The 72,089-nt window shown below is 43.6% G+C and overlaps 1 protein-coding gene across 1 annotated transcript; it reads right to left on the minus strand.

The window, feature by feature from the left end:
- Positions 1-968: 968 nt before the first annotated feature.
- Positions 969-52,114, minus strand: LOC142750778 (uncharacterized). The gene is made up of 8 exons (XM_075860069.1): positions 52,077-52,114; positions 40,752-40,831; positions 37,118-37,169; positions 36,128-36,181; positions 34,638-34,741; positions 18,440-18,559; positions 3,057-3,167; positions 969-1,115 (listed from the first exon to the last, which is right to left on the minus strand). The coding sequence occupies exons 2-8, from the start codon at positions 40,782-40,784 to the stop codon at positions 969-971; spliced, it is 621 nt and encodes a 206-aa protein (XP_075716184.1). The 5' UTR covers positions 40,785-40,831; positions 52,077-52,114.
- Between the last annotated feature and the right edge of the window lie 19,975 nt (positions 52,115-72,089).

The following is a 72,089-nucleotide window of genomic DNA, read 5'->3' on the forward strand; positions in this document are numbered from 1 at the left end:
CTGCTCTATTACCAATCAGTGCTTTCCTTTAGTTTTAGGAAAGCACTCAACAACTGCACTATACTACCAGCCACTTAGAAAAAAAATTTACATTTGAAAAAATGACGTCCCTTTCCCCAGATTAGAAGTTGCTTGGTGCCCTAGGTGTAATGTCAGGATAGGGAGACAGACAGGTGAGCCCTAATCTACCCGCCACTCAGTCCCTGCCTACTTGCACAGCCCATCCTAGGCGACGGCGTACAACTGGGCGACGGTCCCTACGCTCAATATGTGCACGACAGACAAACAAGGCAAGGGAACACAAAAGCAAGGAATGTGGGGCAGTTGCCCATGGCAACACCGTGAGAAACAGAGTAGTGGACGAGCCGAGTCAAACCAGGAGTGTACGTGGTAACAAATGCAGAGCAGGAGAATAGTCAGTCAAGCCAGGGTCAATATGAAGCAGAGGTCAATGGTAAAAGCAGGAACAGCAGAGCCAGGAAACAAGAGAATCACAGGCAAAGGACAAGCAGCAAATGAAGGTATAAGTAGACCAAGGGCGGGTGCTAGAACCGTCTGGCCAGGCTGCGATAGGCTCTCCCACTCCTCAGCCTACCAGCCTGAGTGGTAGCAGATTGAGTCACTCTAGCAGACCTAGGAACAGATGCAGGCTGATTAACCATGGGCGTCGACACAGAAACTGTGTCAGGCAAATCCTTCACACTAGGTGGTTGCCTACCTTGGCTATTCTTTGTCCCAGCCCTAGCTCCCCACGGAAACTTTGGCTCTTCTGATTGACTGCTGTGTATAAACACAAGTCAATCCCCAGCTTGATAATGTGCATTTGAAGAACACTTATCACTTGCATTTATTCTTTTTTTTTTTTTGCAGGCCAGCTTCACTTAAACTGTTCTCTAGCTGACCAATTGCCTGTAGGCTCCATTTGGCCATGGGACCTTGGACACTGCCCTAATGACTGAACGATCAGTCTACTCCTGCTCAAGAACATTTTGTAACTCATGAGCAATGTGAGTAATACTTGCCTGTTCAGTGCCTGGAACAATGAGAGTAGATCCTGGGATCTGCATATGTGGCATTTGTTTAATAGTCCTGTGTGCTGTGAATTCAATCTGTTTCTGTATTATAATAAGTACAAAGAAATTCTACAAAAATATATATACACTAGTATAGAAAACCCGTTACACGGGTTTTCTAGCAAAAGGAATGATAAGTATTTATAATTGTGCTCTTTGAGGACAACGTTGTTCATTTCAGGCTTAAGACAAGGGTTTTGCCTTAAAGGGGTTGTCCGAGATTTAATGACTTTGTGTTAATGCATGTAATTTCTAAATGTAAATACATTTGTAATATACTTACATTTTCCAAAGTGGCCCTGTTTCCAGATCCGTGGGGTACTTGACGGGTGACGTCACTCTCTTCACTGGCTCTGACCGCTTTGTTGATCTTGAATTCTTTTCCGGGTATACGACACGCCACTTGTGACGTGGTGTTTTTTCGGCTTGTTCTGTTGTAACGCGCATGCGCGACCCCTGCTGTTATCTCGAGACCAGCAGGGACAGCGAGAACAGCAGTGACAGCGCATGCGCATTACGGGCTGTGAAGCAGAACAAGCCGATATACACACATGTCACAAGTGACGTGTCGTATACCCAGCAAAGAATTGAAGATCAGAGCCAGAGCAGAGAGTGACGTCACCCGTCAAGTTCCCCACGGCAGGATCTGGAAACGGGGCCACTTTGGAAAATGTAAGTATATTACAAATCTATTTACATTTACAAATTACATGCATTAACACAGTCACTAAATCCCGGACAACCCCTTTAACGCCTTGTTTTGGGAATTGGTTTCTTGTTGTTCCTGGCGTTCCTCTGCACTCATAGTTGCTCTTTTTATTCTCTGAGCCAAATATATATATATGATGATTATCAGCATTGTCCCTTTTATAAGTGGGCGTGATCACACGTAGCAGCTAAGGGACAATCCTGATAATCAATATATATTATTGGATAACTATGCCTGCCATTCTCTTATGTAAAAGCATTGTGCCTTCCTTTTTCTTTTAGATACGGGAATTGCATGCACAGTAATTGCTTAATTACTCCTAAAAATAAGAAAACCGTGAATCAAATCAAAAATCGTCCCTAGGGTTCACAAAAATCTAGATTTTTTTTTTTTTGCTAAATCGCCCAGCCTTACACACAGTGATAACTCTGAGTACAGATAATGTAGTAGATGTCACCTGCAGTCCTATGTAACACCACAGATACCACACAGCTACTACACGCTATCTCGCTTATCTCTGTTACCTGCAGTCCTATGTAATACCACGTATACAGGGAGATGTGCTGCCGACATAATGGAAATGTGTGAGGCTGAATAGTCGTAACGATTGCTCGTCCCCATACATAACCGATTGGTGCTTCTTGTGAAAGAAGCAAACAAGCGCCGATAGATGAGCAGTCTGGTCGATCATCACTTGTTTTCACAGCCCTTATCGGACCGTGTAAAAGTACCCTTACTCCCTATTTGGATTGGATACTCCTCCTTTCAATGTTCTACGAACTATATCAGCATCCAGTGAAGATTAAAAAAATCACAGACCTTCTATATAAAAATCAAATGATTAAAAATGCTAATAGCAATTTATAATATATTAAAATTGTTATTCCAATTGTTGTTTTCTTTATTATGTAATAATTATTACAGGGCAGACACAGGCAGTAGAGAGTGCCTGTGCCAGAACAGTATGAGAACTCCTCATGGCACTCTATAAAATTTTTCACTAGTTCACCTATCTGCCAGTTGTGGGAACCATAATTGTAGTCCCTTCCATACAGTCAAGAAGGCAATAGGAAGCACTGATATTTTCTTCAGGGTGGGATGTCTACCCCTGAATTATTATCATTTGCAATCCATTTCCATTAAATGGTCATTTCCGATGAACGTAATAAAGAATTTCTATAATTACAATTATTATTCAGGATACCATAACTTATTAGACTTTATACTGTGGTGGGCGTGCAAGGAGGGGTCAGTTACTATATAATAACACTTGCCTGTTCAGCAACTGGGACTTTGGGAATTGTCACTGGATGTGGCCATGGTGGCATCTGCTTATTTCCTCTGTGCACTGTGGCTCTCTCTGTAGTACAATCTGTTTCCGTTTTCTAGCCAGAAAAAAAATATATACAGTAAGTCTGTTACACAATACCTTGCCATTGTAAAATAGTGCCACTATGTCACCAATCCCATATGAAAAAAACAGGATGCCATTAAATATTGCATTTATGATATCTAGAAAGAATTCTGCTGGGTGGCCCCCCCCATCTCTCTGTAATACCGTTTTTTCCTTTCTTGGACTTAATATAAGAGGCTTCAAACAGATAGCTGTGGTTTAATTTTTATTCTTTTTTTGTTTTAAGCTATTTTGTTTCTAAGCATGACTATTGTATCTGACTCAAGAAATGTTTTGCTTCGTCTTTATACCCTTTCCTGACAATGGTAACTTGCTTTACGTCTTTCTGGATTTGCATATCGCTTCATGTAATTTTTGTACTACTCTCCAAATGGCTCGAAAAAGAGAGCTTTCATGTGAAACTCGGCAGTCTATTCTTGTTCTTAGAAATGAAGGCTATTCCATGTGAGAAATTGCCAAGAAACTGAAGATTTCCTACAACGGTGTATACTACTACCTTCAGAGGACAGTACAAACAGGCTCTAACCAGAGTAAAAAGAGAAGTGGGAGGCCCCGCTGCGCAACTGAACAACAAGACAAGTACATTAGAGTCTCTAGTTTGAGAAATAGACGCCTCACAGGTCCTCAACTGGCAGCTTCATTAAATAGTACCCGCAAAACGCCAGTGTCAACGTCTATAGTGAAGAGGCAACTCCGGGATGCTGGCCTTCAGGGCAGAGTGGCAAAGAAAAAGCCATATCTGAGACTGGCTAATAAAAGGAAAAGATTAATATGGGCAAAAGCACACAGACATTGGACAGAGGAAGATTGGAAAAAAGTGTTATGGACAGACGAATCGAAGTTTGAGGTGTTTGGATCACATGGAAGAACATTTGTGAGATGCAGAACAACTGAAAAGATGCTGGAACAGTGCCTGACGCCATCTTTCAAGCATGGTGGAGGTAATGTGATGGTCTGGGGTTGCTTTGGTGCTGGTAAAGTGGGAGATTTGTACAAGGTAAAAGGGATTTTGAATAAGGAAGGCTATCACTCCATTTTGCAACGCCATGCCATACCCTGTGGACAGCGCTTGATTGGAGCCAATTTCATCCTACAACAGGACAATGACCCAAATCACACCTCCAAGAACTATTTAGGGAAGAAGCAGGCAGCTGGTATTCTGTCTGTAATGGAGTGGCCAGCGCAGTCACCAGATCTCAACCCCATAGAGCTGTTGTGGGAGCAGCTTAACCGTATGGTACGCAAGAAGTGCCCATCAAGCCAATCCAACTTGTGGGAGGGGCTTCTGGAAGCATGGGGTGAAATTTCTCCCGATTACCTCAGCAAATTAACAGCTAGAATGCCAAAGGTCTGCAATGCTGTAATTGCTGCAAATGGAGCATTCCAAGACCAAAGCAAAGTTTGAAGGAGAAAATTATTATTTTAAATAAAAATCATTATTTCTAACCTTGTCAATGTCTTGACTATATTTTCTAGTCATTTTGCAACTCATTTGATAAATATAAGTGTGAGTTTTCATGGAAAACACAAAATTGTCTGGGTGACCCCAAACTTTTGAATGGTAGTGTAGATAAGAGAATACTCTCTCATATATATATATATATATATATATATATATATATATCCTATATATATATATATATCCTATATATATATATATATACACACCGTATTTTTTGGACTATAGGACGCACTAGACCATAAGACGCCCCCATAAATTGTAGCATAAAAGATGAGGAAAAAAAAAGGTTTTGCCTCTAATAGTACATTTCCTGAGTAATATTGAGACAATCGGGTACCACATTGCCCCCAATACAATGCCAGCCACAATGTCTCAATACAATGCCAGCCACAGTGGCCCATAACCACGCCAGTCAGGGCCCCAATATAATGCCAGCCACAGTGCCCCATAACAATGTCCGACACTGAAATACAAGATATTGGCATGTAAAGTACTCTCACCCTCCCCTGAGCTCACCAGACATCAGAGATGTGGAGAGCCAGGGGTTAATGGTGTTGAATCTGCTCTTCTTGCGGCTCTGTACATAGGAGAGGGCGTGGCTAGAAGGTCCTTGCAGATCGGTACCTGCACAGATTTACTGTGCTGACTGTACTAATGTCTGGGTTATCTGCTCACTGAACAGTCAGAGTTGATAGAATTCTGTGTGTAAATTGTGACTGTTGAGTGAGCAGATAACTCAGAGATTCTTTACACACAGTACAGGACATGCTGCTTTAATTATACTGCATTGCAAGGACCTTTTGAAGCTCAGAGCTAAGTGGCTTTTTCATACACTGAAAGCTGTTTGCCTTTAGGAGATAAGACGCAGCAGAAGATTACAGCACAGATTCTGAGATAAAAACTGCTTCTTATAGTCCAAAAAATTCAGTATATATAATGCATTCGGAAAGTCTTCAGACCCTTTACATTTTTTCACATTTTGTTATGTTGGTGCATTGTGATAAAATAAAAATCAAATTTTTCCCAATTGAATTGATTGGGTTCAAGTCAGGGCTCTGGCTGGGCCACTCAAGGATATTCACAGAGTTGTCCCTAAAGGCCAATTATTGGGCAAACAAGCGTTCATAGAACACTCGTTCCCAATAATTGCCCTGTGTAAACAGGGCAACGATCAGCCGATGAAAGAGCAAATGCTCGTTTATCAGCTGATCGTATAGTTTTAAATACTAAAAATATTATCGTTGTCGGTAGCACATCTCCCTGTGTATACAGGGAGACGCGCTGCCAACAGGATAATAATGTATGGGGACGAGCAATCGGAGTAACGAGTGCTTGTCCCCATACTAGCTCCTTGTGAAAGGAGCAAACAAGCTGTCTCATTGATTGTCACTCGTTTACACGGCCCAGGCCAGTCCTTGTAAAAAATACCTTAACCCCTTCAGGACTAAGCCTGTTTTGGCCTTCAGGACGAAGCCGATTTTTCAAATCGGACATGTGTCACTTTATGTGGTAATAACTACGGAATGCTTTTGCCTAGCCAAGTGATTCTGAGATTGTTTTCTCGTGACATATTGTACTTTATGTTAGGGAAAAAATTTGTTCGATAAATTCAATATTTATTTGTAAAAAACACCAAGATTTAGAGAAAATTAGCAAAAATGTGAATTTTTCTAAATTTAAATGCATCTACTTGTAAAACAGATCGTAATACCACACAAATTACTTACTATTTTATATTTCCCATATGTCTACTTTGTTTGCATCGTTTTTTGAACATTCTTTTATTTTTCTAGGACGTTACAAGGCTTAGAACTTTAGTAGCAATTTCTCATATTTTCAAGAAAATGTCAAAAGCCTATTTTTTCAGGGACCAGTTCAGTTCTGAAGTGGCTTTGAGGGCCTTATATATTAGAAAGTCCCCATAAATCACCTCATTTTGAAAACTGAACCCCTCAAAGTATTCAAAACAGCATTCAGAAAGTGTTTTAACCCTTTAGGCGTTTCACAGGAATTAAAGCAAAGTGGAGGTGAAATTTACAAATGTCATTTTTTTTTCTGAAAATTAATTTGTAATACATTTTTACCAGCAAAACACAGCTCAATATTTATTGCCCAGATTCTGCAGTTTTTAGAAATATCCCACATGTGGTCCTAGTGCGGTAATGGACTGAACCACCGGCCTCAGAAGCAAAGGAGCAACTAGTGGATTTTGGGGCCTCCTTTTTTTAGAATCTATTTTAGGTACCATGTCAGGTTTGAATAGGTCTTGTGGTACCAAAACAGTAAAGACCCCCCAAAAGTGACCCCATTTTGGAAACTATACCCCTCAAGGAATTTATCTATGGGTATAGTTAGCATTTTGACAGGAAACAATTGTGACCCTAGGTAGTCAGCAGGTATAATATATATGGACAATAGGAGGAATGCCTGCAGGCAAACAAAACCCTTTTTCCCGACTACCCAATGATAGCAAAGAACAAATTCAAATTTTATTAAGCTACTTGTAGCAAGAACAGACCACATACATAACGATTTAAAACTGTCAATGCCTAAAACTGAAGTGAAGGTAATTCACTGGAGAAACCAGCAGAGTATAGAAATAAGTGCTGGCCGACATGCAGCGAGTCAATTACAGCCAGTAAACACCATGTGGCCTAGGGGGAAGTAAATTCAGCTAAGGCAGGAGATTAAAACAAACTGAGCCCCCCCCCCGACATGTTTCGCTACCTAGTAGCGTCCTCAGGGGTACACGGGGCTAATGGCGACGCGGCGAAAAAACAAATCCTCTTATGGGGATGTAGGATGACGTGGGTGGAGGGAGGGCAGGCCGCCAATGAAATAAGATAAGACGCAGCAGCTGTCAGAGAGAGCGATCCAACCAATGGGGATCGCTGTAGCAGGAGACCAATGAGAGGCAACGGGCCGCGCAGGCGCACTGTCAATACGGCCAAATTAGTTCAGAGGATACGCGCATGCGCAATAAGACACAGAAGGGACTTGGAAAAGTAATGAGGGAAAGGAGATGTGACAGGTCGGCGCAAGCGCCGTAGCTGTCAGTTAGGACTTAGTGCAGGCGCACCGCCGATACTGACAGATCAGTGCAGAGGCGACGCGCATGCGCAATGACGCATCATAGGGACTTAGAAAAATAATGAAAAAAACAAACAGAATTTGACAGGTCGGCGCAAGCGCCGTACCTGTCAGTTAGAACTTAGTGCAGGGAGCCATAATATCCCCCATCATAGAATAGCAGTGAGTGCACGATCAGGACTGCAGAGACAGTCCAGGTCGGCATAACTGCGCCAATAGTAAGGAAGAGACCAGTCAGACAGGATATTAGAAATAGATATCAAGGATGCCCCTCGGAACCACAGACAATGGTGATAACTACTCCCCACTAAGGTATCTCAGCATGTCTCTATAGAGATACAATTATTAATGACAGGCACACCCAAACCCCCATCAGAACAAGTAGGGTTATGAGGAATTAATGAATATTAAATACATAAATAAATTTTTGAATATAGAACAATACATATACAATACCGGTCGCACATTATAAAACATATATGGTCATAATTAGTAATTTAATAGTCAAATTAAGCCATGATAAATCAAAATACAGCCGCTCTATTAGGGGAGGCTGTAATAGACATAAATGAGGCGAGCTATATAGTCCAAGAAACCAACTGATCGTATAGAAATATAAACGATACAGGCAACATAGACATCCCTACAGAGCGCAGAGGGAAGTGACAGACGAATCAAAGGAAAGCACTATAGGTGAAACCTTCATTAAGGCCCTGAGAGGTCATAGTCCCAAGACGGTGGATCCAACGTGCTTCCTCCTGTAGGAGTTTGCGGTCTAGATTGCCGGCCCTGGGTCCCAATTTTAGTTGTTCAATGCCCCAAAATTGGAGTAACTTGGGGTTATCGGGGTGAAACCTGTGCATATGTCTAGAGAGAGTGGTATCCTCCTTAAGATTGATGGTACTAAGATGTCTAGATACTCTCCTCCTCAGTTCCTGCAGAGTCTTACCGACATATAATTTCGGACAGGGGCACTTGGCTAAATAAATAATCCCACTGCTAAAATTGGGACCCAGGGCCGGCAATCTAGACCGCAAACTCCTACAGGAGGAAGCACGTTGGATCCACCGTCTTGGGACTATGACCCCTCAGGGCCTTAATGAAGGTTTCACCTATAGTGCTTTCCTTTGATTCGTCTGTCACTTCCCTCTGCGCTCTGTAGGGATGTCTATGTTGCCTGTATCGTTTATATTTCTATACGATCAGTTGGTTTCTTGGACTATATAGCTCGCCTCATTTATGTCTATTACAGCCTCCCCTAATAGAGCGGCTGTATTTTGATTTATCATGGCTTAATTTGACTATTAAATTACTAATTATGACCATATATGTTTTATAATGTGCGACCGGTATTGTATATGTATTGTTCTATATTCAAAAATTTATTTATGTATTTAATATTCATTAATTCCTCATAACCCTACTTGTTCTGATGGGGGTTTGGGTGTGCCTGTCATTAATAATTGTATCTCTATAGAGACATGCTGAGATACCTTAGTGGGGGGTAGTTATCACCATTGTCTGTGGTTCCGAGGGGCATCCTTGATATCTATTTCTAATATCCTGTCTGACTGGTCTCTTCCTTACTATTGGCGCAGTTATGCCGACCTGGACTGTCTCTGCAGTCCTGATCGTGCACTCACTGCTATTCTATGATGGGGGATATTATGGCTCCCTGCACTAAGTTCTAACTGACAGGTACGGCGCTTGCGCCGACCTGTCAAATTCTGTTTGTTTTTTTCATTATTTTTCTAAGTCCCTATGATGCGTCATTGCGCATGCGCGTCGCCTCTGCACTGATCTGTCAGTATCGGCGGCGCGCCTGCACTAAGTTCTAACTGACAGCTACGGCGCTTGCGCCGACCTGTCACATCTCCTTTCCCTCATTATTTTTCCAAGTCCCTTCTGTGTCTTATTGTGCATGCGCGTATCCTCTGAACTAATTTGGCCGTATTGACAGTGCGCCTGCGCGGCCCGTTGCCTCTCATTGGTCTTCTGCTACAGCGATCCCCATTGGTTGGATCGCTCTCTCTGACAGCTGCTGCGTCTTATCTTATTTCATTGGCGGCCTGCCCTCACACCCTCCCTCCACCCACGTCATCCTACATCCCCATAAGAGGATTTGTTTTTTCGCCGCGTCGCCATTAGCCCCGTGTACCCCTGAGGACGCTACTAGGTAGCGAAACATGTCGGGGGGGGGGGGGGGGCTCAGTTTGTTTTAATCTCCTGCCTTAGCTGAATTTACTTCCCCCTAGGCCACATGGTGTTTACTGGCTGTAATTGACTCGCTGCATGTCGGCCAGCACTTATTTCTATACTCTGCTGGTTTCTCCAGTGAATTACCTTCACTTCAGTTTTAGGCAGTGACAGTTTTAAATCGTTATATATGTGGTCTGTTCTTGCTACAAGTAGCTTAATAAAATTTGAATTTGTTCTTTGCTATCATTGGGTAGTCGGGAAAAAGGGTTTTGTTTGCCTGCAGGCATTCCTCCTATTGTCCATAGTTAGCATTTTGAACCCACAGTTTTTTTGCTAAATTTATTTGAATTAGTATGTGAAGATGAAAATCTACTTTTTTTTGTGAAAAAACGTAAAAATTTTAAATATTTACAAGAAATAAAGTAGAAAAAACACCCCAACATATGTAAAGCAATTTCTTACGATTATAGCAATACCCCATATGTGGTAATAAACTGCTGTTTGGACCCACAGCAGGCCTCAGAAGAGAAGGAGCAGCATTTGGATCTCTGATTTTGCTGGAATAGTTTTCAGTGCCGTGTCACGTTTGCAATGCACTGGAGGGATGAAAACCGTGGAAACCCCCCAATAGTGACCCCATTTTGGAAACTACACCCCTCAATGAATTTTTCTAGGGGTAAAGTTAGCATTTTGACCCCACAGTTGTTTTGCTGAAGTCATTGGAATTAGTCTGTAAAGGTAAAAATCTACTTTTTTTCTGTAAGAACTTAGACATTTTTAATTTTTACAAGGAATAAAGGAGAAAAAGCACCCCAACATTTGTAAAACAATTTCTCCTGATTACGTAAATACCCCATATGTGGTAATAAACTGCTGTTTGGACCCACACCGGGGCTTAGAAGGGAAGGGGCACCATTTGGCTTTTGGAGCTCAAATTTAGCTGGAATAGTTTTTGGGTGTCATGTCGAATTTGCAAAGCCCTTGAGGTACTAAAACAGTGGAAACCTCCCAAAAGTAACCCCATTTGGGAAACTACACCACTTAAGGAATCTATCTAGGGGTATAGTGAGCATTTAGGCCCCACACGTCTTTTGCAGAATTTATTAGAATTAGGCTGTGAAAATTAATATCAACAATATTTCCACTAAAATGTTGATTTTTTTCAATTTCACAAAGGATAAAGGAGAAAATGCACCCCAACATTTGTGAAGCAATTTCTTCCGAGTACGGCAATACCCCACATTTGGTCATAAATGTTTTTTCATTAGAAAATAAATTAACCCTTTCCGGACTGATCCATGTTTTGCTTTTTCTTTTTCGTTTTTCCTCCCCGCTTTCCGAGAGCCTCAACGTCTTTATTTTTCCGTCAATAGAGCGGTGTGGGGGCTTATTTTTTGCGGGACGAGCTGTAGTTTTTATTGGTAACATTTTTTGGTACATAAGACTTTTTCAGCACTTTTTATTTAATTTTTTGGTAGAGCGAAGGTGACAAAAAAACTGAGATTTTGCCATTTAAAATTCTTTATTTTTCACGGCGTTCACCGTGCGAGTTCAATAATGGTATATTGTAATAGCTTGGACTTTTACGGACGCAGCGATACCAATTTTGTGTATTTATTTTATTTTTTTACATTACTTTAGAGAAAAAATATGAAGAGGGTTTCTTTTTGGACTTTAAATATTTATTAAATTTTTTCCACTAATAATAACTATTTACTTTTGTTTTTACATATTTTATTAGTCCCCCTGGGAGACTTGAACCAGCAATCGTTAGATCAATGGTAGAATACACTGCAATACTAATGTATTGCAGTATATTATTATTTTTACAGGCTCCTGTAACAGCGCGATCGCTGTTTCTGTCCGTTAGTCCCGGGTATCAGCTTTAATACACAGGTATTAATATATCAGCTGTAATATAACCCCCCACACCACGACATGCTATTAAGTCATGGTGCGCGAAGGGTTTAATGGGCAGCCGATGGTGGAAAGTGAAAATTACAATTTTCCACTGATGTGCCATTTTTGTGCACTATATGTTGTGCCCAGTTTGAGCCACAAATACCACAAATAAAATATTAACAGGGTTCTCCCGGGTATGGCGATGCCATATCGGTGGACGTTAACGGCTGTTTGGGCAGACTGTAGGGCTCAGAAGGGAGGGACGCTATTTGGCTTTTGGAGCGCAGATTTTGCTTGGTAGAAGCTGTGGCGTTTTGCTGGTATTTCAGTTTATAATGTGGGGGCATATGTAGGTTGGGCAGAGTACATCAGGGGCATAATAAGAGGGTATAATAATGGGGTAAATAAATAATAATCAGCAGATATGTGGCCAGTGTTGCACTTATATTATAAATGGTGCCCGATCTTATCCGCTTTTGGAACGCTCTGCACATTTTGCATCGCCATAATCTGGGAGCCAGAACTTTTTTTATTTTTTCACCACCGGAGCTGTGTGAGGGCTTATTTGTTGCGGGACAATCTGTAGATTTCATTGGTACCGTTTTGGGGTACATGCGATTTTTCTTGATCCCTTTTTATTCCATTTTTCGGCAAGCAAGGTGACCAAAAACCATCAATTCTGACAATGATTTTTATTTATTTTTTACAGCGTTCACCCTGGGCTATAAATGACCGTTATATTTTATTCTGCGGGTCGGTACGATTACGGCGATACCATATGTATATAGGGTTTTTTTTATGTTTTGCAGCGTTTGCGCAATAAAATAACTTATTTAGAAAATAATTAATTTTCTGTGTCACCATATTCTTAGAGCCGTAACTTTTTTATTTTTCAGTCAAAAAAGCTGTGTAAGAGTTTGTTTTTTTGCGGGACGGGTTATAGTTTGTATCGGTACAATTTTGGCGTACATGTGACTTTTTGATCACTTTTTATTGTATATTTTGTGAGGGGTGGTTACCAAAAAATAGTGATTCTCGCTTTGTTTTTCATTTTATTTTTTTTGCGGTGTTCACCGTGCGGGAAAAATAATATTATAGTTTTATAGTTGGGGTCGTTATGAACGCGGTGATACCAAATATGTGTACTTTTTTTTTACGTGTTCATTTTTTTTCCTATAATAATAGACTTATTATAGGAAAAAAAGCAGTTCTTGTTTATGTCACTTATAACTTTTATTTTTACACTTTTTTTAAAACATTTTTATTCTTTTTTTTTACTTTTTTCACTTGTCCCACTAGGGGACACTTAGACTTGCAGCTCTGATCGCTGCTGGAACACATTACACTACACACGTAGTGTAATGCACTCCAACTGTCATTGTGACGTAACAGTCACACTGACAGGAAGCCTACGACGACCACCCTCGGGGTGGTCCTCATAGGCTTCTGTACATGGCAATCCGGAAGCCATTGTACGATCGCCAGCCCCCGTGATTTCACATGGGGGCTGCCGATCGGCGCTAAACACCTTAATTGTGGCGTTCAAATCGAACGCCGCAATTAAGGGGTTAACTGACTAAATCAGCGGCGATAGGCCGCTCATCGGCAACGGGGAATGCAGGGCAGACGCCCTGCACAGTTAACCGCCGCTGCGGTGTAGCGCCGCGCGGCGGTTAACTGTCAAAGCACAGACGTAACTGCACATCAAGATGCGTGAACTTACTGCACACATTGACGTGCAGTTACATCAAGGTGCAGGAATGGGTTAAGCCACTCCTGTGTTGTGTTGGTGGTGTGCTTAGGGTCATTGTCTTGTTGGAAGGTGAACTTTCGGCCCAGTCTGTGGTCCAGAGCACTCTGAATCAGGTTTTCATTAAGAATATGTCTGTACTTTGCTCCATTCATCTTTCCCTCACCCCTGATTAGTCTCCCTGTTACAGCAACTGAAAACCACTGCCACAGCATGATGCTGCCACCATCATGCTTCACTGTAGGGATTGTATTGGGCAGGTAATGAGTGCTTGACACTTGTGTACATGGCGCTTAAAATTAAGGCCAAAAAGTTCAATCTTGGTTTCACCAGACCACAGAATCTTGTTTCTCACGGTCTGACAGTACTTTAGGTGCCCTTTTTGCAAACTCCAGGCGGCTTTCATGTGTCTTTTACTGAGGAAAGGCTTCTTTATGGCCACTCCCATCTGCACACAATCTTTGGAGCTCAGCCAGAGTGACCATTGGGTTCTTGGTCACCGCTCTTACCAAGGCCCTTCTCCCCTAATTACTTAGTTTGGTGGGGTGGCCAGCTCTAGGAAGAGTCCGGTTTGTTCCAAATTTCTTCCATTTAAGAATTATGTAGGCCGCTGTACTCTTGGGAACTTTTAGCGCAGCAGAAAAAATTTTTGTACCCTTCTCCAGATCGTGCCTCCACACAATCCTGTCGCTGAGTCCTACAGGCAGTTCTTTCCTCCTCATGGCTAGGTTTTTGCTCTGATATGCATTGTCAGCTGTGAGAACTTATATAAACAGGAGTGTGACTTTCTAAATCATGTCCAATCAAATGAATTTACCACCGGTGGCCTCCAATCAAGGTGTAGAAACATGTCAAAGATGATGTAGAGAAATAGGAGGCCCCCAGAGCTAAACTTCAAGTGTCATACCAAAGGGTCTGAATACTTATTTTAGTTTATTTAATTTGCAAAAAATTCTAAATTCAGTTTTCACTTTGTCATTATGTGGTATTAAGTACCACCCCTTTAATTCCTGTATCAGACTTGTTTTTTCAAGCACATCCCAAATATACTCGATTGAAATTAAGGTTTAGGGAATTTGGAGGCCAAGTCAACACCTTGAACTCTTTGTCATGTTCCTCAAACCATTCATTAACCCCTTAAGGACACGGCCAATTTTTTTATATTTCCCTCTTTGCATCCCGACGCTCATAACTTTTTTATTTTTTGTACAACGTAGTTGTATGAGACTTTGTTTTTTGCGGGACGAGTTGTACTTTATGTAGGTACCATTTTTTGGTACAAATACATTATCGTTTAATTTATATAATTTTTCATTTTGGCGAAAATGCAGAAAAAAAGCAGTTTTGTTGCAGTTTTAATATTTTTTTTTACACCATACACTGATGATCATAAATAATGTTATACATTTGTTGTACAGGTTGTTACGGTCATGGCGATACCAAATATGTCTATTTTATTTCATGTTTTGGGACTTCTATTTTAAAAAGTTTATTTATTATAAAAAAAAGTGTCTGTATTTTTTTTACTTTTTATTTATTTATTTATAATTATTTTTTTTTTTTTTTACATTCATTTAACTTTTTTTTTTAATCCCATAAAGGGATTTATCATTTTGATTTTGATTTTTAAACTGTAATGTACTGGCATAGATATATATGCCAGTATATTAGCCTGTGTACAGATTGTACACAGGGAGTTGTTAGGGCATACCTCAGTATGCCCTAACAACAGGAAATATGGTCAGACAGTCCTGGGGTCCTTCAATGGACCCTGGGCTGTCTGGCCATACAAGTTATGGGCTTTGATCGCGTCAGTTGTTTTCTGTGACGCAATCAGAGTGCAGTTCCCCCTCCTTGAATGCCGCAATCAGCTTTTATCACGGCATTCAAGGGGTTAACAGTGGAGGGAAGATGTTTCTCTGCTCTCCGCTGTTAGAGCGGGTCCGTGGCTGTGTATTGCGCCGTTGCCCCACTCTCGATCGCGCGCAGAGATGGCTGTCACACAGGACGAGAATGCTCGTTCTAATGCGCGAAGTACCCGCCGATGAGGGCGAGCATTGTCGTCCTGTGTCGGAAACCAGTTAACATAGTTGGCAGTGGCATTATCCTGCCGAAAGCGGCCACTGCCATTAGGAATACCGTTACCATGAAGGGGTGTACTTGGTCTGCAACAATGTTTAGGTAGGTGGTACGTGTCAAAGTAACATCCACATGAATGCCAGGACACAAGGTTTCCCAGCAGAACATTGCACAGAGCATCACACTGCGTCCACCGGCTTGTATTCTTCCCATAGTGCATCCTGGTGCCATCTCTTCCCCAGGTAAGCTGATAATCAATGTTATTCACTTCACCTGTCGGTCGGAGGTTTTAATGTTCTGACTGAACGGTGTATACATAATGTACAGACCTGTTATTAGTTATAATTTCCTCCTAGAATGATTACTAAATTAGGAGCTAATTAATTTTGCATTGATAGTGGAGCTGGGTTAAAATAATTTGCATCTTGTACAATTTCTGTCTGTTGGTACACCATTTCAATTTTGTTTCTGTCTTCTGCCAAAATACTTGTGGAATAAAGGCTTATTCTTCTGATTTTATGGGGCAAAAGGGTTTAACCCGTTAGTGACCACCCCATAGTGTCTTTACGGCGGCCACTAACAGGCTTTATTCTGATGCATACGCCTTTTTACGGCGCTGCATCTGAATAAATAAACAGATCAGGGAGCCGTTAAATCTCCCTGCTCTCAGCTGCCAGAGGTAGCTGAGGGCTGGGGGCATCCCTGCTCGAACGGGTGAGATCGATATCAGTATTGATCTCACCCGTTTAACCTCTCCAATGCGGCGCTCAATAGCGAGCGCCGCATTTGAGTTGTTTTGGAGAGCGGGAGGGAGCACCCTCTCTCTCCCACCAACACCTGGGGATAAGATCGCCGAGTGTCTGTGTCTCCGATGGCACCCGGGCCTAATGAAGGCCCTCAGGTCTGCCTGTAGTGTATGCCTACTAGGTCATGCCAGATGCATGGCCTAGTAGATACCTGTCCGTTTTGCACGGACAGACATAATACACTGCAATACAGAAGTATTGCAGTGTATTATAAATGCGATCAGGCAATCGCATAGTAAAATCCCCTAGTGGGACTAGTAAAAAAGTGAAAAAAAAGTTTAATAAAAAGTTAAAAAAAAAGCGAAAAACCCACTTTTTCCCCTTATAAACTGCTTTATTATTAAAAAACAAAATAAAGTAAAAAAAGTTATACATATTTGGTATTGCCGTGTCTGTAACGACCCAACTATAAAGTTATTACATCATTTAACCCGCACGGTGAACGTCGTAAAAAATCAAATAAAAAACAATGCAAAAATTGCTGTTTTCTTTAAATCCTGCCTTAAAAAAAATTGTGATAAATAGTGATAAAAAAGTGACATCTACTCCAAAATGGTACCAATAAAAACTACAAGTCGTCCCACAAAAAAAGCCCTCATACAGCTGCATCGGCGAAAAAATAAAATAAAAAAGTTATGGCTCTTCAACTATAGAGACACAAAAACAAATGTGTTTTTACTGTGTAAAAGTAGTAAAACCTACAAAATCTATATAAATTTGGTATCGTTGCAATCGCAACAACCCGCTGAATACAATTATTGTGTTATTTATATCACACGGTAAACGGCGTAAATTTAGGACCCAAAAAAGTGTGGCAAAATTGCAGGTTTTTTCTAGCCCCCCCCCCAAAAAAAAAGTTAATAAAAGTTAATCAATAAATTCTATGTACCCCAAAATGGTGCTATTAAAAATTACAACTTGTCTCGTGAAAAAAGAGACCTTATACAGCTATGTCGACGCAGAAATACAAAATTTTTGAGACGATGGAAAAACGTAAAAAATAGCTTGGTCATTAAGGTCTAAAATAGGCTGGTCAGTAAGGGGTTAAAGGAGTTGAGTCATCAGGACAACTCTTGTCGCTATTCCCTGTTAGAGTATATGGAGTTATAGAGGGGGGTTCCCTGCTCGTATCTTCCATGATGCCCCTCTATGAGCCAGAGCTGGGCACCGCTAACAATCAGCGAGTCTCGTTCTCCTGGACTCGGGCCATCCCGGTGTTACATATAAAGCCATTCAATACTTCATCTTAACCTGCAACAGGCGCTGTATAGGAGGTGTCTGGCTGACTGTGGCTTCCCCTGGCATAATCAGATGTTTGTCAGGGTCTCTTGAATAAGGTGATGAGACAACCCCTTGAATATTACTTTTTTCTATTGTCTAGCCCTGTTTCCTAAAGGCCTAATGCCTTCTCTCTTGTGGTGGTTTGTAGAGGTCTTAGTCAATGTTTGCGTTGAAGTTAGTATCATCCGCTAATTAGAAAGCACACTCAAAATTGTTGCTACATTTTACTAAAATAGTTTTATATTATAGAATTATTATTATTATTCTGAATACTATTATTAGTATTCATATAATTATTGACCCTAATATGCATATTATTATTATTACTACTACTACTACCATTATTATTACTATGATTATTATTAGGATTACTATTATTACTATTATTTTTATTAGAATTATTAAAATGACAATAAATAATATCTTCATTAAAAAATAGCTGCAAAAGAAAGGTCGAGAAATTATTATCCTGCACTATAAGGTTTAAGATCACCCTAGGGGAAGATTAACTTGGATATGCCGGCACAGTATACATCCTCTTACGGCAATAATTTGTTCAAATATGTTTTTTTATTTTCAAGAAATAATCTCACCATCGAAAGCAAATTGCATTCTGATCCCACAAGATAAGTAGACCTGACCGAAAACATTTATTCACAATTTCTTATACTTACTGAATTGGGAAATAATTGATTTTGCTGGGATTGTTGTTTCGGGATGAATCCATTCCTGCTTCTAGCATTCTTACAAGATATCGGAGTGCTGCTACATGTAACCTGTTTTGTATTCGGTTTCTGATGAATTAATACAAATACAATGCAAATAAAAAGTCAATTCAGAATAGACCCACATACGTTGTATCTTAACTTGCATGGCCATTCTGCTAAAAACAAAATATATGAAATCCGAGGCATGTGGCGGTACAGCAAGACCCAATGATTCTCTGAGTGCCCTCCTCTGGCTCCATACAACATGGAGCTGTAATATGTTGGGGAGTACGAGTCCTAAGGGTGCATGCACATGGATAAGAAGCATATTAAGGATCTATAGGCACTCTGTGTGCTGCAATATAGGGCCTCAATGATTCTGTATTAAGCTGTGAGTAAAATAAAAACTTGATGTGCTTCTATAGAAAATCAAACGCATAAGGAGCTACAGTATGGGCCCATAGCAAGCTATGGACATTGTATTACAGATCCGTACAGCATAGAATTATTATAAACTAGAGAACAAAAGAGTCCATATATATCAAATGTGAAAAAATTGACAATCTTTATTAATAACATCAAAAGCAAAAAACATAAACAAAAAACAAAAACAGAGAATCTAAAATAAGTCCTTGTCTGGATCACCAATACATACATTGATCAAGGTATATACATACATTTTGTATATAGTATAAGAAAATGTATTAGATTAATATAACTTCAACATAGGATGCATCTATGTTAGTGGGCTGAAATAGGGATAGTACAAAAGCAGAGTATAAGAAGCTCAATGTAAAAGCTTGTGTTTGCTTTAAAGTGACTAGTGCATTTAGGTATGTGACATAAATCCTAATCAGCCCTAACTGATGCACTTACCCATGTTTAGGAGACTGTCAGTGTGACCCAGGGTGTGAAAGAGCGCCCCACACCCTGGGTCACACTGACAGTCTCCTAAACATGGGTAAGTGCATCACTAAGGCCTCTTGCACACTTCAGTTTTTTCCTTCAGGGTGCTATCCGTTTTTGTCACTGATAGCACCCTGAACCAGGGGCGTAGCTAAAGGCTCATGGGCCCCGATGCAAAAATTCTTACTGGGCCCCACCCCCCCGGCAAAACTCTCATGGCCGACGGTCCGCAGCTTTCAGCTGCATCGCTGGGTCTCCTAAGTGACCCAACAATGCAGCACTAGCAGCCGGGGCGTCACTAAGGCTGGGTTCACACACCCTATTTACGGACGTAATTCTGGCGTTTTAGCATTGAATTACGTCCGAAAATGCGGCTCAAAAGCGTCTTACGATGTTCTGTGCCGACGGTCATTTTTTTTTACGCGCCACTGTCAAAAGTCGGCGTGTAAAAAAGACGCCCGCGTCAAAGAAGTGCCTGTCACTTCTTCAGACGTAAATGGAGCCGTTTTCCATGGACTCCATAGAAAAACAGCTCCAATTACGTCCGTAATGGACGCAGCGAAAGACGCCTGCATATGCCATTATGGCTGAAATTACAGTGCTGTTTTTTCCTGAAAACAGCACCGTAATTTCAGCCGTAACAGACGCTGCCGTGTGAACATACCCTCAGGGCTTAAAATGTCAGGGAAATAGCCCCAATACATATGTGTCCGCCCAAAAAAAAGTGTGTATATGAGACAGCATAGCATATCTATAGCACTACAACCCTATAAACTATGGATAGGATTAGATACAGTGGCTCAGCAGACAGTATCACACATCATAGGATTAGATACAGTGGCTCAGAAGGCAATATCACACATGATAGGATTAGCTACAGTGGCCCAGCAGACAGTATCACACATGATAGGATTAGATACAGTGGCTCAGCAGACAGTACCACACATGATAGGATTAGATACAGTGGCTCAGCAGACAGTACCACAAATGATAGGATTAGATACAGTGGCTCAGAAGGCAGTATCACACATGATAGGATTAGATACAGTGGCTCAGCAGACAGTATCACACATGATCGGATTAGATACAGGGCCCAGCAGACAGTATCACACAAGATACGATTAGATACAGGGCCCAGCAGACAGTATCACACATGATTGAATTAGATACACAGCTCAACAGACAGTATCACACATGATTGGATTAGATACACAGCTCAGCAGACAGTATCACACATGATAGGATTAGATACAGTACTCAGCTCGCTGACATTGCGTCTCCAGCGCTGGACCCAGGATAGGTAAGAATAATAATTTTGCTTCTTTATGTGTTACTGATTATTTTTGTGTGTTTGTGTTTTTTTTACAGGTTCGGTTGTTGGACTTCGGATTCGAGGACTTCAATGACGGCGTTTTTTTTATTCTCAATAAAATGGTTAATGAGGGTTGTGTTTTTTTATTTCAATAAAATATTTTTTCTATGTGCTTGTATCTTTTTAAACTTTATTATCACCGCCTTAGTAATGGCCGCTGGCTGATTGACAACCTCCATTACTAAGGCGAGGCTTAATGTTAGCCGGTGCAGAGGCTACACTAACCCCCATTATTACCCCGGTACCCACCGCCACCAGGGGTGCTGGGAAGAGCCGGGTACGAACCAGTACCCGTCCATCTGTAGTGACGGGCAGGCACCGGGGTGGCCGCAGGCTGGTAGTATTAGGCTGGGGAAGGCCAAAAACAGTGGCCCTTCCCACCCTTGTAATGCTGCCTGCTGCTGCTGTGTTGTATCTGGCTGGTTATGAAAATTAGGGGGGACCCCACATCGTTCTTTCCAATTATTATTTTTTTTTTTAAATGACGTGGGGTCCCCCCCATTTTTAATAACCAGCCAGATACAATAAAGCAGCAGCAGCCTGGCATCACCAGGGTAGGAAGGGCCACTGTTTTTGGCCTTTCCCCTCCTGATAATACCAGCCTGCGGCCAGATGGTCAGGTACTGGATCGTACCCGGCTCTTCCTATTACCGGGGTAATAAAGGGGGTTAGTGTTAGCCTCTGCATCGGCATTGGCTAACACTAAGCCCCGCCTTAGCAATGGATGCTGTCAATCAGCCGGCGGCCATTACTAAGGCGGTAGTAATATAGTTTAAAAAAAAACACAAAGACATAGAAAAAATATTTTATTGAAATAAAAAAAAAACCCCACACAACCCTCATTAACCATTTTATTGATAATAAAAAAAAAAGCCGTCATCGAAGTAGTCCTGGAATCCGACGTAGTCCAACGACCGAACCTGTAAGAAAACACACAAAAAATGATTAGTAACACGTGTGTTAGGCTTAGATACAGGGCCCATGTGTGATACTGTCTGTGGGTCCCTGTATCTAAGCCTACCACAACGTAGGCTTAGATACAGGGTCCAGCAGACAGTAATCTTATACAGTATAAGATTACTGTGTGCTGGGGCCCTGTATCTAAACCTACAGTGTGGTAGGCTTATATACAGGGCCCATCAGACAGGATCACACATGGGCCATGTATCTAAGCCTACCATGTGATTGGCTTAGATACAGAGCCCAGCAGACAGGATCGCGCATGGGCCATGTATCTAAGCCTACCATGTGATTGGCTTAGATACAGGGCCCAGCAGACAGGATCACGCATGGGCCATGTATCTAAGCCTACCATGTGATTGGCTTAGATACAGGGCCCAGCACACAGGATCACACAATCTGCGATCCTGTCTCATGGGCCCCCTAAGCCTGCTACATCGTAGGCTTAGGGGTTGTGCAGTCCCTAAACATTGATGGCCTATCCTCAGGATAGGCCATCAATAGCTGATGTGTCTCCCGGGACCCGCAAATCTGCTGTTTTGAAGGGGCCGCAGCACTCGTACGAGAGCTGCTTCCCCTTCATTTCACTACTCGCCCACACTGTGAATCGCCGACACGGATTCACAGTGTGACAGGAATGAAGGGGAGCAGCTCTCGTACGAGTGCTGCGGCCCCTTCAAAACAGCTGATTGGCGGGTCCCGGGAGTCGGACCCCGCCAGTCAGGGCTAACCTTAACTTCCTCTTGGGCCGCGGCGGGAGTTCTGTCGTCTCGATGCTGTGCGCGGCGCATAGCGCTGTGGCGTCATGCGCTGCGCACAGCGCTTGACGTCAGGACCTCCGCTGCGATCCGGAACCAGGAAGGTAAGTAAAGTATGTTACTATAGTAACAGGGGCCCGCGGCCCTAGTTACTATAGTAACTTTTTATTGATGTGGTGCGGGGGGCCGTTGGCCCCCCTGGCTTCGGGCCCGGTCGCAATTGCGACCGCTGTGACCCCTATAGCTACGCCAGTGCCCTGAACCCATTAATTTCAATGGGGCCATGCACACTTCAGTTTTTTTGACGGTCCGTTGCTCCGTTCCGTTCCAAAGTAAAGCATGTCCTACTTTGGTCCGAGAATCCGAGACCGTGAGGCCCATGCAAGTCAATGGGGCCGTCAAAAAAACTGAAGGCACACGGAAGGCATCCGTGTGTGACGGAGCCATTGCCTAGCAACCGCCGGGCGGGCAGAAAAACATTAGAAAAATATTACACTAATCGGCAGCCACTTGTCTCTACCAATAACTGATAGAGAAAAGAGGCTGCTGATTAAAAATAAAATAAAAAGCATTTCATACGTACCCGGTCGTTGTCTTGGTGACGAGTCCCTCTTCTTCCTCCAGTCCGACCTTCTTTTGTGACGCGGCAGCCTGTGATTGGCTGCCGAGGCCGCGGCAGCCTGTGATTGGCTGCAGTGGCGACATGGATTGAATGTCATCGCTGGAGGCCGGACAGGTGGAATGTAAGTATGAACTTATTTTTTTTATTACATTAAAATTGTATTTTCCGCGCGCCGAGCATGGTACTGTCACCCTGGACAGTACCATGCTCGGCGCACGGAAACGGAAACACGGAGTGCACATGGGAGTGCACACGGACACCACACGCCCGCTAAAACGGGTTCACGGACACGTCAAAAGCGGCCGTGAAAACGGTGACGTAAGTGTGCACGAGGCCTTAGGGCTGATTAGGATTTATGTCACATACCTAAATGCACTAGTCACTTTAAAGCAAACACAAGCTTTTACATTGAGCTTCTTACACTCTGCTTTTGTAATATCCCTATTTCAGCCCACTAACATAGATGCATCCTATGTTGAAGTTACATTAATCTCATAAATTTTCTTATACTATATACAAAATGTATGTATATACCTTGATCAATGTATGTATTGGTGATCCAGACAAGGACTTATTTTAGATTCTCTGTTTTTGTTTTTTGTTTGTTTTTTGCTTTTGATGTTATTAATAAAGATTGTGTAAAGGATCTGCCAGACACAACTTCTGTGTCGACGCCCATAGTTAATCAGTCTGCACCTGCTTCTATGTCTGTGAGACTACTCCATCTTCCACCACCCAGGATGGCAGGCTTAGGAGTGGGAGAGCCTATCACACCCTGGCCAGACGGAGCTAGCTCCCGCCATCTGTCTATTTATACCTGCCTTTCCTGTTCCTCCTTTGCTTGTGATTCTTCTCTGCTGGTTTCCTGGCCCTGCTGCAGCTTCTTGAACTACTGATCCTCTACTTGTGATTGACCTTGGCTTTACTGACCACTCTTCTGCTCTGCGTTTTTGTACCTCGCTCATCTCCTGGTTTGACTCGGCTCGTTCACTTCGCTTGTTGCTCACAGTGTCCCCGTGGGCAGCTTCCCCATTTCCCTGGCTTCTTTGTACCCTTGTCTGTTTGTCTGTCGTGCACCTATTGAGTGTAGGGACCGTCGCCCAGTTGTACCCCATCGCCTAGGGCGGGTCATTGCAAGTAGGCAGGGACTGAGTGGTGGGTAGATTAGGGCTCACCTGTCTGTCTCCCTACCCCGACATTACAGATTGTAAATTTTTTCACATTTGATATATATGGACTCTTTTTTTCTCTAGTTTATATTATCTATTGTTAGAGTCCTTATCTCTAATAAACTTGAGCGGGTGGTTGAGACTTGTCTCCCACCTTGATATTTACATATCCTGTGAGACTTCCTGTCTAAGCATAGACTAGGGGCAGGGGAGTAACTAGGAAAGACTGGGCCCCATAGCAAACTTTTGACTGGGCCCCCCTCGCACGCAAAAAACACCCCCCCCACCCCACAACTTCCACCCCCCGACAATGAACATTTATCAGTTTTGTGTGCAATGTAAAAATACAGCTAGGCCACTAGTGTACTCTTATTAACCTTTAGTTACAGGGTTACAAAAATTGTAACAAACAGTTTAGCACTGATATTCTAACATCTGTTATCACATATAATTATGTTCTTTCCTAGTCGTAATAGCTGAAAAAAAAACGGACCCAAAACTTAAAGCACCGGGACACACTCCTGTAGATAGTGCCACACAGCCCCCCTTGTAGATAGTGTCACATAGCCCAAGGAGCCCGCACTTGTAGATGGTGCCACCCCAAACAAATAAAAAAAAACTTATGCTCAGCCCTGTACCCTCGATGAATGGAGCCACAGCTCCTCTGCAGCCTGAGACGGGACACTTGCATAGGCATGATCACATCACCACGCTGGCCTGCACAGGGATCCTGTCCCTGCACCTTATAGGCTGTGGGCCTAACATAGCCTGTAGTCTAGTAAACGGCAGAGCAGGGAGCTATCTCCCTGCTCTGCAATAGTGTTCAATTGTATCCTCGTCCTAAGGACGCAGATACAATTAAACGTGGCAGTCGCCAGAGGCCCCCGGCTGCCCGCTGCTAGTTACGCCACCGGTTGAGGGGGCCCATGCAACGCAGCCCAGCACATAATGTTATGTCGGGCCAGGTGGCACGGGCCCCCTCATGCTGTGAGCCCCGTAGCAGCCGCTATGGCTGCTACAGCAGTAGTTAAGCCACTGGGTACCTCCAATGTTGCTGGTGTTCTTGTCCCCCACTAGAAGTTTATACCTGACAACGGAAGATTCAGCTGGCAGATCGGGCAGTACTGTTGACAAGGCAACCGTATGAACCACTAAAGCTTATCTACAATATTGACCGTTATATAATTGCAGCAATACTGCCGGAACTGCCAAAAAATGTTACATTTAAAGAATGCCAGGAACACAGCAACATTGGAGGTACCCTTTAATCTTTTTTGGGCTGGGGAATATATATACAATAACATAAAAAATAAAGTACATTAATATACTGTATATATACACATTTCTGGTTACAATTGCAGTATTATGCATATAAAAATAACAAATATACACACTCATATATTCACACACACACACACACACACACACACACACACACACACACACACACACACACACACACACACACACATTAAATATATATATATATATACAGTGAAGGAAATAAGTATTTGATCCCTTGCTGATTTTGTGAGTTTGCCCACTATCAAAGACATGAACAGTCTAGAATTTTTGGGCTAGGTTAATTTTACCAGTGAGAGATAGATTATATATAAAAAAAAAAAAAAGAAAATCACATTGTCAATATTATATATATTTATTTGCATTGTGCACAGAGAAATAAGTATTTGATCCCTTTGGCAAACAAGACTTAATACTTGGTGGCAAAACCCTTGTTGGCAAGCACAGCAGTCAGACATTTTTTGTAGTTGATGATGAGGTTTGCACACATGTTAGATGGAATTTTGGCCCACTCCTCTTTGCAGATCATCTGTAAATCATTAAGATTTCGAGGCTGTCACTTGGTAACTCAGATCTTCAGCTCCCTCCATAAGTATTCAATGGGATTAAGGTCTGGAGACTGGCTAGGCCACTCCATGACTTTAATGTGCTTCTTTTTGAGCCACTCCTTTGTTGCCTTGGCTGTATGTTTCGGGTCATTGTCGTACTGGAAGACCCAGCCACGAGCCATTTTTAATGTCCTGGTGGAGGGAAGGAGGTTGTCACTCAGGATTTGACGGTACATGGCTCCATCCATTCTCCCATTGATGCGGTGAAGTAGTCCTGTGCCCTTAGCAGAGAAACACCCCCAAAACATAATGTTTCCCCCTCCATGCTTGACAGTGGGGACGGTGTTCTTTGGGTCATAGGCAGCATTTCTCTTCCTCCAAACACAGCGAGTTGAGTTAATGCCAAAGAGCTCAATTTTAGTCTCATCTGACCACAGCACCTTCTCCCAATCACTCTCAGAATCATCCACATGTTCATTTGCAAACTTCAGACGGGCCTGTACATGTGCCTTCTTGAACAGGGAGACCTTGCGGGCACTGCAGGATTTTAATCCATTACGGCGTAATGTGTTACCAATGGTTTTCTTGGTGACTGTGGTCCCAGCTGCCTTGAGATCATTAACAAGTTCCCCCCGTGTAGTTTTCGGCTGAGCTCTCACCTTCCTCAGGATCAAGGATACCCAATGAGGTGAGATTTTGCATGGAGCCCCAGATCGATGTCGATTGACAGTCATTTTGTATGTCTTCAATTTTCTTACTATTGCACCAACAGTTGTCTCCTTCTCACCCAGCGTCTTACTTATGGTTTTGTAGCCCATTCCAGCCTTGTGCAGGTCTATGATCTTGTCCCTGACATCCTTAGAAAGCTCTTTGGTCTTGCCCATGTTGTAGAGGTTAGAGTCAGACTGATTAATTGAGTCTGTGGACAGGAGTCTTTTATACAGGTGACCATGTAAGACAGCTGTCTTTAATGCAGGCACCAAGTTGATTTGGGGCGTGTAACTGGTCTGGAGGAGGCGGAAATCTTAACACTGTCAAGCATGGAGGTGGAAACATTATGTTTTGGGGGTGTTCCTCTGCTAAGGGCACAGGACTACTTCACCGCATCAATGGGAGAATGGATGGAGCCATGTACCGTCAAATCCTGAGTGACAACCTCCTTCCCTCCACCAGGACATTAAAAATGGCTCGTGGCTGGGTCTTCCAGCACAACAATGACCCGAAACATACAGCCAAGGCAACAAAGGAGTGGCTCAAAAAGAAGCACATTAAGGTCATGGAGTGGCCTAGTCAGTCTCCAGACCTTAATCCCATCGAAAACTTATGGAGGGAGCTGAAGATCCGAGTTGCCAAGCGACAGCCTCAAAATCTTAATGATTTACAGATGATCTGCAAAGAGGAGTGGGTCAAAATTCCATCTAACATGTGTGCAAACCTTATCATCAACTACAAAAAACGTCTGACTGCTGTGCTTGCCAACAAGGGTTTTGCCACCAAGTATTAAGTCTTGTTTGCCAAAGGGATCAAATACTTATTTCTCTGTGCAAAATGCAAATAAATATATAGAATTTTGACAATGTGATTTTCAGTTTTTTTTTTTCTATAATCTATCTCTCACTGGTAAAATTAACCTAGCCTAAAAATTCTAGACTGTTCATGTCTTTGACAGTGGGCAAACTTACAAAATCAGCAAGGGATCAAATACTTATTTCCTTCACTGTATGTAGAGGATGCCCCCTTGTTAAAGTTACAGTCCTGGGTATAAATAGTTTGAGAGTAATTTCTATATTAACCTTTGATATATTTATACATAGTTACCAGGTCACCTCAGCCGTCTTTGTTCGAAAACGAAATAATCCTAATTCTGTTCATCTTTCTGGGTATTGTAGTCCACCCATTCCATTTATTACTTTGGTTTACCCGCCTTTTGAGTCCACTCAAGCTCTACTATGTCTTTCTTGTGCACTGGTGCCCAAAACAGTGGACAATATTTCTGTAAGGGTTTGCCTGACACAGCTTCTGTGTCGACGCCGGTGGTTAATCAGCCTGCATCTGTTCCTAGGTCTGCTAGAGTGACTCGATCTGCTACCACTCAGGCTGGTAGGCTGAGGAGTGGGAGAGCCTATCGCAGCCTGGCCAGACGGTTCTAGCTCCCGTCCTTGGTCTACGTATACCTTCATTTGCCATTGCCTGTGATTCTCTTGTTTCCTGGCCCTGCTGTTACCATTGACCTCTGCTTCATATTGACCCTGGCTTGACTGACTATTCTCCTGCTCTGCTTTTGTTACCACGTACAGTCCTGGTTTGACTCGGCTCGTCCACTACTCTGTTGCTCACGGTGTTTCCGTGGGCAACTGCCCCACTTCCCTTTGCTTTTTTGTACCCTTGTCTTGTTTGTCTGTCGTGCACATATTGAGCGTAGGGACCGTCGCCCAGTTGTACGCTGTCGCCTAAGACGGGCTGTGCAAGTAGGCAGGGACTGAATGGCGGGTAGATTAGGGCTCACCTGTCTGTCTCCCTATCCTGACATTACATAATCACAGGCCCATATACCTTTTCTACCCTGGTCCCTGACACACTATGGACCCCCTTGAGGCCCTGGCTCATCAAATGCAGGGTCTCTCCCTACAGGTTCAAGACCTGGCTCAGAGGTGCAACCAGCGTGATGCTACCCAGGTAGTGCCCTCCACCCCACCTCTTGAACCCCACCTCAAGTTGCATGACCGGTTCTCAGGGGACCGGAAGACTTTTTTTCTCCTTTCGGGAAAGTTGTAGGCTCTATTTCCGTTTAAGGCCCCACTTCTCAGGTTCTGAGAGCCAGCGAGTGGGTATAATTATGTCCCGGCTCCAGGACGGCCCCCAGGAATGGGCCTTCTCCTTGGCCCCTGACGCCCCTGAACTCTCTTCCGTTGACCTTTTTTTTTCGTCTCTCGGACTCATCTATGACGAGACTGACAAGACTGCCTTTGCCGAGAGTCAGCTGGTGACCTTACGTCAGGGTAAGAGACCCGTTGAGGAGTACTGTTCTGACTTTAGGAAGTGGTGTGTAGCTTCTTGGGGAATGACCCTGCCTTAAGGTGTCAGTTTAGATTGGGTCTGTCGAACGCTCTGAAAGACCTGTTAGTTATCCCTCTTCTGACTCTCTAGATCAGGTGATGGCTTTAGCGGTACGTCTTGACCGACGTCTCGGGAACGACGACTTGAACGTTTTTGTGCATTCTCCTCTTGCTCCCCTATAATGGCCCCCGAGGTTCCGTTGCTACGTTTTTCCACGGAAAACTTGGATGAACCATTGCAACTCGGGGCCTCCGTGTCTCCCCAACAACGTAGAGCATTCCGCAGGAAGAATGGTCTCGGCTTCTACTGTGGGGATGACAAGCATCAAGTGAACGACTGTCCTAGACGTACGAATAAGCAGCCGGAAAACTTCCGCACCTAAGTGACCATCGGGGAGGTCGCTTGGGCGCACAGGTATTTCCCGTATACATGAAACCTAATAAGATCTTGCTTCCCTTTCAGGTCTCTTTTTAAGGTAGGTCTGCCACCGGCAGTGCCTTCGTGGATTCAGGGTCTTCTGCTAATATTATGTCTGTGGAATTTGCTATGTCTCTAGCCATGCCATTGATTGATTTGCCTAAACCTGTGCCGGTAGTGGGTATCGACTCCACTCCACTTGCTAATGGTTAATTTACGCAGCATACCCCTGTTTTTGAACTCATTGTGGGCTCCATTCATTCGGAGCAGTGTTCTATGTTGGTGATGCAGGGATTATCGTCTGATTTTGGTTTTAGGCCTTCCTTGGTTGCAGATGCATAATCCCACATTTAACTGGAATACTGGGGATCTTACTAAATGGGGTAATGAATGCATGACGTCCTGTTTTTCTATTAATTTGCTTTCACTCGCTGAGGAGGTGAACATTCTACCTGAGTTTATTCAGGATTTCGCTGATGTTTTTTCTAAAAATTTTTCCTAAGAGTTACCTCCTCATAGAGAGTATGATTGCGCAATCGATTTGGTACCAGGAGCTAAGCTCCCTAAGGGTAGGATATTTAATCTCTCTTGTCCCGAACGTGAAGCCATGAGAGAATATATCCAGGAAAGCCTGGCCAAGGGTTACGTAGGTTCTTCATAGGGAAGAAGGGTGGTGGCCTTAGGCCGTGCATCGATTACCGAAACTTGAATAAGGTCACTGTAAGGAACCAATATCCCCTTTCTCTGATTCCTGATCTCTTCAATCAGGTTCAGGGGGCCCAATGGTTCTCTAAGTTTGATCTTTGGGGGGCTTACAACCTTATCCGAATCAGAGAAGCGGATGAGTGGAAGACTGCGTTTAACACGCCCGAAGGTCATTTAGAATACCTCGTCATGCCCTTTGGGTTGTGTAATGCTCCCGCGGTCTTCCAGAATTTCATAAATTAGATTTTAAGAGACTACCTGGGGGTATTTCTTGTAGCGTACCTTGATGATATACCTGTGTTTTCCAAGGACTGGTCCTCCCACATTGAGCATGTTAGGAAGGTGCTCCAGGCCCTTCAGGAAAACAAACTCTTTGCTAAAACCGAAAAATGTGTGTTTGGGGTGCAGGAGATACAATTTTTGGGTCAAATTCTCACTCCTAACGAATTCCGCGTGGAACCTGCCAATGTTCAGGCTATGGCTGAATGGGTCTGACCTGCCTCCCTGAAGGCTTTACAGTGCTTCCTGGGGTTTGCTAATTATTATAGGAGATTTATTGCTAACTTCTCGGTCATCGCTAAGCCTCTTACGGACCTTACTCGCAATGGTGCCGATCTCCTCCACTGGCCTCCGGAGGCGGTCCAGGCTTTTGAGGTCCTTAAGAGGTAATTTATCTCTGCCCCAGTGCTGATTCAGCCTAACCAGATGGAGCCATTCATCGTGGAGGTTGACGCCTCCGAGGTGGGAGTGGGTGCTGTCTTGTCCCAAGGTACTAGGTCTCTCACCCATCTCTGTCCCTGTGCCTACTTCTCCAGGAAGTTCTCCCCCACTGAGCGTAACTATGATATTGGCAACCGCGAACTCTTAGCCATTAAATTGGTATTTGAAGAGTGGCGCCACTTCCTGGAGGAGGCTAGGCACCAGGTAACGGTCCTTACCGACCACAAGAATCTGGTTTTCCTAGAATCTGCCTGGAGGCTAAACCCGAGACAAGTTCGATGGGCGTTGTTTTTTACTAGATTCAACTTTGTGGTCACCTATAGGGCTGGGTCTAAAAATATTAAAGCTGATGCGCTGTCGCTTAGCTTCATGGCCAGCCCTCCTCCGGAGGAGGATCATGCTTGTGTTTTGCCCCCAGGTATAATCATATCCTCTATTGATTCTGACTTAGTCTCCGAAATTGCGGCTGATCAAGGTTCAGCTCCCGAGAACCTTCCTGATAACAAGCTGTTTGTTCCCCTGCAATTCCGGCTAAGGGTACTTAGGGAGAATCATGACTCTGCACTATCTGGCCATCCAGGCATCCTGGGTACCAAGCACCTCATTTCTAGAACCTATTGGTGGCCTGGGTTGCTTAAAGACGTTAAGGCCTACGTCGCCACTTGTGAAATTTGTGCTAGGTCCAAGACTCCCAGGTCCCGACCAGCGGAGCTTACTATGTTCTTTGCCCATTCCCCAGAGACCTTGGACCCATATCTCCATGGATTTTATCACCGATCTGCCTCCATCCCAAGGCAAGACGGTGGTGTGGGTTGTAGTAGACCGCTTCAGTAAGATGTGCCACTTTGTGCCCCTCAAGAAACTACTCAATGCCAGGACGTTAGCTACCTTGTTTGTCAAACACATCCTGCATATCCATGGGGTTCCTGTCAATATTTTTTCTGACAGAGGGGTACAATTTGTTTCATTGTTTTGGAGGGCTTTCTGTAAGAAGTTGGAGATTGATCTGTCCTTCTCCTCGGCCTTCCATCCTGAAGCTAATGGCCAAACTGAGAGGACTAATCAGTCTCTGGAACAATATTTAAGGTGTTTTATCTCTGACTGTCAATTTGATTGGGTCTCCTTCATTCCCCTCGTTGAATTTTCCCTCAATAACTGGGTCAGTAACTCGTCAGGGGTCTCCCCCTTTTTCTGTAATTTTGGATTTAATCTACGGTTCTCCTTCGTTTCCCCTGGTTGTTCCAACAATCCCAAGGTAGATGTGGTTCATTGGGAACTGCGCACAGTCTGGGCCCAGGTTCAGAAGAACCTTGAGGCGTTCCAGAGCATACAAAAGACTCAGGCAGATAAAAGACGTTCTGCTAACCCCTTGTTTGTGGTCGGGATCTGGTGTGGCTGTCTTCAAAAAATTTGCGCCTTAAAGTTCCGTCCAAAAAATTTGCTCCCCGGTATATAGGGCCGTACAAAATCATTGAGGTCCTTAACCCTGTCTCCTTCCGGCTGGAGTTACCCCCGTCTTTTCAAATACACAACGTGTTCCATGCCTCCCTCCTGAAACGCTGCTCCCCGTCCTTGGCTACCTCGAGGAAACCTCCAGTCCCTGTTCTTACCCCTGAAGGTCCATTGGAGAGGATATGGGCCTGCCCGGGATGTTCACGCTGGGTTATTGCTCAGGAAGTTCCATCTTCGGTTCCCAACAAGCCAGGTCCACCTAGGAAGGGTCCAGTGGCCCCTCATAAAATGGGGGGGGGGGGTGCTGTAAAGGATTTGCCTGACACAGCTTCTGTGTCGATGCCCGTGGTTAATCAGCCTGCATCTGTTCCTAGGTCTGCTAGAGTGACTCGATCTGCCACCACTCAGGCTGGTAGGCTGAGGAGTGGGAGAGCCTATCGCAGCCTGGCCAGACGGTTCTAGCACCCGCCCTTGGTCTACGTATACCTTCATTTGCTGCTTGTCCTTTGACTGTGATTCTCTTGTTTCCTGGCTCTGCTGTTCCTGCTTTTACCATTGACCTTTGCTTCATGTTGACTCTAGCTTGACTGACTATTCTCCTGCTTTTGTTACCACGTACACTCCTGGTTTGACTCGGCTCGTCCACTGTTCTGTTGCTCACGATGTTTCCGTGGGCAACTGCCCCACTTCCCTTTGCTTTTTTGTACCCTTGTCTTGTTTGTCTGTCGTGCACATATTGAGCGTAGGGACCGTCGCCCAGTTGTACGCCGTCGACTAGGACGGGCTGTGCAAGTAGGCAGAGACTGAGTGGCGGGTAGATTAGGGCTCACCTGTCTGTCTCCCTATCCTGACATTACAATTTCATGTGCAGTCTGACTAGTGATTTGAGTGGTAGTGGTAAAATTCTGTTCTCGTCATGTGCATTTATGTCCCCATGATCTTATTTGCCTTGGCAGCAGCTGCCTGACACTGGTTGCTACAGTTAAGTTTATTGTCAACTAAAATGCCTAAATCCTTTTCCATGTCAGTTTTACACTGTATTTTCCCATTTAGTATGTAATGGTGAATTTTCCCTTCCCAAGTGCATAACCTTACATTTATCAGTGTTAAACCTAATTTGCTACTTCTCTGTCTGAGCCTTCAACTTCTCTAGATCCAATTATAACAGAACACGGTCCTCCTTTGTGTTAATTACTTTACATAAGTTAGTACATATCAACTGCAAAAATGGAAATTTTACTGTGCAATCCTTCCAAAGAGTCATTAATAAATATATTAAACAGAATAGGGCCCAATACTGACAACTGTGGTACCCCACAAGTAACGGTGATCCAATCTGAGCATGTACCGTTAATAACTACCCCATTTTCTATCACTGAGCCAGTTACATATCCACTTACACACATTTTCCCCCAGTCTCAGCATTCTCATTTTATGTACCAACATTTTATGTGAAACAGTATCAAATGCTTTGGACAAATCAAGATATATAACATCCAATGATGTGCATGTCTCATCATGGGGTCTGTTCCGTATTAAAGGGGGGGGGGTCTGCTCTGAGGTCTAGTCTGCCTATGTTAAGGGGGGTCTGGTCTGATGATTATATTAAGGGTGGGTTTGGTGTTGGGTCTGTATTAAGGGGGAGGTCTGATCTGAGGTCTATATTAAGGTGAAGTCTGATCCAGGGTCTGCATTAAGTTGGGGGTCTGTTCTGAGGTCCATATTACAAGAGGTCTGTATTTATTTTGGGGGTCTGGTGTTTGCATTTGTTTAGAATTTCTAGTGGTCTGTATTTGTCAAGGGGGGTCTGTATTTATTTAGGTGGGTCAAGGGATCTATATTTGTTTAGGGGGTCTGGGAGCTCTGTATTTATTTAGGGGGTCTGTATTTGTTTAGGGGGATTGATGAGGGGTCTATTAATTCAGGGGGTCTGATCAGGTGTCTGTTTTTAAGGGGTCTCTTCTCCCGTTTCTATTTATTTAGAGATTTGGTATGGGGTCTGTATTAATTTTGAAGTTTGACATAGGGGGTCATGTGCACTATTTGTGAATTAAATGCTGTAGGTTGGGTCGTGTTCTATATAAGTGGGCGGGGTATATGGTAAAAAAAAATTGCAAGGCGGCTGATGTGCCCTGTGACACTCATAAGGCTGGCCCTGGCGGTACATGATTACTTACCTCTGTACTTAGTCTGGTGGGCATCGCATCTGGCTGAATGGACGGACTTGATTCACTTTTAATCCCACTACTTTTGTGTATTCCATGGGCATTTGATTTACTTCCTAGAAACATATGTAAAGCCATTGGTATGTATTTGATATATAATGAACATTTGTACAGTGTTCAGCCTCCCTATAGGGGAAATCCAGCAAACTATATCATGCTTACATGTCAAAGATACGTGTCAGAAAATCACATTGGTGGAATTTCTTAACTCAGACTAGCAGTGATTTCCAGAAAGAAGGGCTGCAGCTTTGTATGGAGTACCTCAACCTCTTTGGCCCTTCTCTGAGACTTCATGTACAGTCTTTGACACAAAATTTGAAGAACGTTCCCTCGATTTGAATGGTTACACTTTGTGCTGTTAGATTTCCAGTGATAAAATCCTTGAGCAGTGATGAATGGATTTGGCAGATATAATTTTGGAAGTTCGTTTCGGACAAACCTTACAAAAAGAGCCACTGATCCCAAAATGCCGCAAAAACACCACAAACCAAAACACTTTGTATGCTGTGTTTTATATATTTGAATATAGCCTTTAAAGTTACATTTGAACGGAGCATTTTTTACCTAAAAAAAACCCTGCAGTAAATAACGCCAAGAGCAAAACTCTATGTGTGAATCCAGCCTAAAGAGGTTCCTTACTAAATATTGTTTTTGAAAAGTCTGATTAATAATGCAGACTGAATTCTGGGATGATCATGACTAAACTGCTTGTAAGGGCCTGTTCACATCACCGTTGCCCTTCCATTGAGGGGTACCGTCGAAGGTTTCCATCAGGTTAACCCCTTTAACGGAAAGGCAAACAGAAACCTTAGCTTCCGTTTCCCTCACCATTCATCTCAATGGTGACGGAAACGTAGTTAACGGTTCGACTGCGCTATTGGTTCCGTCAAAACAGCGGAACCCTGTCACAACGGTGACCAACAAAAAACGATTAACAACATTTTCGTCACCATTGTGATCAATGGTGAGGGAATCGGAAGCTAAAGTTTCAGTTTTCCTTTCCGTTAAAGGGGTCAACCTGACAGAAACCTCCGACGGAAGCCCCTCAACGGAAGGCCAATTCTGATGTGAACAGGCCCTGAGGCCTCATGCACAAGGCCGTGCCCGTGATCACGGCCCGCAATTGCGGGCACGGCCGGTCGCTGATGCCCGAGCGCCGCATTTTCGTGCCGTGCTCCCATACACTGTAAAATCTGAAAAGTAAGACATGCTCCATAATTCCTGTCATGGTTTTACTGCACGGGCACCTTTCCGTAGCGATACGGAGACGTGTCCGCGGACAATAGAACCGGGCTGGTCCGTAATTACGTAGTTTTTTACGGTTGTGTGCATGGGTCCTAACCCTTTTATTCTCTCAGCACAGTGCCAATCTAGTTTTATATTGAACAGCTAAAAAAAATCTGTTAAATTGTTGCATGAACTGATTCTTTGCATTACATTACCAGTAACTTGACAAATAAGTTTTTGTGGTTTTAAACTTCGATTTACAGATGGACCTAAAATAATAATTAAAAAAATATTAGTTTTAGAAATAATTATATTCTAAATGTTAATTTTACTCATATCATTATCTCTACATATTTCTTTCTTTCATACGGTTTTCTTTTGTGCATGATTTGCTAGTTCTAAATTCCCCTGTAGTATACTATAAAACTATATTCTGATTGAATCCAAAAGGTACATTACATGTAGAATATACAATTGGAGCCATACAGAGGTACAATAGAGACCTCATGCACCTCAATGAGAGCCCTATTACGTCTCTGTTTAAGGCCTGATCTACACGAGCGTGTGCGTTTTGCGCACGCAAAAAACGCGGCGTTTTGCGTGCGCAAAAGGCATTTAATAGCTCCGTGTGTCATCAGTGTATGATGCGCGGCTGCGTGATTTTCGCGCAGCCGCCATCATTATGACACTCCGTTTGGATGTTTGTAAACAGAAAAGCACGTGGTGCTTTTCTGTTTACATTCAGAGTTTGACAGCTGTTGCGCGATTCACGCAGTTCGCACGGAAGTGCTTCCGTGCGGCATGCGTGGTTTTCACGCACCCATTGAATTCAATGGGTGCGTGATGCGCGAAAACGGCGAAATATAGAACATGTCGTGAGTTTTACGCAGCGGACTCACGCTGCGCAAAACTCACGGACTGTCTGCACTGTCCCATAGACTAATATAGGTGCGTACGACACGCGTGAAAAGCACGCGCGTATATTACGCTCGTGTAAATGATGCCTAAAACTGACCCATAATATGACGTGTGCATGAGTCATAAGTGTTGTTTTATCTCTCCACTTGTCTACATTGCTATACATTGGTCCTTCTCCAGATTAAGAAAAAGTCTTCAAAACTAAAAGTGAAATGAAATAAAACTTTTAAAAATATACTGTAAAAAAGAAAAGTAATATTTACGAAATATACAGACTGAATCTCTACCTTTAGCAGGCTGTGATTTAATATCCCATGTTTTGATGCTGCTCCGGGGATACTGAAAAGTTAAGAAGTTATTATAACATTGTCTGCTTCAACTGAATATGTCTCTTATGCATATCTATGTCTATGGATGAAGACTCCACCACTGCTGAGGTAAACTTCATGACACATCCCATCAGTAAATGAGGTTGACGATATCTAACATTCTAGAGATTGTCCAAACTTCATAACCTTACTATCTGCCAGTAAAAAAAAAAAAAAGGATTGTTTGGTTTAGAAAACTAATTTCAAAAAACTTAATTAGGGAATTCTCAGTTAATGGGGGTCCCTGTTTTAGGACCCTCATCTATTAGCCAGAGCAGAGAGAATGGTTACATAGAGCAGCTCTCGTGCTGGAGGACCGGACACTTCACGCATTCCATGGACAGCGATTGATTTAATTGACAACTGTGTAATACTTTATTTCCCCTGCTGTGGTGTTGTAAGAGAATTGTTGAAGACTTAATTCTTCAGGACCCAGCAGTAGGAAACTGTGATCAGCTTATCACCCGGGGTATGTCTAGAAAAAAATAGATTGTCCAAAGCGTACAATCCCTTTTCTTAGATTCTCAATAGACTTTTACTTACGTCCCCAAATCCTCTGTTTATCATATTACCTTATGTTCCTAGCATTTCCTGCTACAGTCTGGGTGTGTTTGTATATATCAGTTGTTTTTAGTCAGATCTATTTTGCCTGAGCCTGACACAACTGATGCAAATATGGTGTACTCTGTGGAACCTGTCCAGCGTCCATAGCGAGATGCAACTTTTCCCCATCAGGCTTGGAGAGACATCCAGAGTCATTCAGAGCAGAAGTGTTGTTAACTTCTAAATTTAAAATTCCTCTAGATTTGCACAAAATTTGAGTGCATCTGTCAATCATTAGACATAATTTCCTGTCTTAGTGATCACTGTCTAATTTTCTAGGAGATCTAACTCTCTCATGGTCACACACATGAGAGGCCTGGTAGAGAACTGTGCAGGAAGGTCAACAAAGCTAGCAGCAGGGCCGGCCTTAGGGGTGTGGGACCTGTGCGAGTGCACCGGGTTCTGCACCCTCCCAGCATGTAGGGGATACCACTGGGCTCTGCCTCTGCTCTGTTCTCTGCTCCTCGTTACACACACAGAGGAAACAAGAACAGAGGAGGAAGCTCCACCTACATACGGTCCTGCAATAAACCTGTGAGCCTGTCAGCAAGGAGAGATGGTGAGTGTATATATGTCTCTGTTAGTGTGTGTTTATATATGTATGCCTCTGTGTGTGTTTTATATATGTGTGGGTATAGTTATCACTTTGTGTTATCTGTGGTGTTACATAGGACTGCAGGTAATATCTAATACATTATCTGTACTGTGTATATATGGGTATCTTTGTGTTGTATATATGTGCCTTTATGTATTTGTATATGTTCCTGTCAGTGTATTTGTGTGTGTCTGTGTGTGTATATACAGTATGTGTATGTATGTCTATATATGTACCTTTATATATGTATGTATATATTCCAGAATGTGTGTATATACAGTGAAGGAAATAAGTATTTGATCCCTTGCTGATTTTGTAAGTTTGGCCACTGTCAAAGACATGAACAGTCTAGAATTTTTAGGCTAGCTTAATTTTACCAGTGAGAGATAGATTATATATAAAAAAAAAAAAAAGAAAATCACATTGTCAAAGTTATATATATTTATTTGCATTGTGCACAGAGAAATAAGTATTTGATCCCTTTGGCAAACAAGACTTAATACTTGGTGGCAAAACCCTTGTTGGCAATCACAGCAGTCAGACGTTTTTTTGTAGTTGATGATGAGGTTTGCACACATGTTAGATGGAATTTTGGCCCACTCCTCTTTGCAGATCATCTGTAAATCATTAAGATTTCGAGGCTGTCGCTTGGCAACTCGGATCTTCAGCTCCCTCCATAAGTTTTCGATGGGATTAAGGTCTGGAGACTGGCTAGGCCACTCCATGACCTTAATGTGCTTCTTTTTGAGCCACTCCTTTGTTGCCTTGGCTGCATGTTTCGGGTAATTGTCGTGCTGGAAGACCCAGCCACGAGCCATTTTTAATGTCCTGGTGGAGGGAAGGAGCTTGTCACTCAGGATTTGACGGTACATGGCTCCATCCATTCTCCCATTGATGCGGTGAAGTAGTCCTGTGACCTTAGCAGAGAAACACCCCCAAAACATAATGTTTCCACCTCCATGCTTGACAGTGGGGACGGTGTTCTTTGGGTCATAGGCAGCATTTCTCTTCCTCCAAACACTGCGAGTATAGTTAATGCCAAAGAGCTCAATTTTAGTCTCATCTGACCACAGCACCTTCTCCCAATCACTCTCAGAATCATCCAGATGTTCATTTGCAAACTTCAGATGGGCCTGTACATGTGCCTTCTTGAGCAGGGGGACCTTGCGGCCACTGCAGGATTTTAATCCATTACGGTGTAATGTGTTACCAATGGTTTTCTTGGTGACTGTGGTCCCAGTTGCCTTGAGATCATTAACAAGTTCCCCCCGTGTAGTTTTCGGCTGAGCTCTCACCTTCCTCAGGATCAAGGATACCCCACGAGGTGAGATTTTGCATGGAGCCCCAGATCGATGTCGATTGACAGTCATTTTGTATGTCTTCCATTTTCTTACTATTGCACCAACAGTTGTCTCCTTCTCACCCAGCGTCTTACTTATGGTTTTGTAGCCCATTCCAGCCTTGTGCAGGTCTATGATCTTGTCCCTGACATGCTTAGAAAGCTCTTTGGTCTTGCCCATGTTGTAGAGGGTGGGTCAGACTGATTAATTGAGTCTGTGGACAGGAGTCTTTTATACAGGTGACCATTTAAGACAGCTGTCTTTAATGCAGGCACCAAGTTGATTTGGAGCGTGTAACTGGTCTGGAGGAGGCTGAACTCTTAATGGTTGGTAGGGGATCAAATACTTATTTCTCTGTGCACAAAGCAAATAAATATATATAATTTTGACAATGTGAATGTCTTTTTTTTTATTTTTATATAATCCATCTCTCACTGGTAAAATTAACCTAGCCTAAAAATTCTAGACTGTTCATGTCTTTGACAGTGGGCAAACGTACAAAATCAGCAAGGGATCAAATACTTATTTCCTTCACTGTATATTTGCCTGATTATCTAAATATATCCTTCTATGTTTGTACAGTAAATACGTTCCAGTATGTGCATGTCTATATACGTGGTTAATTTTTGGTTTGTGGAGGGCAGCAATAGAGAATCCCGCACAGGGCGCCATCCAACCTAAGGCCGGCCCTGGCTAGAAGTTATGGAAGATGGCTGCCTCTGCCAGTCCTGGACACGACCGCGGCACGTTCTTGTAGTAAGCAATGGAATGATGAGTAGAAACAAGGTGGTGATAGAGGTTAAGGGTTGTGTTAGATTGGAAAAGAGGAGTTGTTGTGAAGTATTATTTTTTTTAGCTGCCTTAACCAAATCTCAGTAAGTTCTCTGCATTGATGTGTTCCGTCCCGGGAAGCTGCCCCCACATCTCTGAACAGCATATCATTTCTTGCCTAGGAGCTATAAAAATGTCTGTTGGAATAAAATCTTTTTATTGAATTGCCTTAGTACATGCTTACACTCCATTCGCAGTCATTATGATGAATGTGCATAGATAGTTGTGGTGGAGTCGTATCTTTAATCCTTAAAATCCTTTGGTCTGGAAGAACATAGAAAATGCAACTTACAAAGATGCAATGCTCAAAACAATAAAGATATAAATAAATAAATTATTATAGAGGGCATCTCTATTTAGACTTATTTTTGTAGGAAAAGAGCTTTACCTGTGGTAAGACTCCACAACGTTGTAATAAGGTTTTTAATATAGGTTAAACTATTTTATATTGATACTCTAAAAACATACTGTTGGATGAACTGGGCTCCATCATAGTGGAGTAATAATGTGTAGTAATATTGTTTTAATATACCATCATGCCTGAAGCCACCACTAGAGGGAGCTTAAGTACATGCTGTATTCTATTAATACAGGACATTGAAACAGTATCAAGTACACTCCTAAGCTCCCTCCAGTGGTAGCTGCAGGCAGCTAGAATTTTAGCATCTGTTTATGGTATTTAGAACTCTATTAGAAAAATGGAGCTCTGACCATTATGAAGATATACTAAGAATTTAAACAGCCCCTAATGTTGGACCTAAAAATGATATGGTTGAAAGGTGGACATCACTTTAAGCATTATCTATAACTTGATCTTTAAAAATACACATTGTGTTGTTTAGTTTATATTTTAAACTTTGTCTTATATACATGTATCAAATCAATTACTGATATAATAACTGTGCAGCTTACAGTTTACATATAGTATTAGTCTACATAAAAAGTTGATTACATTTGTAAACACATTAGAGTACATTACTTCTCGTGTACTGATACTAAGTTACAAAAGGTGTAATAGTCCAAGGCTGCATTCACAATTTTCCAGGCTTCAGAGCTTATACTTTCCTGCATTTCTTAAAGGGGTTATCCACTACCGGACTACTAATGACCTATCCACAGGATAGGTCATCATTATATCATCGGTGCTGGTCCAACACCTGGACCACGCACTAATCAGCCGCTCCGGCTTCCTCCAGGTATCGGACGTACATGCCGGAAGCAGTTGGCTCCGGCCACGGAATAGCGGCCGAGCTGCAGTACTGCAGCTCCGCTCCTATTCAAGTGAATAGGAGCAGAGCTGCAGTTCTGCAGCAAGGCCGCTATGCAATGTACGGAGCCAAGTGCTTCGGGCTCCGTACATTGCATAATGGGCAATAACATCCGATGCCCGCAGGCAATCGGAGGAGCTGAACGGTGTGGGATCCAGGTTTCGGACCCGCACCGATGATATACTGATGAACTATCCGGTGGATAGGTCATCAGTTATCCAGTAGTGGACAACTCCTTTAATGAATCAACGTTTGTACAGAGCTTGCTCTGGTGAATTGCATTTTGTAAAGAGTCCAGACCAGGCATTGTACAGTAATCTGGTGTATTATTCAAATAGCCGTACACATTTTATCCTATAATAGCCTGTGTCAGCATATAATTAACAGGGAAGAAATTCTAATGTTTGAGTGTAGGATGGCCCAGCATGAATGCATGAATGGCTGTGAAAAGATAAGCTATGGTGTCGGTCTTATAAGGAAGAAGTACCTCCGGCCAAAAGGTCAAGCCTGTCCCTCTTGGCCAATAATGCATCATACCAAAAATATGTATTCGCCTATCGAAGAACTGCTCCTTCAAACCAACGTTATCTCTACCCTCCCCTCTTTCGAAGTACACTCTGTCCGCATCTGCTCTAGCTTTAAGTGGCCATCATCTACCTACCTACCTACCATCATTATGCGTGACTTCAACATTTGCATTGAAAAATCCCACTCAGCTGCCATCACAGTGGTATTCTCCTTTGGCCTCTCAAAGTGGTTTTCCACAGTCACTCACATGGAGACCCACACAATAGACCTTACATTCACCCACATGATCCTTATCTAACCTTGAACTTGCCTCTCCCTCTATCTGACCAAAATATGCTTACATTTTCCCTTTACCTAACACCCTTATTCCAGGCACTAGCACATCCTCATATAAACCTTATTGTAAATCTCTTGATATTCACACACTTTTAGACTTTCTTCTACCACTCTCTACTATATCCTCACTTCTTGGTGCAGAAGTGCCACTGTTTTCTATAATGTCACAATAACGTCAGCTCTCTGGGACGAGTCAATAGGCAGCCCTGGCACACCAATCTGATGAAAAAATTGAAACAAGCTTCCAGTCTTTGGAAGAAATCCCACTCCAAGGAAGACTTTGCAACATACAAGCACTTCTCAATTTCAAAATGGCACTTACTTCTGTTAAGCAGGCGTCTTTCTCTGCTGTCATATCTTCTCTGTCTCACAACCCCAAACATTTAAAATAGTTAATACTTACTCCATCCCAAAGATTCCCATCAAACATCTCTTATTTTAACTTAGGAATTTGCCACAAATCTTAAACATAATATCTACACCATTAGAAACCGTTTTAAGCTACAGTCCCACAACTGCTCAGTGCTCTTCCCCATAATCTGCTTTTCCACCAATACTTTCGACCCTACTCTCCAAAACACACCTTACCACATGTGTGTCACGGCTGTGGGATATGTGGATGAACTGGGCTGCTCCGCCATAGCGGAGTAGCAGCTGGTCAAACAAAATGTCAATAACGGTCACTAGGACAAGAGTACCTGGATTGCTGGCTTGTGCCAGATGATTGAAAGCAGGCTTGTGCCGGACTATTGGAAGCTGGCTTGTGCAGAAGTTGTCTCGCACAATGGACTTGGCACGGGCATCAGACATAGATACAGCAAAGGAAGCATTTGGATGACAAACACTGGGAAGACACAACATTGTTCAGGCAAAGGGGAAGTGGGCAGAGTTCTTCTGAAAGTCCCGGGTGTGCTGGGATTGGTCAGGGACAAAGTTGCTGGTGCGCGTGGTCGCCCTTTAAGGCCGGGGGTGATCACACTCTACAAGCAACCGAAGGAGAGTGCAGTGTGTACCGGTATCTCTTCATGCTCCCAAGACTTCTCCTCTGGACCAAAACCCTTCTAATCTACAAGGTAGTAGGTCCTCCCTCCTACCTTCTTGTAGCCCAGGATCTCCTTTACCTCTAAGACTTCGGTAGCACCTGTCTTGAACAAATATACAGTAAACAGTGAGGTCCCTGTTCTTCCCAAACCTCTGTCCCTACCTACTTGTATGACCCGACCTAAACGACCGGCGCACAACTGGGCGGTGTTCCCGATACTGGTACAAGTGAAACCAACAAACAGATAAGACAGAGACTGTACGAAATAACAAAGGGTAACCTGGTAAGTACACGGAGGGAGAGGCAGGGCAATTGCGCCGCTGACAAGTCCGGGCACAAAAGGCGGAGTCAGGCAGGCAGGGTCAAACCGGGAGAGTGTGGAAAAAACAAAAGTCAGAAGGCAAAGAAAAGTCAGGAGTCCAGCCAAGGTCAGGTCACAAGAAGTCAAAAATAAAGTCGCTCAGGGGAGTCTGAAACAAGGGAAAGCACCAGGCAAGGAAACTCTAATTACAGACAAAGGCCTACTATCCCGGGCTGAACTAAATAAGGAGAGGGCGGGAGCTCAGGAACATCAGCCAGGCTTTGATTGGCTTGACGCTCCTGAGCTCCTATTGGCTGCAGACTGCCTCAGTCTGCCAGGCTGGGCGATGCCCGAGCGAGTAACTCTCGATGTCCTGGAGACCAAGGGAGCCGCAGGCAGAGAGTACGTGACAGTACCCCCCCTTTTACGAGGGGCCACTGGACCCTCAACCCCCGAACCAGGTTTATTCTGAAACTTTTTATGAAAGTTTTTTTATAAGGGTCTGAGCGTGGATATCTCAGACTGGGACCCAAGTCCTCTCCTCTGGACCATATCCTTTCCAATGGACCAGGTACTGGATAGACCCCTGAATCTTTCTTCAAACAAAACACAGGGGTAGACTGGAAAAGGTGCCCGCAAGCTAACGGGGAGGAGTCTACCCCTACCAGTGGAATAGAACAGACAAATCAATAAGGGGTAAACCAATGAACAAAGCAAAACTGTGGGAAATAAAATTGGTAATGGACCCGGAGTCCAAAAACACAGAACCTATCCCAGTCTTGCCCAAAAATGACAGCTGGGCTTGCAACAAGACCTTATTAAAACGAATGGGAGATACCTGTGCGCCCAAGTGACCTCCCCGATGACCACTTAGGCGCGTAAGTTTTACAGAGTCTTCTTTTTTGCGTTTGGGACAGGCGCTGAGTAGATGGTCCACGTCTCCACAGTAGAAGCATAAGGCATTTTTGCGGCGGAACTCCCTGTGAACTTTTGGATCTCCGGTGATCCCTATCTCCCCCTGTTCCTCCTGGTAGTCAGCTGAAGATGATGGCACTGGGACAGCTCGAGACCTAGGAGAATCGACTTGACGGCGCTCCTGGATGCGTCGGTCGAGACGGACAGCAAGATTCATGGGCTGATCTAGGGAGTCGGGGGGGTTAACCTACTAGCAGGTCTTTCAGGGCATCAGTCAGTCCTAGCCTGAAGTGGTACGTCAGGGCTGAGTGACCCCAGGTAGGTTCCACAGACCACTTCCTAAACTCAGAGCAGTACTCCTCTACTGCCCTCTTACCCTGACGAAGTCCCTCTAACTGAGTTTCAGCGAACGCTGTCCTGTCGGGTTCATCATAGAGATGTTCCAGGGCGGAAAAGAAAGCGTCGACAGAGGTGTGTTGGGGACTAGTGGGAGATAAGGAAAATGCCCAATCCTGGGGGTCCCCCTTTAGGCAGGATATGATGATCCCCACACATTGAGACTCAGAGCCAGAAGAATGGGGTCATAACTGAAAATAAAGCATGCAGCTCTCACGAAAAGATGCAAACATTTTTTTATCGCCAGGGTAACTGGATTTGGGGTTCCAGCAAAGGTGCGGGAGGGTAGGCTGCCACGGGTAACACAGGGGCGGCCACATGCGGGGCATGCTCCAGCTGGTAGACTCTCTGGGCCAGATCCTGCACCAATTGGGTGAAACCCTGCATTTGCTCTGTTAACACTACCAAAGGGTCCATGGCAAACAAAGCCAGACAACAGGGAAGAGCAGGTAATGGTTCTGTAATTCTGTCATGAACAAATACACAGTAAACCGTGAGGTCCCTGTTCTTCCCAAACCTTTGTCCCTACCTACTTGTATGACCCGACCTAAACGACGGCGCACAACTGGGCGGCGTTCCCTATACTGGTACAAGTGAAACCAACAAACCGATAAGACAGAGACAGTACGAAATAACAAAGGGTAACCTGGGAAGTACATGGAGGGAGAGGCAGGGCAGGGTCAAACTGGGAGAGTGTGGAACAAACAAAAGTCAGAAGGCAAAGAAAAGTCAGGAGTCCAGCCGAGGTCAGGTCACAAGAAGTCAAAAAGCAAGTCGCTCAGGGGAGTCTGAAACAAGGGAAAGCACCAGGCAAGGAAACTCTAATTACAGACAAAGGCCAAATATCCCATGCTGAACTAAATAAGGAGAGGGCGGGAGCTCACGAACATCAGCTAGGCTTCGATTGGCCTGACGCTCCTGAGCTCCTATTGGCTGCAGACTGCCTCAGTCTGCCAGGCCGGGCGATGCCCGAGCGAGTAACTCTCGATGTCCTGGAGACCGAGGGAGCCGCAGGCTGAGAGTACGTGACAGTACCCCCCCCCCTTTTACGAGGGGCCACTGGACCCTCAACCCCCGAACCAGGTTTATTCTGAAACTTTTTATGAAAGTTTTTTTATAAGGGTCTGAGCGTGGATATCTCAGACTGGGACCCAAGTCCTCTCCTCCGGACCATATCCTTTCCAATGGACCAGGTACTGGATAGACCCCTGAATCTTTCTTCAAACAAAACACAGGGGTAGACTGGAAAAGGTGCCTCAGTCTGCCAGGCCAGGCGACGCCTGAGGGAGTAACTCTCGATGTCCTGGAGACCGAGGGAGCCGCAGGCAGAGAGTACGTGACAGCACCATTGGGAGAAATTTCAGGGCCAGGAGATTTACTGTATTGGTTCAGGACCACAGGCTTCAGGAGGGACACATGTTGGGAATCTTGAGAGTAGGGGGAAGCTGTAGCTTATAAAACACAGAGTTGATTTGTTGTAGAATCTCAAAAGGGAACAATAAATCTGGGAGCAAATTTGTAGGAGGGGATTTTCAGACTAATATATTTTTGAAGACAACCAGACTTGGACTCCGGGAAGAAATTGGGGAGGAATTCTTCTCTTCCTATTGGCATATTTCTTCATGCGATCCACTGCCTGCAGGATTGCGTACTTGGTTTGCTGCCAGATGTGAGGAAAGCTTCCGAAAGAATTGGCTGCAGACACTTGAGATGTAGCTGGTACAGGAGGAGGAACGCGTGGATGTTGTCTGTAAACAATAAAGAATGGAGAAGAAGCAGAAGACTCACTCGTGTTATTATTGTAAGCGAAATTCGGCCCATGGAAGACGATTGTCACGAAGGGTCTGTGGACCCACTGGGCCGTACCGCCTTGGCGGTAAGACAGCTGGCCAACAGGGAGCAGGTGAATGTCTATAGTTCTATAGGTACCTGTGGCAGCTCAGACAGCAACAGGGCAGGCTCGGCTGGGACTTAGGTAGCAGGCAGACGTCAGGCGAGGTGAAGCAGCTCAGACGTGGATGCAGCATGGCACGACTTTGGTACAGCTCCGTGCTAGACCAGGAAGGTATGGATTGCTAGGAACAAGAACTGGAAACAGGTATAGGTACAGGGACAGGGATTGGAACAGGAAACACACTAGGAGGCCATCACATAGACAAACTATAGGGAACACAACAATGCTCAGGCATAGAACTAGGGGGCTGGACCCCTCTTATAGTCCAGGGTACTCACGGGTCAAAGTTCGACCATGAGATCCGGTGTGCGCGTGCCCGCGCACGCTCGTACCCGCTCTTAAAGGGGCAGCGCGCGCACCGGACCTCATGGACGAACTTTGACCCTAGGGGATCCGGCAGAGGTGAGTGGACGCGAGCGCTGGCGTCTCCTGAGGAGGAGACTGGGGCCAGCGCTTGCCGACTCGTGGCTGCGGCTGTCAGGGGGAGGTTGGACACGGACATTACAAAGATTCACCCAATTGTCATTTTGAACAGATATAAAATGACAAAGATAATTTTCTAGTACTTGATTAGTCGTTTCAACTTGGCCGTTAGATTGTGGGTGATAAGCAGAAGAAAAGTCCAATTTCACATCCAAAAGTTTACACAGGGCTCTCCAGAAATGTTATGTCAATTGTACACCCCGATCAGACTCCATATGGATGGATAGTCCGTGCAGATGAAAGATCATAAATAAATAAATTTGCCAAACGAGGAGCTGAGGGGTGACCAGGCAGAGAGACGAAATGTGCCATCTTAGAAAAACGATCCACCACGACGAAGACAGTGGTACATCCAGCAGAAGGAGGAAGGTCGGTAATAAAATCCATGGCAGTGTTTTTCCAGGGACCATCATGAAAAAGCAGAGGTCGGAGCAGATCAGTATGCTTGGAATAGGTAACCTTGTTTTTGGCACAATTGGTACAAGAAGAGACATAGTCCACAACATCTTTAGGCAGCGAGGGCCACCAGTAGTGATGAGAAATAAAGTCCTGAGTCTTACAAACACAAGAGTGCCCAGCCAACTTGGAATTATGACCCAGATGAGAATTTTTTTTCTGTCAGCAGGACAAATAACATTTTTTCCAGAGCAAATGTTTGTGCAGAGGGTTAACAGAAATAATCCTTGAAGGATCAATGATATGTTGAGGGTCCTCCTCTGAGTCATCTGTTTCAAATGACCGAGACAGGTCATCAGCCTTTATATTCTTATCAGCAGGACGAAAGTGAAGTAGAAACTGGAATCTGGCAAAGAACAGTGACCATCTGGCTTGATGAGGGTTCAGTCGTTGTGCAGTAAATAAGTGAGATTCTTGTGATCAGTGTAGATGATAATAGGATGAGTAGGTGCCTCCACTCCTCTAAGGCTAATTTGATGGCCAGTAACTCACGGTCCCCAAGAGAGTGACTGAGGAATTGGGGACAGGACAGGACGAACCTGAGGCAGGCAGCGGTGAAGACATTGGGATCCCCACTAGGGGACCTCTCCAGAATTCAAGTCGAGGACAGTACGGTGTAGGCGAAGCCATGGCAGACCCAGCAGAATAGGGTTAATCGCTTTTGGTAGGACATAAAAAGCTATTTCGTCAGTGTGAAGAACTCCCACTTGCAACTTCAGATCTCTTGAACTTCTGTGCCAATCTGTAGGACCTTTGTTCTAGACGAACTTCCAGGGCACGTTTTCGAAACCTCATGTCGATCCGTGTAGCCAGAAGAATTAGGGCATCCAAGGTAGACTGAAGATCACAAGCCGCCAGCTCATCTATTATTTGAGGAGCTAATCCTTGCCAAAAGGTTGCCACTAAGGCCTAATTATTCAAGGCAAACTCTGCTGCCAAAGTACGGAATTGGATGGGGTACTCCCCTATTGTCGATTCCCCTTGACAGAGAGTCAGAAGTGAGGGAGCTGTAGAATATGTTTGGCCAGGTTCTTCAAATACAGTACGAAAAGTCTCCAAAAATATTTGCAGGTTTGAAGATTCCGGCGCCTCATGTTCCCAGATAGGATCGCCCACGCTGAAGCTTTGCCAGGGAGGAGAGAGATACTAAAGGCAACCTTGGTCAAATCGGAGGGGAAGAGATGTGCGCGCAACTAGAAGTGGATCTTGCACTGGTTGATAAAGCTTCTACAGGTTTTTGCATCTCCATTGTAATGAGGTGGAAGTGGCAACGAAATTCCGGACCCAGAACTGACTGGAGTGCTGGCGGGCAGTGTAGTAGGTAGGGCAACAACTGAAGCAAGACCCAAGCATGTGGCAATAGCATTGACAGCTTGCAGGAGCTGATCTTGCCGTTCTCAGAGATGTCTGCTTACATTGCTTGGATTCTTGGATTGACCAGCGGGATCCATGGCATGAGCAAACTGGCTGTCGGGTATGAGGACCCACTGGGCCGCTCCGCAATAGCAGAGTAGCAGCTGGTCAAAAAAAGTAAATAAACGTCACTAGGGCAAGAGTACCTGGATTGCTGGCTTGTTCCGGACTATCAGAAGCTGGCTTGTGCTGAACAACTGGACTTGGGCACAGACGCTGGACTTGAACACAGAAGTTGTCTCGGACAATGGACTGGAACACAGAAGTTGTCTCGAACAATGGACTTGAGCACAGAAGTTGTCTCGGTCAATGGTCTTGAGCACAGAAGTCGTCTCGGACAATGGACTTGAGCACAGAAGTAGTCTCAGACAATGGACTTGGCACCGGACACAAATACTGGATACAGGATATGGGATACAGGATATAGCTAAGGAACCATTTGCAGGACCAACAGTGGGAAGACACAACATTGATCAGGCAAAGTGGAAGCGGGCAGAGTTCTTCTAAAAGTCCCGGGTGTGCTGGGATTGGTCAGGGATGAAGTTGCTGGTGTACGCGCTGGCCCTTTAAGACTGGGAACGAGAGTGCACACGCACCCGACGAGCAACAGCAGAAGGAGAGAGCAGTGTGTGCCGGCGTCTCTGTGGGAGGAGTTCTTTAACTCTCTTTTTGACCACCTACATCTTCCAACCTCACAACTTCACTGATTTTGTTTTTTTCTTAACCAAAGTCAATAATGATCTGTTAACAGCCAAAGCCTCACCCTGTGCTCTTCCTTCTAGACCTATCCTCTCCCTCTTGATACAAATTTTCTCATGCCTGGGCTTTACAGGCCCTCTTCTGGATCTCCTCATACCTCACCAACCGTACAATTAGGGTATGTGCACACGATGAGAGGCTTTTACGTCTGAAAAGACAGACTGTTTTCAGGAGAAAACAGCTGCCTCGTTTCAGACGTAAAAGCTCCTCCTCGTAATATGCGAGGCGTCTTTGACGTTTGTAATCTTGAGCTGCTCTTCATTGACTTCAATGAAGAACGGCTCAAATTACGTTGCAAAGAAGTGTCCTGCACTTCTTTGCCGAGGCAGTCATTTTACGCGTCGTCGTTTGACAGCTGTCAAACGACGACGCGTAAATGACAGGTCGTCTCCACAGTACGTCGGCAAACCCATTAAAATGAATGGGCAGATGTTTGCTGACGTACTGGAGCCTCGTTTACGTCTGAAAATAACTTGTGTGAACCCAGCCTTAGTGTCTCCCACTCATAAACCACCTCCTCTTCTCCTTTAAAGTTCCTTGATTCAGTGACCATATAATCTATTTGGTACTGGTTATGGGAGTCAGATATCCCTTTGCTATACATCTCTGTCAGTGATAGTGCTGTTAGGGGTCTGTCTGACAACAAATCTGTCGACTGTTTCCTATAACAACCAGCAGAAGTTTAATGCAGCTCTGGGATTTAATGCTTAGTATCATTACAAGATACATAATACAATGTATTTACAATGTTACTTAAATTATGTAAAATACATGTTAACATACTGTATCTGTGAGATGATGTATGTATTCAGTGGATTTTCTCTCCTAGCGTTTATATTCGCAGAAAATGTCTTTCCTCTGTGCATCACCATATATCTGACAATATGCTGACAATCCCCTATTTCAGGTTTGTTATTATAGGCTTATTAGTGATGATCCTATATATTCATTGGTAGTAACATGGCATTTCAATCCATATATTTTTTGTTGCAGTAGTATTACTTTTACGTTTAGAAAATCATGGCAGCACTAGTAAGGTATGACCATTAAAAGAGTTTTAACACAAACTATATTAGAACATTTCAGAACTTTTAAAGGGGTTTTCCAGCTAATAAAAATTGATGGCATTTCCTCAGGGCTCCTGTTTTGAAGGGGCCGCAGCGCTCTTATGAGCGCTGCTTCCCCTTCATTTCTACTTGCTCACTGTGAATCGTCGACACGCATTCACATCAATAGGCAAGAAGGCTGCAATACCTGTGAATCGTTGCTAAATGTGCGTTGTAGATTCACAGTGAGAAAGAAGAAATGAAGGGGAAGCAGCGGTCATACGAGCAAAACAGCTGATCAGTGGGGGACCCTGACGGTCTGACCCATCAGCTATTGATGGCCTATCCTCAATTTTTACTGGCTGGAAAACCCCTTTAATTTCCTCATCATTTTCAAGACCTTTGCTTCAGTCGGTGAATGAAAACATTATTGTTCACACTCAAAGGCTGAACACCTGTCCTGATCATATCCAACTGACATAGGTGCATAGGTCTCTGATGAGGAATTTAAACTTAATTCTTCTTTATGTAATGCATAGTTGTTATTTTTTTACTTAAAAGGAGAAAAAATTATATATACTATAGATGGAAGAATACAGAATGGTTTAATACCTCTGACTGGTCTTGACTCATTAAAATGAGTTATTTGCACCTGTAAATGAGAATCAATAAAATCTATTAAAGTACAGTACAAGTGCCGTCAAACATTACCCAAAAAGTTTCAATTTCCAGAAAGTTTCTATTTTTATTTAGTGGTGAATTTTTAATTCTGCTTTATCAGGTCTATCAACTATGATCAGTGACTGTATATTTGCTGCATTGTCTAATGGGAGTCAGAGTTAGGCTGGGTTCACACGACCTATTTTCAGACGTAAACGAGGCGTATTATGCCTCGTTTTATGTCTGAAAATAGGGCTACAATACGTCGGCAAACATCTGCCCATTCATTTGAATGGGTTTGCCGACGTACTGTGCAGACGACCTGTCATTTACGCATCGTCGTTTGACAGCTGTCAAACGACGACGCGTAAAAATACAGCCTCATCAAAAGAAGTGCAGGACACTTCTTTCAGACGTAATTTGAGCCGTTCTTCATTGAACTCAATGAAGCACAGCTCAAAATTTACGGCGGTCAGAGAAGCCTCGCAAAATGCGAGGAGGAGCAATTACGGCTGAAACGAGGCAGCTGTTTTCTCCTGAAAACAGTCTGTCATTTCAGCCGTAAAAGCCTCTCATCGTGCGCACATACCCTGAGTCTGAAATCCACTTCATGTCTCACCAGGGGATCCGGCTGCTGTGCTGGTCCCACATGCTTTACACTGAATTTTTTCTTTTTTGCCTTTCTTCAGCCCTATGCAAGCTCACCTTATGGCTTTGTTTTGCAAGTAATAGAAGATTATCAGATAACTGACATATTTAGGCAAACAAGCCTTAATAAATGGTTCCTGGAGTTTCTTTTTAAAATCAAAGCTTCGTATAATTAAAGGGGCTTCCAGGACCCCTGGAAGATACATGCAGTAATATTGGTGGATTTGTTACCTGTGGTTTTGCTACTATTGTACTCCTGTTTACGTGATGGTCTGCAGGACTTAGCTGCAGATTGTTAAAAGTCTGGTTATTCATATCCATCCCGAAACATATTTTATCTGAAACACAAACAACATTGTTCATTTTCCCAATGTATTTAAATAATCCCTGTAATGAAATAAATTCAATACAAACTAAATGGTGGGTACCCATCACTTTTTGAAACTTTGGTCAATATTATGTATTATAAATAAAGCCTATGTATGAAAATTGGCACAGACCAGGATGGAGCTGTTACCCATAGCAGCTAAACTTATCATCACAGTTTTCATTATCAGACCTGCTATGACCACGTAACAGCTAAATTATAAATGGTTGCTATGGGAAAAACGTCCAGGTCTTGGCTGCATTAGTTTTCATATATAAAGTCCAATATTTAAAGGGGTTTTATAGGATTAGAAAAACATGGCTGCTTTCCTCCAGAAACAGTGCCACAACTGTCAACAGGGTGTGAGTGGTATCGCAGTTCAGCCCAGCCCCTTTCGCTTCAATGGAGCTGAACTGCAATACCAGACACAACCCACTGAAAGAGGTGGCGCTGTTTCTGGAAGAAAGTAGCCTTTTTTTCTTTAATCCTGTACAACCCGTTTAAAATGGTTCTCCAGGACTATAAAATTGATGGCCTATCCTTACTATAGGCCATCAATGTATGATCAGGTGGAGTAAAAATAATGGTGGCAGCAGACAGGACAGAGTGACATTAGCTATATCTATGCCTTGTAAAACGAATACAGCAAATGATAATTTAGTTAATTATTAAACTTTTTCATAGCTCGTGTGAATGTCATCATCTTATTAACTTTTCTGTATTCATTAGGTTATATGAAGGATACGCTATAACTGTCTTATTTTATAAAGGTCATCGTTGTGGTCGCACAGTTTCCCCTTGTTGAAGAGGGCATCTTAGATAGCCTGGCACCCAAGACTGGTGACCACCACAAATCTCAATATGAATTGTATAACATCATTATTTAGATGTTGGGCATATCTTGTATAATCCTGTATCTTGTATGATCCTAAATATCAAAATACATCCCAAAATTCTAGAGAAAAAATTACTAGAAATTGCATATTCCGATATTTACCAGCATATTCCGATGTGTTTTTGGATTTTGCAAGATGAGGGGAAGTAAAGCATATTTCTCTATCAACATCAATAAACTCGTAACTTTCTGTGTCTTCATCCTACATAGAGTATAAAATGTAATACGAGTGGGTGTTTCCAGGAGTATAACATATATAAAATAAAAGTTGTATTATGGCATACTATAATAAAAAAGAAAAACCACTAGATACACACTAGAAATTGCTATGCTGTGCCCAGTGTTTAGGAGCTAAGCAGCTGAAAGTGGGAGGAGCTAAATGTGATTGCGATCTTATGGCACAAGAAATAGTTGCAGACCGCCATCAGCAAATTCTGCTATATTATATTATAAGTGCTGAAGGCCAAACATGCTGCGTAGTATATATTTGTGTGTGGAATTCGCTCAACCTGTTATTCATGTGACTGCTCACCCATGAACTGGTTTTCTATTATCTAAAGTCTATGCCTGCTGTGATTGAACACATCTAATCAAACACACATACTTTACATTCCACATTGTATTGAATTAAATAGCAGATTAGGAAACGACATACAGTATATATCTATCCCATAATATATCTTTATCAGAATAGCTCTCTTTAGAGGTGCAAATGTTTTAGAGGTGCAACAGGACAATGATGGAAATTAGAATGTAATTTATAGACTACCTGAATATCAGAATCACCCAAATGTAATAAAGAATATTTTACCTTATACTGAATTATACAATGTCATTATTTTCAAACCGTTACACTGTTAGCAGCACAGGTAAAATATTCCAAAAAATAACAAATGATATATATATATATATATATATATATATTGGATATAAGAAGTCTACAAACCCCTGTTAAAATGCCAGGTTTCTGTCATGTTACAAAATCAGTCCAAGATGAGTCATTTCAGACCTTTTTCCCTTTAATGTCCCCCATAATCTGTACAATTGTATTGAAAAACAAATTGAAATCTTTTAGGGTGGAAAAATAAAAATAAAGAACAAAAATAATGTGGTTGCATAAATATACACACTCTTAAACTCTTAATACTTTGTTGAATTACCCTTTGACTTTATGATTGCATTCAGTCTTTTTGGGTAGAAGTCTATCAGCATGGCACATCTTGACTTGGCAATTGTTGCCCACTCTTTACTTGCAAAAGCGCTCCAAAGCTGTCAGATTGCGAGGGCATCTCCTGTGTACAGCCCTCTTCAGGTAACCCCACAGTTTTTGAATGGGATTCAGGTCTGGGTTCTGGCTGGGCCATTCCAAAACTTTGATCTTCTTCTGGTGAAGCCATTCTTTTGTTGATTTGGAGGTTCTGCTTTGGGTCGTTGTCGTGCTGAAAGGTGAAATTCATCTTCAGCTGTTTAGCAGAGGCCGGCAGGTTTTGTGCCAATCATTGCCTGATATTTGGAACTGTTCATAATTCCCTCCACCTTGACTAAAGCCCCAGTTCCAGCTGCAGAAAACAACCCCAAAGCATAATGCTGCCTCCACCATGCTTCACTGTGGGTATGGTGTTCTTCTGGTGATGTGTAGTGTTGGCTTTGTGCCAAACATACCTTTTGGAATTGTGGCCAAAAAGTCCAACCTTGGTCTCATCAGACCATAACACGTTTTCCCACATTCTTTTGCCAGACTTGATGTAGGTGTTTGCAAAACATAGCCGGGCTCGAATGTTTTTCTTTGTTATAAAAGGCTTTCGTTTTGCCACCCTATCCAACAGCGCAGACATATGAAGAATACGGGAGATTGTTATCACATGCACTACACAATCAGTACCTGACAGAAAATCCTGCAGCTCCTTTAATGTTGCTGTAGGCCTCTTGGTAGCCTCCCGGGCCAATTTTAGTCTTGTCTTTTCATCATGTTTTGAGGGACGTCCAGTTCTTGGTAATGTCACTGTTGTGCCAAATGTAATCCACATCTTGATGACTGTCTTCACTATGTTCCATGGTATATCTAATGCCTTGGATATTCTTTGGTACCATTCTCCTGACTGATGCCTTTCAACAATCAGATCCCTTTACGGATCATGGCTTTTGCTGTTACATGCAACAAAGAAAATGTCAGGAAAACCCTAAAAGGACAGCTGAACTTATATGGGGTTACCAAGAATAACTTTAAATAATGGCAGCTGTGTACTGACTACTATTTAACATGAGTTTAAATGTGATTGGTTAATTATGAACACAACCACAGCCCCAATTATAAAAGCCCCAATATTGAAATAATACCACCATACAGTGACTGATTGATAACTACAAATAGTAATTGAATAAAAGTCATGCAGTGACTAAACAATACCACCATGTAGTAAATGAATAACACAGCCATGCAATAATAATTTAATAATATCGCTATACAGTAGTTGAATAATACTTCCTTACAGTGACTGATAACCGTAAACAGTGATTGAAATAGCTGTACAGTGACTAAATAATACCACCATATTGTAAATAAATAACATAGCCATAAAGTAAGTACACAATACCACCATACGGGGACTGATTGATGACACCAAATTGTATTTGAATAAAACAGCCATACAGTGACAATATAATACCACCATATAGTAAATGAATAACACAGCCATTCAATAATTGAATAATACCGCCATACAGTAATTGAATAATACCGCCATACAGTGACTGTGACCAAACAGCGATTAAATGGAACAGCCATACAGTGACTAAATAATACCACCGTATTGTAAATAAATAACTCTGTCATAAAGTAAGTAGGTAATACCGCCATACGGGGACTGAATGATACCACCATATAGTAAATGAATAACACAGCCATACAGTAATTGAATAATACTGCCATACAGTGACTGATAACACCAAACAGTAATTGAATAATATTGCTATATGGGAACTGAATAATATCACCATTTGGTGATGAATAAGGCTGCTTTCACACTATGTTCAGGAAATCCATTCTCGTGTTTGTTTTTTTAAATTTTTTTCAAACAAACATAGTAGCAGACCCCAGCACAAGGGAAAAGGGAAACATCTTCTAAAGAAACAATAAGGAATGTTTCCCTTCACCCCTATGCCAAGATCTGTTTATACTTTTTAGTTAAAAAAACAAACATAAAAAACAGTAATCTCCTGTACATGTTGAGAAAATAAAAAACTTTTACTGCCATAGGCCCTGTTGGCGAGTGGCTAAGAGCCACTTGGCAAAAAACCCGCCTCTGCCTCCCATTGAAATAAATGGGGGGCGATTTTAGAAATTTTTGGGCGCTGGTTCCAGTGCACTTTCTGCGTAAAAAAACAAACTGTGTGAACAGGGCCATAGAGTGACTGAATAAAACTGCCACATTGATAACAACTCGGGGGTCTAGGGTAGTGTAGAGGTTAGTTTCAACTTCAATAGTGGTCTAGAGTATTAAAAAGGTTAATGCTACCCCCAAACAGTCCGGTTTTTCATGGCACTGTCAAGTCCTAAAAATGGAGAAGGGGGCTTGTACAATTTGTGTTAAAAAGAGGCATATTTGTGTTCCCTGGGTGGAGCAGTGATGGTCTTTAAATGTCCCATGACTTGGAATTGAAATGTTGGAAGATATAGGGGTTGATGCCTGTTTCTCTGGTGGTTAAGGGAAGTGAAGGGGTTAATGGCAGTTTCTGTGATGATCTAGGGCAGTGCTACTCAAACTGTGCTGCAGGCCTTACCAGTGAGGCTCCCCCTGGTTGTTGATGAGGCCAAGCAGGGGAAGCCCTTTTGACAGAAGTGATCATAAGCTGCACAGTCCTTTCTTTAGAACCTATCTAACTTGTGCCATTTTACATAGTTATTTCCCCATATAACACGACTGTGCTCCTTATATACACCGCATTCCAAATTATTATGCAAATGTTATTTTTCGCTGATTTTCCTAAATAGTCGATGAAAATTACAGTCAGTATAATCTTCAAGCCATCAACCGTTGGAGTATAATGCAAATTTTATTGAACAAATCTCCTAATGATAACAGATTTTTTTTAGAAGTAAAAAACTCTAAATGCACTGTTTCACATTATTATGCACAACAGAGATCAAAACATTTTAAAGGTTGTAAAGAGAACTAAAATGGTAATTTGTTGAATTTGTAGCATCAGGAGGTCATATTTACAGAAATCAAAAGCTCTTTCAATAAAAAAAAACCATAGCAGGCCAAGTTACATGTTAACATAGGACCCCTTCTTTGATATCACCTTCACAATTCTCGCATCCATTGAATTTGTGAGTATTTGGACAGTTTCTGCTTGAATATCTTTGCAGGATGTCAGAATAGCCTCCCAGAGCTTCTGTTTTGATGTGAACTGCCTCCCACCCTCATAGATATTCTGCTTGAGGATGCTCCAAAGGTTCTCAATAGGGTTGGGGTCAGGGGAACATGGGGGCCACACCATGAGTTTCTCTCCTTTTATGCCCATAGCAGCCAATGACACAGAGGTATTCTTTGCAGCATGAGATGGTGCATTGTCATGCATGAAGATAATTTTGCTACGGAAGGCACGGTTCTTCTTTTTGTACCACGGAAGAAAGTGGTCAGTCAAACTCTACGTAATTTGCAGAAGTCATTTTCACACCGTCAGGGACCCTAAAGGGGCCTACCAGCTCTCTCCCCATGATTCCAGCCCAAAACATGACTCCACCACCTCCTTGCTGACGTTGCAGCCTTGTTGGGACATGGTGGCCATTCACCAACCATCCACTACTCCATCCATCTGGATCATCTAGGGTTGCATGGCACTCATCAGTAAACAACACGGTTTTAAAATTAGTCTTCATGTATTTCTGAGCCCACTGCAACCGTTTCTGCTTGTGAGCATTGTTTAGGGGTGGCCAAATAATAGCTTTATGCACACTTGCAAACCTCTGGAGGATCCTACACCTTGAGGTTCGCGGGACTCCAGAGGCACCAGCGGCTTCAAATACCTGTTTGCTGCTTTGCAATGGCATTTTAGCAGCTGCTCTCCTAAACCTATTAATTTGTCTGGCAGAAACCTTCCTCATTATGCCTTTATCTGAACTAACCCGTCTGTGCTCGGAATCAGCCACAAATCTTTTCATAGTACGATGATCACGCTTAAGTTTTCTTGAAATATCCAATGTTTTCACTATTTCACGCTTTTCGGCAGCAGAGAGATCCTTTTTCTTTCCCATATTGCTTGAAACCTGTGGCCGGCTTAATAATGTGGAATGTCCTTCTTAAGTAGTTTTCCTTTGATTGGGCACACCTGGCAAACTAATTATCACAGGTGTCTGAGATTAATTACAATGATCCAAAGAGCCCTAAGACACAATACCATCCATGAGTTTAATTGAAAAACTACTAATTGAATGTTTATGACACTTAAATCCAATGTGCATAATAATTTTGAACACGGTGTATATTGCACCAAAAAAAAAAAAAAAAAAAAAGAGAACATGGAGTTTATAAGTTAAAAGATAAAACGTAATTTTTATTTCACAAATTCTAAAAAATCAGTACATGAGCTGTTTAAAAAAGAATCACCGCAGATGACAGAAAAAGGCCCGCCAGAAGATGAGACAATTATCGTGAGAGGGTTCACATAACGATCATATGTCCACATATACGTTGGTATACAATATCGTGAAAAAGTGCATAGTGCAAGGTAAATATTTAGTTGTTTGTATGTCTAGTTGTTGAGATATGAGAACTACACTGTTACCAGCCTCCACAGGAAAACCAATAGCAACCCCCCTACCACTATTCCATTATACTCTATATTATACAGTGCTAAGTGCAAACAATGAACAACCTGGAATAAATGGTGGACTACTGACCCATGTTTGCTGTGTCTCAAAGATGGCAATATGCCCCGACGCGCGTTTCGGCTTCCGCCTTCGTCTGGGGGTGGCACTTGATAGTTTCTACTTCCTATTTATCCCCTATGCTAACCAATTGTAAGATGTTCTACTCATCTGCAGAATGTTATTACCAGAGACATCTCTGTCATTCCTCGGGGTAATGACCGCGATTGTCCATGGCGGCTCATCACATGATATGGGCGTCATATGACACGTGGAGTGCATGCGAGATTGCCTCATCGCAACACATCACTATCACGTGTGTATTAGATACTGGCTCATAGTGAATCGCCATGGACGCCTGCGCATGCGCACTTGACACAGGTGCGTACTTCTATTTATTTCGAAGTCTCTCTACATGTCTGTGTTATAACAAGTGAGTATTTTAGTAAATAGTGCTCACAGCATCTCCATCTACATGCAGAAGGAGAGGTATTACGTATATACTACTACAGAAATGTACAAGTAAGTCATATCACCAAAACATCCCATAAATTTGTTCGTTCTTATAACATTACTGGTTGTCAATTTTGTATAGTACCTAGATCTAAGATTGCATAAAATCTAAGAATGCGTGATACATTTAAAAACAACACAATGATGATCATAACAATTGACAACCAGTAATGTTATAAGAACGAACAAATTTATGGGATGTTATGGTGATATGACTTACTTGTACATTTCTGTAGTAGTATATACGTAATACCTCTGTGGTGATTCTTTTTTAAACAGCTCATGTACTGATTTTTTAGAATTTGTGAAATAAAAATTAAGTTTTATCTTTTGACTTCTAGACTCCATGTTATCTTTTTTTTTTTTTTTTTTTGGTGCAACAGTCCTTTCTTTCACTGCAGCAATCTTTGGTTTAGCAACATAATTGACTAATTTGAAAGTGGTATTCAGCCTACAGCATTTTTCACCTATCGACTGGATAGGTGATACATGGTAGATCAGTAGGTGTCCGACCCCTGATACCCCACCAAATACCAGAATGGGGGACCCCAATCCCCTGGCTTGGGCTAGGAGGAGTTTAAATGGAGCGGATGCCAGCTTGGCTGTTTTACCGTCAGCTCCACAGACTTTGAATGGAGCACCGTGCATAGTCGGCCTCTTTTCCATTCAAACTCCTCCTAGCCACCGTCTTGCGGCTGGGGTGAACCGGGGACTGGGGTTACAGGGGTCAGAACCCCACTGATCTATCATTTATCCCCTATCCAATGGATAGGGGAAAAATGCTGCAGGTTGGAATACCTTTTAAATGTTATACTGGTTTCAGGAGACAAATGAAGGGTAAATTGAGCAATATTTTCATTTTTGGCATAAATTTTGATTACAGATGGTGAGGCCCAGGCATCACCTTGTTCTGGCTGGTGAGGTCCTCGTGGAAAGTTTGAGAAGCCCTGATTTAGGGTAATGAAAGGGTTAATGCTCACTTCCCTGGTGGTCTAGGTAAGTAGAGGGGTTCAATCTTATTTCCCTGGTTATCTAGACTAATGGAGGATTAATGCTTGTTCTATCTATCTATCTATCTATCTATCTATCTATCTATCTATCTATCTATCTATCTATCTATCTATCTATCTATCTATCTATCTATCAAATGTGGAAGAAGTTGTAAGTATATCATACTTTTATATTATCTTCCTAAAACTATTAGTTCTCCTCCTGCTCCACATTACTCGCTCTCACTTTACTCATATCCTCCATTTTCTCCAGCCTTTCTCCCCTCCTACACACACAAACAAAACAATTATTTCTTATCTTTTGTGCCAGACAAGGTCAAAACTACAGACATTGCAACATCAGTTAGTTTTCGTGATAAATTATATGAATAAATATAAGCAGGTCCAGACAAGCCAGTACCAAAGAAGTAGATTGTTCTGAAGTTACGGAGCAGATATGTATTTGTTTTAGCACATAATGTTGATTCTGCAAGAAAGCTCTTCGTTTCCACGTGTCTGAGGCTTTTATCTTCTCTTCTGGGCTATGAATTCTACCAGCGGGCTCAGGATATAGAAGCATTCTCACCATAATACACTGCACAGATGAAGACTTGGGCCTCATTCAAATGAGCAATTTTACTTATTATTTTAACAAGCTTATTATATTAACAAGCAATACACAAAATGCATCAGTTCTTTAAGTTTTTCTATCATCCTCCCAATGAATTGAAAAATGTTGATCTCTGCATAAGTTGTCAAAAACATTGCTGAATTAAAATCCGTACCATGCTCTGAAGTCATATGTGGGAGATATTCGCCTCTAGAAGCAATGCTCCTAAGGTATGTTATGAAATAAGGCCCCGATGTAGGAATATATTGTTGCACTAAAATTTGTGTGACCTTTTACATTGCTATTTTCTAAAAGTGGCAAGAAAAGGGGCAGATTTTAAAGCTGGGGCGGCACCTCTGATGGAACAAAAAAATGTATCATGACTTATGCTCATAGCAGGTGTATATTTGCATTTCTTTCGCACAACCAGTCAAAGATGCACCAAATGTATTAAGAAATGCACCTCTTAAAAAATGTCTAACATTTCCCACCAACGTAAATTAGTTTAAAGAGGTTGTGCCATCAATAGAAATGGCAATTTATAAACCCAATATACATTTTAGAGTAACTTTGTAAAGTATTGTTATTAAAAAATAATTGTTTCCTCGCAGAAATATGACAATTATCTGGTTGTAATAGCACCCCCTGGTGTTCAAATGTATAGGTCTCTGCACATCACTCTAGTAAAGCTCTGATAGACGTGCAGCTTCTTCTCTTATCAGTGAAACAAACAGAGAGGAAGAAAGCCTAAGGCCCCATGCCCACTTCAGTTTTTTCCTTCAGGGTGCTAGCCGTTTTTCTGACGGCTAGCACACTGACCCATTCATTTAAATTGGGCCATGCACACTTCAGTTTTTTTGACGGTTCCGGTGCTCCGTTCCGATCCAAAGTAGAGCATGTCCTACTTTGGTCCAAGATTCCGTGACCGTGCGGCCCATGCAAGTCAATGGGCCGTCAAAAAAACTGAAGGCACACGTAAGGCATCCGTGTGCCGTCCGTGTGTGACGGAGCCGTTGCCTAGCAATGGCCGGGCGGGCAGAAATACATTACAGAAATATTACACTAATCGGCAGCCACTTGTCTCTATCAATCACTGATAGAGGAAAAAGGCTGCTGATTAAAAAAAAAAAAAAAAAATCAGTTCATGAATCATTCGTTGTCTTCGTGACGAGTCCCTCTTCTTCCCCCAGTCCGACCTTCCTGTATGACGCGGCAACTTGTGATTGGCTGCAGAGGCTGCTGCAGCTTGTGATTGGCTGCAGAGGCGGTCACGTGGGATGAAGCGTCATCCCTGGAGGCCGGCGTTCTGACGTCATCCTGACGTGCGTGACCGCCACTATACTATTTTCCGATTGCCGAGTATGGTACTGTCCAGGGTGCTGAAAGAGTTACCGATCAGTGCATCCCGTTAACTCTTTCAGCACCCTGGACAGTACCATGCTCGGCGCTCGGAAATGGAAACACGGAGTACACATGGGAGTGCACACGGCCGCTAAAACGGGCGCATAGATCCGTCAAAAACGGCCATGAAAACAGTGTCGGAAGTGTGCACGAGGCCTTACATGGGCAGTATGAGGTGTATAGACTGCAAGCAGTTCGGAAAAAAAACATTAGATAAGCACTACACTGCTTGTGCTGAACGATCGTTCTTATCTCTGTCCCTGATAAGGGGGAGAGCAGCACGGACTGGTGAGGAGGTGATCTAATGGCTTTAACCCTTACTGGTTGAAGTCTGTGTACTCTGAGATGTAGAAGGCATATGTCTAGACTTAAAGATATGCCTATTTCTTTAACTGTATTGTACTGTGCATGCACATCTGACATTCTGACATTCTCTAGAATGACGTGCAGAGACCTATACATTTGAACACCATGGGGTGCTATTACAAGCAGATAATTACCATATTTCTGCGAGGAAACTATTTTTTTTTATAACAATTCTTTCCAAAGTTACTCTAAAATGTAAGTTGAGTTTATATATTTCCATTTATATTAATGGCACAACTCCTTTAAGACTGGCATTTGAAATGCCAATCTTAATATATCCCCCCCTGTATGTTTCTGTATGAAATGATGGCATCTAATAAGGCTCGATGCACCTCTTTGTCGGCCCTATTATGGCTCCATACAAAACAGAGCCCTAATATAGCTGTGTAAATGAGCACGTAAAAGACTGTGAACCTAGCACTATTTACACATTATTATGCTATTTTTTTTTGTTTATTGCTATTTATATCGTGTTGATATTTAATATGACAAAGTAAGGTTACAATATCTTTCAGCATACAGTGACCCAGTGGATTATAATCTAATCTTGTTCCAAAATCTGCACATGCACCAACATTTTGTTGCAAATCAAATCATTTCTTGAAAAAAACAGAACATAAAGATAAAACCCAGGAGTGAAATGATATGTTCTATATGTTGAATGTTGTCGAAATCTAATTACGAAATAACAACTTTGGAAGGCTATTATTTTAACCTTTTTTTTATTTTTATATTTTTAAAAGTCTAATTTCCCACTGCCTTTTTGCACCTGGTTCCCGGCAATCACGTGATTAGTGACATGAACTCCGGGACCAATAGAGGCAACATCCTCTGCTGCTGCCTCTACTCAATACACAACGTCTGTTTTCTCAAATCACCCTCCATGACAGCACCACTGGAGGTTGAATCTCCTTTCCTAATAGGGACAGAAACACACCCAAGAGGTTAAAAGCCCCTCCCCACCACGCCCTTCTCAGTGTTTTTCCTTTCCCTATATGGGAGACATGTAAGAGAGGCCTGCTCTTGTCAGGTGACAGAGTCTCTGTCACCACCACCAATCAGTGACCAATCAGCGTCATACACTTCTCATTGTTCCAGCCCAGCTTCTTTCACTGCACAATCACACTGGGCTGGAACAATGAGAAGTGTAAGACGCTGATTGGTCACTGATTGGTTACTGATTGGTCAGCGTCATACACTCCTCTGTACAACGCCCAGTTGGTCAAAAGTAAAAATACGCCCAGTTGTCTATTAAGAAAGTCATTAGCATAAATCAAAAATTGCTCATAACTTGCAAAAAAATGATCGTTTTTCAAAATAAAAACCACTGTTGTTATCTACATTACAGCGCCGATCAGATTATGTAGGAGATATATCTGGTGACAGAGTCTCTTTAAGGATTACTCACCATGCAGCCGGGTTAAGTAGCCATGCATTTTTCCCTTTGGAACGGGAGTAATGGCGTGCACAAGGAGTCCCTGCTGCGGTCGGCATTTCTCGCCTCCTCCAATCCGGTGCCGGGCAGTCAGAAGTCCCTCCCCTAGGGGAGGAACCTCAAGGTCACAAGCTGTTTCAGCCTGATAAAAGACACAACCCTGGTAAGGTAAGACCTGTTTCTAGACAGGTGATTCTAGCTTATCATGTCTGAATTGGAAGCTGTGTCTAACCCTGCTCCCTCTGAATCCAGTTGGAAACAGGAGTAGTAAGTTATACTATTTTGGAGGTTTATTTGTCGCCAGGGATCGGGTTATTTATTTCCCCTCCATATGTTATATCTTTCAGATGGACAAGCATACTCCTAAACCTAAAAAGATCCCTCTGTCCGTAAAAGTGCTATTTGCAACGAAAAACAACCTCATCTGAGAAAAAATCTGTGTCCGTTATCTATTGAAAACGTGGTCGGAGAAGCTCAACCTTCTCTTATGGAAGATATCAGGGATATCATAGATTCAATTATCTATGGCATTATTTACTCAAAATCTTATTGCTCTTGATCCTACCCCCACTCCAAAAAAAGAGAAAACTTATGAAAGAAGAGGTTTCTAATTCTAATATGAAAAGTTATCTCACCTCTATATCAGGTGAATATTTGGAGGAAGGGGAGTTGCTTCTGGGTCCACATCTACAACTGATGAAGACAATAAATATTATATCTCCGGAATATATGCAGGAGTTGTTATCCGCAGTGAGATCCACTTTGGGAGCGGAGGAAGTCCCCGAAACCCGCACAGTTCAGGATGATATGTTCGCAGTGTTGGGTGCGAGAAAAAGACATTTCTCTCCCATCCACAAAAATATTGAGGGGGAATGGAAATATTCAGAAAAACATCTGTGTCACGATGCGGGGTGTGGACCCAATGGGCCGTACCGTGTAGCGGAATGGCAGCTGGCCAAACAGGTTTGTACAAAGTTCAATTAGTTCAGCGAGGGAACCTGAGGCAATCGTAGGCAGAAGCGAGGCAGGAGCGTCCAGGACCAGGCGGCGGGAAGTCGTCAGGTGAGGCGTAGCAGATCAAGCGTAGGCTGTAGCACAGCACGGCAATAGCACAGCACGGCAATAGCACTAGGTAGCACGGAAACAGGATACGGTATACAGGAGCAAGGTACACTGGGAAACTGGGAGACCATAAGCACGAAAAACGAAGGGTAACGAACAACGCTCTGGCAAAGAGCAAGAGGACAGAGCCCTTTTTATAGCCCAGTGCATCCTGGGCTAGATTGAAGACTTCCTGCAAAAATGAGCGCACTGGCCCTTTAAGGCCGTGCTCGCGCCTGCCGGAGACACTCAAGGTCCGGAAGTGAGTGCCGGAGCCTCACAGGAGGACGACGCTGCAGCGAGGTAAGATGTCCATGGCCATGGCCGTCGAGGTTAACGACCGAACGACGGACCGTGGCCATAGACGTTATAGTATCCCCCCTCTTACGCCCCCTCTTCTTGGGACCAGAGCGGTAGAGAAACTTCCTCACGAGGACAGGAGCATCGATGTTCTCCTCTGGCTCCCAAGACCTCTCCTCTGGACCGAACCCCCTCCAATCCACTAAATAAAATGTCCTTTCTCCCACCTTCTTGGTAGCCAGAATCTCCTTTACTTTGAAAGTCCCCGATGAGCCTCCAGGGGCACTGTGGAGCTAGGAGTTCTGGAGTAGTGGTTCAGGACCACAGGTTTCAGCAAGGAGACGTGAAAGGAGTTCGGAATCCTGAGGGTAGGGGGGAGCCGCAGCTTGTAGGATACCGGGTTGATCTGTAGCAGGATTTCGAAGGGTCTGAAGAACCTAGGAGCATATTTGCACGACGGCACCTTCAGCCGGATATTCCTAGAAGACAACAAGACTTTAGTCCCTGGAAGGAACTGCGGAGGCGCCCGTCTTCTTGTATCTGCCTTTCTCTTCATGCGGTCCACCGCCAAGAGGATAGAAGATCGGGTTTGTTGCCATATCTGTAGAAAGTCCCTGAAAGTAGAATCGGCTGCAGGCACCTGGTACATAGTAGAAACAGGAAGAGGTATCCGAGGATGTTGGCCGTAGACGATGAAGAATGGACTGGAAGTGGTCGACTCACTGGTGTGGTTGTTATAAGAGAACTCTGCCCACGGGAGCAACTGCACCCAATCATCATTGCGCCTGGAAACAAAGTGACGTAGATAGTTCTCCATAATCTGGTTAACTCTCTCGACTTGCCCATTGGACTGGGGATGATAGGCCGAAGAAAAGTCCAATTTTATGCCGAGGAGGCCGCAGAGTGCTCTCCAAAACTTTGAGGTGAACTGGACCCCTCAGTCCGAGACAATATGTAGGGGCAAGCCGTGCAGACGGAAGATGTGCTGTATATAGAGGTCAGCCAATCGCGTAGCAGACGGCAGGGCGGTCAAGGGAATGAAGTGAGCCATTTTGAAAATCGATCCACCACCACCCAGATCACACTGCAACTCGCAGAAGAAGGAAGATCCGTGACAAAGTCCATAGCGACATGTTGCCACGGGGCAACGGGCACAGGCAGTGGTTGGAGCAGGCCAGCAGGACTGGAGTGAGCAACTTTATTTGCTACGCATACCGTGCATGAGGAGACAAAGTCCATAACATCTTTGGGCAGCGTGGGCCACCAGAACTGACGGGTGATTAGATCTTGGGTCTTACGAGCACCCGCGTGACCTGCCAGCTTAGAACTTTGACCCCAGCGAAGAATTCTTCCTCGGTCAGCCAGATGTACAAAAGTCCTACCCGGAGGAATGTCTCTAACTTGCAGGGGATTCACAGAGAAGATGCAGGATGAGTCAATAACATTCTGTGGAGATTCCATGGGGTCTTCGGTTTCAAAAGATCTAGACAAGGCATCGGCCCTCACATTCTTGTCGGCGGGTCGGTAGTGGAGTTCGAACTGGAACCGAGAAAAGAACAATGATCACCTGGCTTGGTGAGAGTTCAATCGCTGGGCCGTCTGTAGATAGGTCAAATTCTTGTGATCCTTGAAGATCAGGATAGGATGAACTGCTCCCTCCAGTAAATGTCTCCACTCCTGCAGAGCCAGCTTGATGGCCAGTAACTCCCAGTCCCCAATCGAGTAGTTGCACTCTGCGAAAGAAAACAGCTTGGAATAGCAGCCACATACCACAGCCTTGCCTTTCGATCTTTTCTGGAACAACAGTGCACCAGCACCAACTGAGGAAGCGTCCACCTCTAACGAAAACTGTAGGGATACATCAGGATGGTGCAGAATGTAGGCAGACGTGAAGGCTTTCTATAAGGATTCAAATGCGGCTTCAGCCTCTGAAGTCCACATCTTGGTATTCATACCCTTCTTAGTGAGGGTGGAGATAGGAGTAGTCAAAGATGAGAAGTTGGGGATGAACAGTCGGTAGAAGTTGGCAAATCCCTGGAAGGGTTGTATGGCCCTTAAACCTTGGGGGCGTGGCCACTCCAGGACAGCCTTTACCTTCTGGGGGTCCATCTTGAGGCCCTGATCGAAGATAATATAGCCCAGGAAGGATAGACACTTCTTCTCAAAAACACACTTCTCCAACTTGGCACAAAGGCGATTCTCTCTTAGACGGAGCAACACCTGGCGGACATGACTCTGATGAGTTACTGGATCTGGGGAAAAAAATCTAAATGTCATCGAGATACACCACAACACAAACATAAAGGAGGAGATCATGAAAAATGTCATTGACAAATTCTTGAAATACTGCGGGGGCGTTACACAGGCCGAAGGGCATAACTAAGTATTCGTAGTGCCGATCACAAGTATTAAAGGCAGTCTTCCATTCGTCACCTCGACGAATCCGAATCAGATTGTAGGCCCCCCGCAGGTCTAGTTTAGAAAAAAAATTTGCCCCCCGTATGTGATCAAACTGTTCAGAAATCAAAGGCAGGGGGTACCTGTCCTTCACCGTGATCTGGTTTAGGCCTCGGTAGTCAATGCAAGGACGTAACGATCCATCTTTCTTTTTAACAAAGAAGAACCCCTCTCCGGCCGGGGATGAGGATTTACGAATGAAACCCCTCTCCAGGTTCTCCTTAATGTAGGCCGACATGGACTGGGTCTCTGGCAGGGAGAGAGGGTACACTCTACCACGAGGAGGAGATAATTCCGGAACCAGGTCGGTCGGACAGTCATATGCCCGGTGTGGCGGCAAGGTCTCAGCCTCCTTTTTATTAAAGACATCGCAGAACATGGAGAAACAAGAAGGCAACCCTGTCAAATACTGAAGAGGAGCAGGCTGTGGCGACTGGATATGGCCCAGATAGGGGTCAAGACACTTTGGACCCCACTGGAGGACTTCTCCAGAGTTCCAATCCAGGACGGGCCATGCAGACGAAGCCAAGGCAAACCCAGTAGTACAGGGTTGACGGCCTTGGACAGGACAAACAGGGAGATGAGTTCAGCATGAAGGGCTCCCACTTGGAGTCTCAAAGGCTTGGTTACGGACACAACTGGGTCCGGCAATGGCAGTCCACCCACTGAGGCAACGATCAGTGGCCTTTCAAGCGGGATAGTAGGCAACTGTAGGAGATCCACAAGGTCCTGGCAGACGAAGTTGGCTGCAGAGCTGGAGTCCAGATATGCGGAGACCTGATGGGACCTCTTGCCAGCAATGATGGTTACGGGAATGAATAGTTTGGAAGAGAGTTCTTGATTCAATGTGTTGGCGCCCAGGGTTGTCTCTCCAACCAAACCTAGGCGCTGGGGTATTTTGGCTTGTGAGGGCACAGACGCACTACATGGCCAGCGAGGCCGCAATATAAGCAAAGTCCAGAGGTGTGCCTGCGCTGTTTCTCCTGGACCGATAATTTTAGTCGGTCTACTTGCATCGGGACCTCAAGCAAAGCAATAGAAGCAGGCAAGAGGGGTTGCTGAAAGTTGGGCGCCAGTCTAGGGCGCCGACGCTCCTGACGAACCTCGTGAGATCTTTCCCTCAGCCTTATGTCTACCTGAGTGGCAAGCAGAATCAAGTCGTCCAAGGCAGAAGGCAGGTCTCGAGCAGCCAGTTCATCCTTGATCTCGGACGACAGGCCATGCCAATAGGATGCCACGAAGACCTCATTGTTCCAGGATAGCTCTCCTGCCAGAGTCCGGAATTGGATCGTATACTCGCCGACGGAGGGGTCCTCTTGGCGAAGGTTGAAGATGGCAGTGGCTGCAGATGAGACTCGCCCAGGCTCCTCAAAAATAGTTCGGAATATTTGCACGAACTCCTGGAAATCTCGGGTCTCGGGTCCCTGACGTTCCCAGATAGGATTAGCCCATGCCAGGGCCTTGCCAGTCAGGAGGAATATGATGAATGCGATCTTGGCTCCATCTGATGGAAATGCTCGAGAGTGCAGGGTAAAATGAATGTAGCATTGGTTCAGAAACCCCCGACAAGCACTGGCGTCTCCATCAAACCGAGAGGGCAATGGCAGTGAGAACCAAGGATCCGGACAGGAACTGCCAGGAGGAGTAACAGCAGGATTGGCTTGAAGGACTTGCATAGAAGCAGGAAGAGAAGCTACTAGCGTCCCTAGCTGCTGCGCCATAGAGTCCACTGCCACAAGGAGTTGATCCTGCTTAGCTCGGAGATCCAGCAGGTCCGCCTGCATGGCTTGGGAGGGTGCCAAGCAGTTTAATTGACCAGCGGAGTCCATGGCCAGAGCGTACTGTCGCGATACGCCGTACCGCGTAGCGGAATAGCAGCTGGCCAAACAGGTAAGTACAGAGTTCAGTTAGTTCAGCGAGGGTACCTGCGGCAATCGTAGGCAGTAGCGAGGCAGGCGCGTCCAGGACCAGACGGCGGAAAGTCGTCAGGTGAGGTGTAGCAGATCAAGCGTCGGCTGTAGCACAGCACGGTAATAGCACAGCACGGCAATAGCACTAGGTAGCACGGAAACAGGATACAGGATACAGGAGCAAGGTACACTGGCAAAGAGCAAGAGGACAGAGCCCTTTTTATAGCCCAGGGCATCCTGGGCTAGATTGCTGACTTCCTGCAAAAATGCGCGCACTGGCCCGGAGACACTCGAGGTACGGAAGTGAGTGCCGGAGCCTCACAGGAGGACGATGCTGCAGCGAGGTAAGATGTCCATGGCCACGACCGTCAAGGTTAACGACCAAACGACGAACCGTGGCCATAGACGTTACAATCTGTCTCTCCCCTCAGAATTTAAAGACCAGTTTCTACTGGAAGAGGAAAAGATAAAAAGATGGATAGAGATTCCCAAAATGTATGTACAGGTAGCTAAAGTTGGGAAGAAAACAACTCACCATTTGAGGGTTCATCCCAGCTGAAGGAGCCACTGGACAAAAAGACTGACAGTCTCCTGAAGAAATTATGGGAAACGTCATCCACATCAATGCAGGTGAACATTGGAGCTACATGTGTAGCAAGGTTCATGTACCGTTGGCTGGATCAGCTGGAGTGTCCATCCCTTTACTCCAGAAGGCAACAGGATTCTTGGCTGATGCATCAGCCGTATCAGTGAGAATTGCCTCAAGGGCGACGGTAATCTCTAATACTACCAGACGAGCTCTCTGGTTGATGTGTAGATGGGATTGACACCATCTCCAAGCCCAGACTATGCAACCTTCCCTTCCAGGTAGAATAAGTTTTTGTCCCTGACCTTGATACCATATTAGAAAAATATAATGACAAAAAGAAGACACTTCCTGAACCCAGAGTAATTAAAAAGAAACAGTAGTTTCGGCCCTTTCATCAAACCCAGAACTACAGGGGTAAAGGGAAATCTGGGAGATGGAGTTACCCAAAAGGTGGTAACGAAAGAAACATTTTCTTTAATCAGAATCAGGGACAAGACAAAAAAGCACGCCAGATG

This window comes from Rhinoderma darwinii, chromosome 1, assembly GCF_050947455.1.
Source record: "Rhinoderma darwinii isolate aRhiDar2 chromosome 1, aRhiDar2.hap1, whole genome shotgun sequence".
NCBI classification, from domain to species: domain Eukaryota; kingdom Metazoa; phylum Chordata; class Amphibia; order Anura; family Rhinodermatidae; genus Rhinoderma; species Rhinoderma darwinii.

What these genes read in the sequence shown, in the direction of transcription:
- LOC142750778 (XM_075860069.1), bottom strand. Translation starts at nt 40,784, where the DNA reads ATGCACATTCATCATAATGACTGCGAATGGAGT. An exon ending in ACTTATTTGTCAAGTTACTG is followed by an intron (nt 34,742 to 36,127) that starts GTAATGTAATGC and finishes ATATGTTTCTAG; the next exon opens with GAAGTAAATCAAATGCCCAT. An exon ending in AAGTCCCAGTTGCTGAACAG is followed by an intron (nt 1,116 to 3,056) that starts GCAAGTGTTATT and finishes ATTATAATACAG; the next exon opens with AAACAGATTGAATTCACAGC.